The 60948-nt window shown below is 40.8% G+C and overlaps 1 protein-coding gene across 6 annotated transcripts; it reads left to right on the top strand.

Annotated features, from left to right (window-relative positions):
* The first annotated feature begins 13145 nt into the window (after positions 1 to 13145).
* On the top strand, positions 13146 to 33314 carry LCA5 (lebercilin LCA5). 6 transcript variants are annotated; one of them, XM_042823041.1, is made up of 8 exons: positions 13146 to 13224; positions 18517 to 18898; positions 21503 to 22032; positions 23510 to 23647; positions 24846 to 24942; positions 26018 to 26163; positions 27679 to 27817; positions 29648 to 33314. In XM_042823041.1, exons 2-8 carry the CDS (start codon positions 18700 to 18702, stop codon positions 30448 to 30450), a joined length of 2052 nt encoding a protein of 683 aa, XP_042678975.1. In that variant the 5' UTR covers positions 13146 to 13224; positions 18517 to 18699; the 3' UTR covers positions 30451 to 33314. The 6 variants fall into 6 exon arrangements, with proteins under 6 accessions (XP_042678975.1, XP_042678955.1, XP_042678992.1 ...); XM_042823021.1 differs by lacking the exon at positions 13146 to 13224 and adding an exon at positions 13333 to 13508; XM_042823058.1 differs by lacking the exon at positions 13146 to 13224 and adding an exon at positions 13369 to 13390.
* Positions 33315 to 60948: the final 27634 nt, after the last annotated feature.

The raw sequence follows: 60948 nt of genomic DNA, 5'->3' as shown, positions 1-60948 counted from the left end.
GAGGTCATATGAACTTCAGCTCCAATGGCAAATGTAATTTGCCATCAGACAGTGCACAAGAAATCCCTTCAGATAGACTTCTGTAACATTTTAGAACTGCTAAGGAGAAGCCTGAGCAGACTGTTTTGAAACTGATGAGCTGAAGACTGTGATTAAAAATGTGAAAAAATAAGAATAGAACAGAAAGTCAAGCCAAAAACGTCGAGCATTTTGCTTGTTCTTCTTTTCTTACCACAAGCAGCATACACCAATTCTTATTTCAGAATCACCCACCAATACTGGTAGACCTGCACTTTAACCAATGCTGTATTTGTTGCATTTAGCAGATGGTGATATTGATGCTGATATATAAAACTACATTTGAGTTATGTTTGCCTTAGTTGTTCCTTTCCAACTCAGTTTGTCCACACTTCACAATAAAAAAAAAAGAAAAAAAAAAGAAAAAAGGAAAAAGAAAAAGCCAAATATTTTGGATTTTTTAAAATAACTTTTCTGTTTTCTTGAATGTGACTGCCAAGGGATGACAACCACATTTACTATCCACATAAAGTCTATTTATATCTATTGATTGAAATTCAGCTTGTGGTTTCTGAGCTGCAGATGGAGCTCCCTGTACAGCAAAAGGAGTTGACACATTCATGCCAGTAACAGTTGGAGCCACAGTGAAGAGATGACTTAGAAGATCTGTCCTTATGGAGTCTTGATCTCTTTGACCTCAGAGGCAGTGACTGCTTCCTCACCTGTGTATTAGTGTCAAGGCTTTCAGCAGACTGAAGTGAAATCTGATTATTCAAGTTGCTGTTAATTTTACCAGTCATTAAAGAGAGATTACAGGGAGTAAATGTGGTTGTCAAATTCCAATGAACTATTAACAAAATACTAAGATGTTGTTTTAACATATGGAAAATTACAGGGTGGGAATTCTTTCTAAAATGTGTTTTTCCAGCAGATCTCATTAGACAAGACATTTCAAGGCATTTCCATTATAACCTACAAACTTCTGGATGATTTGCTACAGGGATATTTTTATTTTCTAGGGCATGGGCTCAATCAAATGTTGCATTTCTTAAGTGCGTGAACAGGAGCTGAAGAAAGGGTTTTAAACAAAGAAGAAACTGGAAAATATACTCTCCACCAAAGCCATGAGGCTCATGGTGGTGTGTCCACCTCTGTACAGAGCTGCACTGATTTCAAAAGGGTTCCAGATGGACATCAGGGTGTCTCCTCACAGTGCTGAATTAGGCTAAACTGAGCATATTTAATATGATAGTGGACAGCTAAGCTGATTATCACTGTGTGTCAGATAATACATTATACAGCTGAGTGGCTAATAGATTAAACAGAGAAAGCCTGATCTCAGGGCATTTTCGGTTGCTTTGGATTATACTCCCCCTCTAGGAATGTCACTCTGAACCTGGAAGGCACAAAAAATACTCTTTTTTCCAGGGTTTGCAATAAACCTGCTTCAAAGTATGTATGAAGTAAATACTTTCTTCTGTATGCAGAAAATTGGGTAATCTTTATTGTCATTTTGTTCCATAAATCTTAATACCAAGGAATATGAACACAGCTAGGGAATAGATAATTAGGTATAAGTATTATTATAGAAAATCAGTCAAATATTAAAAGAACTCTTTAGTTTGGCTCCAGTATTTAAGTTTTCACTTTCAAAAGGGTTTTCAATCACAAAAGTGTAAATGAAATGTCACTACTAATAAAAATATATTTGCTTAAAGTCGTAACGGTGTATACAGCAGGCAGCCTGAGAGGGATCAGGATTTCACATTTGGTACTACTGCCACAAATCAAATGAATGGAGTTAACAAGGTAACATAATTTAAATGAGACTTTTTTTTTCCATATTTACATTCTATGTTTCTATTTTTGGAAGCTGTGTTTATTCACTTAAACTATTCAAGAGTCCAGCATCTCTGACTTCTTCACTGTGAAAATGTGGCCATGGCTAGTGGCATAGCTTTCTCCTTAGTCATCTAGCACTCTGCTGAATAACCTCCACGCATGAGATGGGAGATGGCACAAGTTAAGGAGTTCTGGCAGTTTGGAAACAGACGCACAATTTTACAATCACAGACTCACAGAGTAAAACAGTTTGGAAGGGACTTCTGAACACCAACAATCAGACTATGCTTAAAGTATGGCCAGCTGGATTGAGATGCCCAGCATTGCTTCTAAGAAAGACTGGAATATCTCCAAGGACAAAGATCCTACAGCCTCTCTGGGCAGTTTGCTCCTTGGTTTGATCACAGTCACGGTGAACCATTTTTACCCAACATCTGGTCAGAATCTTCCATGCTGTAATGTGTGTCTGTCTGCCTCACATCCTTGCACAGGGCACCTCGGGAATCTTATCCACATTCTCCAAATAGGTAACAGCAAACATCAACACATTCTCTCCTGAGCAAAGTCTGCTGTCTCAGTTTTTCATTCTGTGTCATGTGTTCCTGTTTCGTGCTTATCCTCTGAAGAACTCCCTGCATGTTCTCATTTTCCTTTTACTGGGGATCTCCAACGAAGCATGCTACTTCAGGTGCAGTCTCAAAACTGTGCAGATTGAGAAGAATTACTTTCTTGGACTTACTGGCTAATATCTTGTTAATGCTATCCAGCATGTGAAGGACCTTTATTGCAGACTGGGCCCATCACTGATACCTATTCAAGCTGTTCTCCACCTGTTCTCAACCTGTTCTCTCTGGCCCCCTGGCTTGCATTTGTTCTGCATGCATTGCCAATGTGATTACTGTGTTCCTGAGGGTGACAGCGGGGCCAGCAGGGCTTTGATGGCTGAATTCAGCCCCACAGCCCCTAAAAGGATAGCAGAACGGGGCTGGTCATGGGACCAGCACAGACCCTGCAGCTGTCAGTCTGGTCTACAGCCACAGGGCCATCCACGGCTGGGACAAGAAGTAAAATCTAGGGGCCTAAGTTCACTGTAAAAGCAGATCCTGTGGGCATCCAAAAGGGACTTGGGAACATCATCAGGGGTACTGAGGAAGTTCACAGTCATGGAGCTGGCCACCAGAACCACTGAGAGGCTCCCAGAGCGATTTGGTTCAGGGCTGCAGGTGCAGAGCCCAGGTCCCAAATGTCATGCTGGGCCAGCTCTCCTGCTGCCTGCTGAGACCTCTGTGTTGTGCCAAGATGAAGTTCCCTGCTAGAGCAGGTCAGGGCATACTTGTGAGATGGATGGTTGAGGTATTCAGAATAATTTAGAGGGCTTTTATACCTATCTGCCTACCTATAGATGTCCCTGCTCATTGCATTTGGACAAGATGACCTTTAAAGGTCCCTTCCAACTCGAATGATTCTATGATCTTTCTCTGAAAAGTACTGCTGTGGAAACCTCTTCCATGCCTGCTGGCTGGCTGCCATTACATAAGCACATGAATTTTAAAGGAAGATAAATGATACCAGAAACAAGGTTTTCCTCATTAAGCAAAACAAAAAGGAAACAGCCCAGCAATAAAGCCAGCTTTAAAGGGAATTAGACGAAAGCTACAAGAACGTGAGGAGGAGGAGAAAAAAGAGGAGGAGGAGGAAGGCTTCTGCCAGTGCTGAAGCTCCACCTAGAGCATCTATGCGCTACTGCTGCTCGCTGTGCCTGCATCCTCTCCCCGTCTCCCGGTCTCCATAGGAGGAACAGCGAGGTGGAGAGGCCTGAGAGACACCTGAGATGCTGGGCAGAGGCCCACGCTGCACGAGTGGGGATGTGAAGCTTTAGCTTCCTCTGCTATGACTTGTGCTGGCATTTCGGTTGGAGGAACTGCGGCGTCTCGGGGCAGGAAGCACCTCTATCAACAATGTTTTCAGCAGAAATGTATCCTTTGCTCTTAAGGAAATGGAACACTGGTCGGGAAACTGCAAACAAGGCATTCTGGGTGGGAATTCTGCACTTCTGTTGCCAGGCCACTCAGCAAATTTAACGTGGAATCAGATCTTAATACAGAAAATATAATTGCTTGGGCAGCTACAGGCAGCTTTACAAACAGCTTTAGCTAGCAAACAGTATCAAGCAAGCTAATAGAAGTGGGATGCTAATGAAAGAATTAACAGATTATGGATTTATAAGCATCAGTTGACATAGTTTCCCAGGAACTCAGATTGTCAAACAAATTTGGTATCATTTTAATGAGACTAAGTATTAGGCTGCTCATGATAATAGTGGTTGAAACAGGGATTTTACCAAACTCAGGACAAAATCTTGCATTTAAAAAAAAAATAGCTGTAAACAAAATAAATGTAATATATACAGTTATTTTAATTTTTTAAAGTGATTAACTACTCTGTCACAAAAATATGCTCTAAGTGAAGTGCTTTCATTTCTGGGGGCTGCATATTTTATTAGTTCCTAGAGGGAACTGTGTTAGCATGAATCTTTTCAATACATTTATCAGTGACCTTGACGAAAACATTGCATTACTGCACATAAAATTTGCATTACGACACACATTTCCATGATAATGTGGAAAAAACAAAGGCAACCATTTCATTATCCAAACTGATCATTCATTTGTTGAGATAAAAAAAAAAGTCCATTTTTTTTAATGCACATTTTAACATGAAATGCACCTAAGAGAAAGCATAATCAAATTTCTAGTTACAGGACTGAGTGCTGAAATGCAGTAAGGAATGGAACCCCATCAGAAGAAGGGCCAGCAAGCTAATCGACAGCATTCAGGTAAAAGGTTCTAATCCGAACACTCCATACACGAGAATTCCAGCTATAATGAACCTTCCTAGGAGCACTCTTTTCAAAGCTTGCTTCTCTCCTGTACAAGAACCTCATCTTGCCCCCTACAAAAAAGATCAACAACATCCCACAGATCTCTTTTATCACACAGAATGGCAAGGAGTAAAATACTGTTAATTGCCAGCCAACCCATATCACCAGAAGGCAATTGACAGCCCCGGCACTCCTCATACATCACATGCATTCTGATTCCTTGGAGTCAACAGCATGGCTGTGGTAAGAATACATCTCAGAAGATCATAGATCATCTTCTCCAACCCCTCTGCTCAAGCAGGCTCAGGCAGAGTAGACTGTGTGGTACCAGAACCAATTAGGTTTCAAGTGTCTCAAGGATGGAGCCTCCACAGCCTTCCTGGGCAAATGGAAGGGATGCCATTCAGAGGGACCTCTACAGGCTAGGGCCCAGGTGAACATGATGAGATTCAACACAGCAAAGTGCAGAGTTTTGCACTTGGGCTGGAGGAATGCCAGGTATCCATACAGACTGGAAGGAGCGGTCCTTGAGAGCAGCCCTGTGGAGAAGGACCTGGGAGTCTTGATAGATGAAAAACTTAACATGAGCCAGCAGTGTGCCCTTGTGGCTCAGAAGGCACATGGTATCCTGGGCTCCATCAAAAGAGGGGTGGCCAGAAGGGACAGGAAGGTGATTGTCCCCCTCTACTCTGCTCTTGTGAGGCCCCATTTGGAGTACTGCGTCCAAGTCTGGAGCCCCCAGTATAAAAAAGACAGGGAGCTGTTGGAGAGGGTCCAGAGGAGAGCCACGAAGATGATCAGGGGACTGGAGCACCTCCCCTATGAAGACAGGCTGAGGGAGCTGGGCTTGTTCAGCCTGGAGAAAAGAAGGCTGCGGGGTGACCTTATTGCAGCCTTTCAGCACCTAAAGGGAGCCTACAAACAAGAGGGGAGTCAACTCTTTGAAAGGGTAGATAACTGCAGGACAAGAGGAAGTGGTTTTAAGTTGAGGGAGGGGAGATTTAGGTTGAATGTCAGGGGGAAGTTCTTTACAGAGAGAGTGGTGAGGTGCTGGAACAGGCTGCCCAGAGAGGTTGTGGATGCCCCATCCCTGGAAGTGTTCAAGGCCAGATTGGATGGGGCCCTGGGCAACCTGGTCTAGTATTAAATGTGGAGGTTGGTGGCCTTGCATGTGGCAGGGGGGTTGGAGATTCATGATCCTTGACGTCCCTTCCAACCCTGGCCACTCTGTGATTCTGTAAATTTCCTGTGCTAGACCACATGCACAGTAGAATGCATTTTCTTAGTTTAAATGGAATTTCCTTTTTTCCAAAGTACATCCACTGTCACTGGGCACTGCTGAGCTCCTGGCTCCATTTCCTTTACTCCCTTCATCAGTTCTTTACAGATTGATAGGATCCCTTATTAGTCCAAGCTCCCTCAGCTTCTACTGAGCTCCATTCCCTTCATCATGTCTGTGGCCCTTGCTGGACTCTCTTCAACATTTACTGGGGAACTGAGGCTGACACCACATTACAGATACATCCCACCAGTGCTAAGTACAGGGGAAGGATCCCCTCCCTTTCCACAACCCCAGATGCCATGGCTGCCTTCTCCATAGTGGTGTGTTGCTGGTTCATATTAAAGCTTATATATCACACAAGATGTATCCTAATGTGCATTTTGTTACACATTGTGTTTAATCATCAGTACCTAATAATCATCCTGGCACAGGTATGCAGCTGCGCTTGTCAGAGACTGGAAATGACCTTTGAACTACTATTCAGTTAAATCCCTGCGGTTAGCTACTTTCAGCATCCTGTTTTTTGAGAACTACTCCAGTTTGTTGCATCAGCATTCTCTCACCAAGTGACATTTAGTCTTGGGGAACCAGGACTTAGAGGTTGCTCTTACAGTGTACTGAGGCAAGCACTGCTGTTTGGTGATTTGGCGTGATACAATTCCCATATCCCTGGACCAGCAGCTTCAACCACCCATTGTGGGTGAGTGTGACTGATTCTGAACACACAGTGACTGACTGCATAATTTACTAGTTCTTAGAAGAGGATTAACAGTCTCGGTTACAAAATAAAAAGGGAAAATACATCCACAAAGCAGTTTTAAACAAAGAAATCATCCTTGAAGAACACTATGGAGGCACAGTATGAATAGCAGAATACTTTAGGTCTTATTATCACAGAATCGTAGGGGTTGGAAGGAACCTCCAGAGATCATCGAGTCCAACCCCCCTGCCAAAGCAGGTTCCCTAAACCAGGTCACACAAGTAGGTGTCCAGGCGGGTCTTGAGTATCTCCAGAGAAGGAGACTCCACCTCCCTGGGCAGCCTGTTCCAGTGCTCCGTCACCTCACTGTAAAGAAGTTCTTGCGCACGTTTGTGCAGAACTTCCTATGCTGCAGTTTCTGGCCGTTTCCCCTTGTCCTGTCTCCATTCACCACTGAAAAGAGTCTGGCCTCGCCATTCTGCCCCCCACACCTCAGATATTTATAGACCTGGATCAGGTCCCCTCTCAGTCTTCTTTTCTCAAGGCTCAACAGACCCAGTTCACTCAGCCTTTCTTCATAGGAGAGATGCTCCAGGCCCTTCACCATCTTTGCGCCCTCCGCTGGACTCTTTCCAAGAGATCCCTGTCTTTTTTGTACTGGGGAGCCCAGAACTGGATGCAGTACTCCAGATGAGGCCTTAGCAGGTCAGAGTAGAGGGGGAGGATCACCTCCCTCGATCTGCTGGACACGCTCTTTTTAATGCACCCCAGGATGCCATTGGTCCTCTTGGCCACAAGGGCACACTGCTGGCTCATGGCCAACCTGTCATCCACCAGGACAGCCAGGTCCCTCTCTGCAGAGCTCCCCTCCAGCAGCTCATCCCCCATCCTGTACCGGTGCATGCAATTATTCCCCCCTAGATACAAGACTCTACACTTGCTTTTTTTAAACCTCATCTGGTTTCCAACCCCTGTCTTCCCCCACCAAAGTTACTACAAATTCTGAAAATGTGAAAAGGATGTTGGCTTAGTGGTATTTAATCCCACTAAAGAGAATTCCACTAAGCTGATGCAAACATTGCAATATTTGATTTGTTTCTAGCTGTAAAAGCTCAGATTTGCCCTAAATAGGATTTTAACAAATTCAGGTAATTAAGTTAAGAATGATGCTTCCAAATTGCTGTCCTAATCCAGTGATGCCCAAAGTTTCAAGGCATGTGTTCACTAACACACTAACTCAAACTTACAGCAGTGAGCAGCTTGGGAAATATCTTTGAGGATATCTCACTCATCTATTCACACCCTGTAACAAACCAGATTTCGGAGGTACGCCCAAGTTTCCTAAATTTCAGCTTTCTCCTCTAACTGAAAGAGTGTACAGATCCCCACCTTCCACTCCCCCAAAGACTACGGAATATAATACTGTGAGCAGAGATGCTTGTACCTTCCCTCATTCATTGGACATGTTCATTTTGCATTAAAATTTAATGCAAGTTTGATGGTATGATCAGGTGGCTCAAAGCGGTGGTTGAGTTAATCCTTTGTGACTACCAGACACTCATAAAAAATCAAGATATCTTCACATCTTTAATTTTTTTTTCTTCTTAGTCCCAGTACTATGCTCGTGTAACTCTGACAATAAAAAAGTCTTCAAAGCAATCACATTCAACACTGAGGCCAAATTTATTTTGATAAAGCAGCCATTCTCTTTACTGGCTTGGAAGATACATTTGACCTCATTCTTCTACAAGATAATTTGTATCACTAAGCTCTACAGTGTCAGAACTAAATTCATTTGCTATCCTAGCAATAGAAATAAAACTTGAAGTCAAAAGAGACAAATGTTCAGGAGCAACATGCATTGCTTTTGATTAAAGAACTTGTCAGAATTATTTGCTCTCTGCATTTTTTTTTCTCAAAGGCTAATATGCATATAGTGAATATGAAATCATAGGTTGTACAAAGCAGCAGAAACACATTCACAAATACCATGTTTGTCCTTCAAAATGAGATTATCTAGAAAAACATTACTAGAGCCAACTAAAAATAAAAGCAGCATTTAATATAAAACTACCAAATTGTGAACAATCTGCATGAAATCCTCTTGGATGTCTCCTTCACATATTTTTTTTCCAGTCTAACAGTCAGTAATGCTTTTTTCAGCATCTATTCCACCTTCCCAGGATTTTTTTTTATTATTTAAATTGCTTATAAAATGTTTGCTGCAATCCCATAAGCAAAAATCTCTTTGCTTGGCTTCATTGGGACGAATACCCACAACATGAGCAGTGAAAGCTTCTTATGAAGAAATGGACTATCTTATTTCATTATATAGACGTGTTAGTTCCTCAAATTGTAAGTTATCTTCCCAAAATTTACAATCAACCAGTTTTGTCCTGCACCTCATATTTCTCAGCAAGGAAGTTGTGAACTGAAAATAAAAGAAAGTGTTCTAAAATAAAATGGTTGACAAATGAATGAAATCTCTAGCTAGTGCTGTGAAGTACACAGAAATGTCTATTTAATTGCACTATCTTTTTTCTTTAATATTTCAATATTTCACAGGCTTGGGAAATTGTATTGTTAAAAATAATTCACCATGAACATCGCCAAAAGTGCTTCTTTCATACATCTTCAAGTTCAGCTCAGTTCACAGAAGCCCATTCTCCGTTGGCTGTCAGGGACACAAAAGGGATGTCAGGAATGCTGCAGCAGCTCTAATGCCATTGCAGACTGAGAACGCTCAAGAAAACAGTGTTGAAGGGGGTTGCAACCAGTCATAGTACATGAACTGACACCAATAGAAATTCTTTAAAAGAATTACGAGAGTAAAGCATAGAAGGTAAGCAGTGACTTTTTAGCAGATGACTCAGGAGCACTTGAGAAAAGAAACAACGGAAAGATGTCATGTCACCTTAGAGTCCAGGGCATGGGAGACAAGTTCTGAAAGAGATCTCGGGCTTTGTGTTTCTCAGGATAGGTGAGCACACAGTAAGAAAGGCAGCCAGCCTCCAATGAAAACATAGCTTATTTTGACAAATGCATTTAGAAGTACAAGGAGACCATGAATATTTATAGCATCAAAAGAGACTGACAATTATTTGTGTTTGAGTTTGAAATATTTTGATGGTAGAATTGCAGATAATTAAGAGCAGAGGGAAGTACGTGCCAACATACAATGTATCATTAATGCAGGAAAATAATGCAACATACGGTAAAGAACCTCAGCTGGACCCTAACTATATCCACATACATGCTCTAACAAAAAGATTTCAGTCACATCACAGACCATCTTCACAGCAGCACAGACAGGGAGCAAAAATCTACTTTGCTACTAGCGCTCTTGGCTCACCCAAATCTGCAGAAGCGATCTGAGACAAATTCTCTTTGGTATATGCTCCTGGATTTTGAACACAGCTTTTCTATAACAGCGAAGACGCAAGTTCCTATGTCAGGTGCACATACACAAGAGAGGTGTGTGTTTATGCATCTGTTTTCAGTGTGCAAGGCAGTATTATCTTCTAGCCTGATCTGATTCCCTCAGAAAATCTGAAGGCTGCAGAAGCCAAAAGGGACGTTCTTTGGCATGTCATACTCAGTCTTGGACCTTTTATAGAATTTGAGTGTCTAAGTCTGAATCTCAGAGCAAATTTCAGCATCATGGTTTACTCCTGGTTAAGGCAGGAAGTATATCATAGAATCACAGAATCACAGAATACCAAAATGGAAGGGACTTTAAACTGACCCAGTTCCATCCCCCTGCCATGGACAGGGCTGCCACACATTAGATCAGGCTGCCCAGGGTCCCACCCAACCTGGCCTTGAGCACTTCCAGGTTTGGGGCATCCACAGCAATCTGGGCAACCCAGGCCAATGCCTCACAGCCCTGTTAGTAAAAAAATTCCTCCTGATACCTATACAATCTACACGTATCAATTTGGCTGCCTCATTTACATCATCATGCATGTCTTTAGGTCCCCAGTTCATCGCTTGTTATGACATTCAAAGGAATACCATGAAGATCTTCCCCTTCCAAATTCAAACACCATATTTGTTCTGGTAATTGAGGGAATCTGTTTTATCCGCCTCATTGGATACAGTCATTATAACAGTTCCCACCCAGTATGCCACAGCCATTCCACATGCAGTTGAAATCGATAGCATTTTTCTGTGCATCAGGGATTTCCCATCAATATTTACATGTAATGATTAAAAGAGCAAGGGCTCCAGTAATCACGCAGGCTTCACCACTGTTGATACCTCTGGGAATATCAAACATTGTGACACTGTGATCTGTTTCAGTTTTCAAAGGTTTCCATCCTCCTCTTTAAAGCAGCCTTCCTCTCCTGTAAGCTGTGAGGCAGTGGCATTTTTGCTTTCAAGCATATGAAAACATGTGCTTCTGCTTCCCTCTCTAACTCTGGAATGAAACACTCTGTTCCAACAACATCTCCATCCAAGCAGGCAGTTATGGCATCATTCTGGCTTTGCAAAGACAGAAGAAAACTGCAAAACATTACTTTCTGCTCAGGTGATTCACATGCTTGTCTCATCCAAGGGAATCCAAAATGTCATACTATTTATCTTTACCGTACCGTGCAGTGTAGAGAACGCAGTATTTGTAGGTTTTAGATTAATGGATTCAAAACATCCCTTGATTAATCCCTATGCCACTAGTGCACAATATCTGGGTTCACTTCAGTTCAGCAGCTGATTTAGGAATGTTAACATTATTTTGGCTGGAGCAGCTGATGGAGAAGCCTGATTAGATTGTTCTGAACAAAAATCCTGTGTTCAGTACAGGTACTGAAGATATATAATGCCTAAATTCAATTCCTTTATTATTTACATTCAATAACTAATGATTACTTAGTTATTAACCAAGCCCAAAGGGTTAGTCATGATAATTAGACTATGAATTATTAACACACAAAAAAAATCTTCAATATTTCTTTGGAGGTTTTTTTTTTTCTTTTCTTGTTCTTCTTTTTTTTTTTTTTTAATTGCTTTCTCTGCTTATAATTTTCTTAGCTAGAGTAGGCATGGAGATGGATTATGAATCTCTTTCATCCCATTTAGAGCAGTAACAGCATTTCAGACTCTGGCCTGGCCTGCTGCCAGATACAGGCAATACATTTCCTCCAGTTGCAAGCAATAAAATTATTCTGTCTTTGTTATTCTGCGTTTCCCTGGATCCTTTTGAAGGACAGGAATGAATCTCTGCCAGCGTTGCTGTGATGAATTATATGCTTTAGCTGTTTAGCACAAGGGTGAGCTATACAAAGCCACGGGAGGCTGAATTTAAAAAATGATCCACAGTAGTTTTTATTGTTTTCCCAATCGACTTCATAATAGCTGTGCAAATATAGCAAAAATAGTAAGTGCAATGAGGAAGATAATCAAAATTAGGAAATTAAGACCGTTTGTTGCTTTCTGGCTTGCCCGCTATCTGTGATTCCGGTGTCAAAAAACCAAAAGCTCTACTGAGCTTGGGAGACTCTGTGCCAGGTCTGCGCCTCCCGAGTGCTTTGGTGCTTTTGCAAACATGTCTCCATCTCTTTTACTGGACTTTCTCCCAATATGTTACCAGCTGCATCCCTGCCCGTTCATTAAGCTGCATTTTCAAGAAATGCAGTAGTGCATATTAAGAGTTCTTGTGTACAATCAACATGAGTAAGTCAGTTTTGAGAATCTTTTTCATTCATCCACAATCTTTTTTTTTTTTTTTTTCCTACAACCTTCATACAAAATGTTCTATTTTATTCTATCTGGATTCTTACGCCATTTTCATCGCTGGGTTACCGTAACAGATACCATCATTAAGTTAAATGAGGTAAGGTCTGCTATTTGTTTCTCTTTCCCCAGTAAGGAGACTGATTGCGTACATTGACTGTTAAAGGTCATCTCAAAGCAGCTCAGAATAACACCAGCAAGCCGCAGGCGGCACAGCGGACAGCGACGAGACCCGGCAGGGCGCCCCTCTCCTCAGGAACCCCCAGCACCACCTCCTGACCCTGCACTCCACGCCTCCCTCCATAACAGGACCTCCCCCCACCAAACAAGATGGCGGCGCAGGGGCAGGGTCTCGGGCCCGACGCGGGGCCCGCGGGGCTCCCGCCGCCTTCAGGCGCCGCTATGGCACCGCAGGACGGAATCGACGCATACGGCGCTACCCACGACGCCCATCCCTCGTCCCGCCCCCCCTTGCAGTGGCTAAGCCACTCAAGCAGCCGAAATTTAGCTTCAATCCAATAGGAGCAGCAGTCGATTTCCACTAACACCAACTAGGGGCCAGAGCCGTTAAACTGACAGCACGGACAGCCAATAGCTGACAAGGAGAGGCCGCCTCCCTTCGCGCCCCGTTGCTGGGGCAGCCGCTGTCAATAGCCCCCAAGAGCCGCCGCGGCTCCTTTAAGAGTAGCGTGGCAACGGCGCCGCGTCCACTGCACAGGCCGGGCCCTGCGGGGGAGCGGGGCCCAGGGCGGCGGGCCCGGCCTGCAGGTGAGGGAGAGCAGGGCCGGGTTGAGAGGAGGGCCGAGCCCTCGAGGCCGCGGGCCCGAGCTGGATAAGCGGGGGCGGCCGAGCAGTAGCAGCAGCCGAGGAGGGCGGGAGATGGCAGCGCTCCCCCGCGGCGTGAGGAGCTGCCACTGGAAAGCGTTGGCCTGAGGTAACGCTCGGTGCGTTCCTTAACGGGCTCTGGCAGAGCTGCGGCGTTGGGGGAGGAGCAGGGAGGCCGCCTTATTTGGCGGCGATTCGCTCGGACGTTCGGCATTCCGATCACTCAGGTGGGCGTTTCTGTGCGGACGCTGCTTTCTTGCTTTCTTCCGTGCCGCCACGGGTCAACGCCTGCGCCGTGTGCCGTCAGGACGGCGCTGAGGCCGGGGGCCGTTGCGCTGCGGAGCCGAGCCCCGCGTGTGCGGTAAAGGCAGGAAGAGCTTCCGAGTCGTTCTCTCTCTCTTTCTCTCTTCTATTTATTTTTCCCCGTAACCTGCTTTCTGCGTGCTTATGAGCGATGGCAGGCAGCCCCGTGCCATCCCTGGAGTTGTGCTGTGCCTTGTGCAGTGCTTCCCTGTCCATTGCTCCGCAGTGACCCGCAGCCCGACAGCGTGCCGAGGCGTTTGGGTTGGGCTCTCTCTTTTTCTTTCCACTATGTGTTTCAAGGCAAAATATGTAATCAGTAGCAACAGATCGTTGCTGAAACAAACAAGCGTGAAATTCTGGGAACAGAGCTTTCTGAAGTTGTACAAGTCCTAGACTTACCTCATGGATTCTATGTTGGTCGGATCCCGATGCGTTCAGCTTCTAAAAGTGTTTGTGGGGTTTCTGCTCTCTTTGACAGGGTGTTCTGCTTTGATTTGTTGCTGTGTTCCTTTTATTGTTTAAGGCTTTTTTTTTCCCCAGTAACTCACAACATTTCCCTCCTTGCATCATTAGATGTACTGGGACAAAACCAATGTCTTCATGGATTTAACTCAAGCAAGTTTTGGTTATTTTTATGATAACTCAACCTAGCTGGTAGCAGTTGAAAAGTCAATGAACCAAATAATTTCTTAATTGAGTAATCGTTAAACCAACTGAATTAAAATCCAAATGCCTATTCTAGTGATTCATTTGCTCTGAAGATAAAATCTGCGTTTTTTTTTTTAATGTTAATCAAATTGCATTGTAAATTTAGTGGCAAATGGCATCTGGCAAAGCTTGACAGATTGAGGTTTCCTGTTTTGTATGGAAAATGTGATGATATTATCAATTTATAAAAGTGAAAATGAATTGAAGCTTTGAAAGTATTTTTGGGGATTCCTCAAGGGAGTTTCCATTGGTTACACTGTTCCAATTTATTTTCAGTCTGATGATTATTTTTTTTTCCTCATTTTCCAGAGAAAATCCAGAGAGCACCAGAAATTAGTGTTCTTCGCTATATATCAAAGTAATGCCTGACACAGGTTGCTAGGAGAGGTGGATGCCCCATCCTTGAAGACACTCAGGGCCAGGCTTGATGAGGCTCTGAGCAACCTGATGTAGCTGTAGGTGTCTGTTCATTGCAGGGCAGTTGGACCACGTAGTCTTTAAGGGTCCCTTCCAACTAAAACAATTCTATGATTTTGTATTCTGTGAAAATATTCTTCAGAGGGAGCATCCAGTACAGAAGTGGATAAATTTTTACATGTTATTTCACAATACTATTTTTCTGTTTTAAATACCGCTGTGAAAGGCATTCTTCCAAAAGGTTATTGCCTACTCAGTGAGTACTTGTGGGGCTATAAAATTACTGACTGATCATCTTTAAGTTAGTAAGTGAAAGTGAATGTTCTTGTTTTATATATATAATTAGACATCTAGATAATTGAATCGCAGACACTTACATTTTTCCCAAAATGCAGTACCACTTGTTTTGGTTTATATATGCTTTCTTCTCAAGAAAAAAATAATCGTGCACAGAGATTCCTTTCTATCCTCCAGTGTCCTAATGGCAGACAAAAGTAAGGCGTACCTTGGCTAGGCACACACCATTGAAGATAGATGCCCAACAGAGAAGTTACTACTGCTACAGAGGTTAGGTGTGCTGATGTTAACAGCTGTGGATGTGGTGCCTTTGGCACCAGGGTGCCCAGCTCAGCACTCCAGGGCAGACTGTGCTGCTTGACTTCCTACCAGATTGTTTCGTTCAGCCTATTGCTGTGAGCAAAAAAGGGAACATGTGTTAGACCTAGAGCTGAGAACTGGTTGTTAATCTAATTAAAATCTTAATGGCCCTATCAAAGGCTTAGTACTAGTCCAGATATTAACACAGTTCAGGTTGTGCACAGTTACAGTGATAGAGGTACAACCTCTGACACCAGACTTTCTTCACCGACTGACTCTTCCTCTGGGACCTGAAGGGCTTTGTCTGGGCTGGGGGGGGGGAGGGGAGGTCAGCATCCCACATCCTCTCTTGGAAGGAGGGAGAGTGTGCTGATGGTTTTTCTTCCTTGTCATGTGTCCACCTGGGATTGCTTTTATGCTTGTTAACACACTGCTCACCTTATTCTTTCCCCAGCACTTGATGGCTCTGTCATCACTGAATTTATACATACGGTGCATTTTACACATGTTGAGAACTTGTCCTTTGTTCTATGTGTCATTACTTATAGAACTGATTTTACCCATCTCCCGTGGCTGTGTCACCTGGTGAGCAATAATTAATTGACCACTAGTTAGCTATTATAGTGCAGGGCCCCCCTGTTGCCCTGTGTACTTTAAGGCCCCTACAGTCATCCCATGCCTGTGACCCTCCATGCTCTATTTTTCCAAGGCTCACAGACTGTTTGCTCTGCACACAATAACTACTGCTTATTGCTATCTGTTGGTTATAAATCAAATTGTAGGTGTTAGAGTACACAGCTGTACAAAGCTAAGCAAAAACTAGTTAGATAAGTTCCGTGGTGGTTAGCTAATTTTCTTGCAGCTAAACAAATAAAGCTTCAGGCATCCAAGATGAGTCCAGACATTGTCTGACAAGTCCTGTGGCCCCATTCTGATAGCTGAAAATAAAGCCTGTGGCTTCTTGCAAACAGTGACAACGCCACGTTTGCTATAGGCTGCATACACAATTACAGTTTTTATGTCATTACAGTCAGGGTGACTGAAGTAGTTTGATGCCTGTTACAGCCCTGTAGAGCATTATCTTTAGATTTTATGTTATTTTACTATTCTAACATTGGCATATATCTTATTTTCTATTTTTATCACCCGGGATTCTATCTTGTGGAGGCAGACATAAAGCAGTCTTACCTGTGTATCCTGTAAAGAACAGGATGTTGCCAAAGCTGTGTCTGTGTTTCAGTTTGGAATCAAGAAGTGAGGTAACAAATTCTGTGAGACCAGGATTGAGGAGCAGAGCTGCTTGGGAGTATGGTTGTGTTCTCATAAGTTCAAACGTCTTACGTGATCTTAGTCTTACACTCATTAATACTTGTGAAATCTTTGTTATCTTCACAAAGGAGGAAATACAATTATAGTTAGGTGTACACTTCTGAAATACCTTTGATAGCTTCACAAATTCAAAGCAAAAGAAAATAGTCATTGCTGATCATTCATGTGTTCACTACAGCTGACTCCTTCCAGCACACATTAAGGAATCTCTAGGGCAAGTGATCTCAAGCATTGCTCATCTTCTTTCTGTTTTCATCAGAATACTCTCTGACATAAGTTTCAGGCATCTGATTTATTTCGACCTCTTTAAAAATACTTAGGTCTTCAAAAAGCATTATATTAGGAAGTTACTCCCCAAGTAAAGGAAAACAGTCTCTTCCAAATAATTCAGTAATAATTCAGTAATTATTTCCCAGCAGCTTCTCAGTTTAGAAATCTGTTAGAATATTTATTTCTCTTAATTCCTGCCATACAGATTATGAGGGCAAATCCATCTTTGTCACTGGAGGCAGAGTTGTGTGTGCTAACAATGTAGTGGGCTGGAAAGCTTGAATTTGTGATGAAAACTGTCTTGGCAGCTGATGTTTCTGTTCTGCTTGGCTATGCAGTTCTTCACATATAGAGGGGAACAGAAGGGATAGTAAAGTGATATAATATGGTGAAAATTTTGCAGCTCATTTACAGGTATGTCATATCTCTTCTACACTGCAGGGCATCTGATTGAGAGCAGCTCAATTTTTTTGTGTGTAGTTTACTTGAGCTCCTATCTTGTTTCTAAATGGTTATGTCATTCTACAGGCAGGAGTGCTGGGCTCTGGTGTGAGTACTGTTTATTCACCCATTAGAGGCTTGATATCTTGAGTTTGGAAAGATGGGAAATAGGTGGAGAAATAAACTTGAGAACTGTGGGAAGAGAGGTGGAAGGTACAGGAGGCTGAGTTTAGTCAGTCCAATACGTCATGCACAGGTGAGAAGATTCAGTTTTGAGTGAGAAAGGCAAGGAAAGCTTTCAATGTATTTGCTTCGATGTTCTCAGTGTCTGAAAAATGCAAAAGGTGATTTTTACATAGAGATTAGACTTTTCAGTTTACATCAAAAGGCAATCTGCAGAAGCAGTCATTCCCTTTTTACACCTGGTAATGTTTACCATATGCTAGGTGTAAAACAAGTAATGCTTACCGTATACCAGCAGGGTGGTCTCTCTATCAGTTACTTTAAAAATAAACGTTTAAAAGACTGTACATGCATTAACATGTAAAGCATGTGACACAAATTTATGTGCTTTTACCAGTTCTGGAAGCATACAAGAGTACTTCCCAAGGCAAGGAGCACACTAACACAGGTAGGATCTCAGTGGTCATTAAGGATAGAACAAGCTTTGGATCCATTTTTTTTTTTTATTTTTTATTTTTAAATCAACCATTTCATTTAATATCATCAGAGTGTGAGAAGTTGAGATATGGAATGCTTAGTCTAAATCTGCAAATACCATTTCAGTTCTAGTCATAGGAATAAGTTGTCAATTTCTTGGGCTAGAAAGTTTTTCAGCATGTTTATGTTAGCTTCCTGAATAGCTTCAGGCTTTCACTTGCTTTATTTTCCAGAGGCTTATCTGCTCTCTGGTCTGGAAATAATTTCTTATTCTAGATTCAGCTATAGTAATTTTCTGATAATCTTTAGGCAATGAATTGCCTCAAACTGTTGAGTGTGGTACTAGCTCCATTCCTAGAGTGACATCTGTCCCATTTAATATAAATAATAAGGCTAATGTAGCTATTCATCATAAGGTTATAGGAATTCTGAGTAATTTTGCAGTTCTTTTACCTTTCTTAACAGCAAAACCATTCTCGCTTTTTTTTTTCTCTCTCTCTGTTGTTACAGAAAAATGCATTTGGAATGATAACTTCTCTTTGCTGAGCTGAACTACAAAGATCTCATGCTTTGGAGATGAAGATGATAAACACAAAGAATAAATCCAGCTTCTGCTGCTGTGAATATTAAAAGGTCCTTTGTGTCAAAATGAACAGTCTTTGAGAAGAATCTGGAAGCTGCTAAATCTAAAAGATGGGAGAAAGGGTAAGGAGCCCAGATTCTGAGCAAGACAGAAGATCGGATGAGGACAGAAATAGTGACTCTTATTATTCAGATGAAGATAATGCATCCCATTCATCTGACCGGTCGCCTACTCTAAGCTATCCATCGACAAGCCATGAAAAGCGAGATCACAAAACAAGAGCTTCAGACAGTCTTGTGCACTACCAAGGTAGGTACACATAGAAACTGTTCTTTGTAACTGCTCCAAAGAGTCTTTGAAAGTTGGAATAAAAGTGGTGAATGTACTGTTCTAAGAATCTACTAATAACATTTGTGTGAATTATACTGCAGGTGGCAGGTAGGCTGTTAACTGTTCAGTTGAAAAATGAAATTAACCAGCTGCTGTAAAAGGGAGATATTTTGGGGGGGCTTTCAGAATTATTCATGCTTCTTTTGACAGGAAAGTGCACCTCTTGAACCTGCCTTTGGTTGCATCTTGCTGTTGTTCTATTTGAATCTTTGACAGGAATCTCAGAATGGCCAGGGTTGGAAGGGACCTCAAGGATCATGAATCTCCAACCCCCCTGCCACATGCAGGGCCACCAACCTCCACATTTAATACCAGACCAGGCTGCCCAGGGCCCATCCAATCTGGCCTTGAACACCTCCAGAGACAGAGCATCCACAACCTCTCTGGGCAGCCTGTTCCAGCACCTCACCACTCTCTCTGTAAAGAACTTCCCCCTGACATCCAACCTAAATCTCCCCTCCCTCAACTTAAAACCATTTCCCCTTGTCCTGCAGTTATCTACCCTTTCAAAGAGTTGGCTCCCCTCCTCTTTGTAGGCTCCCTTTAGGTATTGAAAGGCAGCAGTCAGGTCATCCTGCAGCCTTCTTTTCTCCAGGCTGAACAAGCCCAAGAAGACCCAAGACAAGGCAATACTACACAGTGTATAAAAAAAGAAGATCCTTCTGCTGTGTACTTGTCTGAGCTTTCCTGTATGATATGGTGTCATTACAAAACAAACCAAAAAAACAATCAGCAATGTTTCAAGACAGAAAAAAATGTTTGGTGGAAGTTTAGGTGCCTGTGGAGTGGAAATTCAGGAGTGTTTTTATAGACCCTTTTTGAGGGGTAAAATACAGCTGCACTCTGAGTTCCCTCACACACACCTCATGAGCTGCTGTACATGAGCTGATTTGTTGATTGAGACTGTGGGGAAAGCAAACATCCCTGCAAAAAACAGGAGAATGATTTGTCCAGCTTCAGGCTGAAGTAGGGTTATGAAGCTTCTCTGCCACATTTTGACAGGTTGTTCTAAATAGTTGCATGCGTCTTCTGGTGAAGTGAAAGCGTATCTTGCCTTTCTTTAGCAGTCTGTTTCATTGGCAAATCCTTGATGGCAAAGTTTTCCAGGGAGAGTCTCTTCAGATCCTGGCATTTTGTTGAACTTCTCTATGTTCGGAAGTGGCATTGCATTTGTAGGTTGGGTGCCTGAGAAACAAAAACTGCAGTTCCACAGTTGTTTGGTTTGGAGTGGGCAAAGAAATGAGTTGGTCTTCGGTGCAGCTAAAATTGAATACAATTATTACATGAAGGCATGGTGAATGTAGTGTTGTTCTTCAAATGCACTCTTCCCCAGCTTAATTTTGTGGTTGAAAGTGCAGACTTGGTATTGGAATTTTCTGTTCTGCTCTTAATCTGGAGAAATTCATGTAGGGGTTTAAAGGCTAGACTGTGAGGTTCATGGGAGTGTGCTTCCTTCTCAGAAGGAAAGATGTGATTCCTGCAGTACCTGTATTAGTTAATCTTATCATATCTGAATGCTACATAAGTATTAGTCATGTAGGGGGGGGAAAGAAAACTTTTTCTTTCCTGTTTTCTTTAAAGTTGTTATTTTTGCTGAAAAACGTTGTCTGTAGAATAGAAGCATGGTGAGCATTAAAGGGAAGGAAAGGCTTGCTGTCATACCCACCGTGTGTGTGCATAACTGCATTATCTCTATATACCGGTTTTCAAGTCTCTAAATTGCATAAACTGGTGCTCAGAATATTTCTCCCACTAAGCTGTCTGTCTGTCCAGTTGTTTTAAGATGTATTTTTGGTGTGTAATGTGCTTTATTCTTCTCAGCGTTGCCTGACAAATAAGATAGAAACACCGATGCTTAGTTTTTATCTGCAGTGATGGTAATAAAATAACAGCAAATAAAAATGTAAGTGATGGATACTAGTAATCAAATAAGGGTACTCTGTGGAAAATAACTTGTGATACAGGAATAAGTTATTCAAGGGATAACTGAATTTTTGTAGGATTTATGATTTTGCTTTGTAGGCTTTTTTGACCCTTTAAAATTACAGTTTTATCTGTCAGCGTGGATTTGAAAACACTGTTGGATTTGTCTGAGAAAATTACATCTTGCATAATACATAACTAGCTGGCTCTCAGCTAATTGTTGCAATTTTAAAAGCCCTTGATAGTACTGCATGCATAAGAGTACAGTATTTCTATCTTAAGCAAGCTAATAAACGTAATCAAATATTAATAAAATGTCTGTTATTTCTGATACAGTTTATAGATGATTACTTTGCAATACTTCCATGTTGATGTCTGCAGCTATTGCCTCTTTCAGTAAGTCACAGACATCCTTTTTCTATGTCTACGGAAAGAAGCATAATGCTGTTACGTGTATGCTTTTTATTTTCTGATTTGAAGGCTGCAGTCTCTGCTAAATATTGTAGAATTGTTTCAGGCAGAACTTCATTCTAAGAAGGATGTCTGAATCCACAAACTGCATTGTCTTGTAACAAACGTGCTTTTTATTGCTCCTCTTAGCCACAAAGAAGTTGGGTTCCAAATATGCACCAAGCAAAAGAGGGACACGGTGGGGTTTCCGTTCTCAAAGCCTCACTAGGGATTCTCCTGCAAAAGAGATAGATCTTGTTACAAAGAGAGTCCTTTCTGCTAGGCTGCTGAAAATCAATGAGCTCCGAAATGAACTGACTGAACTCCATATCAAACTAGATGAGCTGCAGAAGGAAAACAGAGCCCTGAAGAGGCTTCAGCACAGGCAGGAGAAAGCCTTGAATAAGTTTGAAGATACAGAGAATGAAATTTCTCAGCTCATTGCTCAACACAACAATGAGATTAGAATATTAAGGGAGCGCCTACGAAAATCTCAAGAGAGGGAACGTGCCACTGAGAGAAGGCTAAAAGATTCAGAAGATGAACTGTACCGAACAAAAACTGTCTTGCAGAAACTGAAAAAGCTGTCTGCAGATAAGCACCTTGCTGAAAGAGATGACCTGGCTAAGAAACTAGCCTATGCAGAGAGCAGACTAGAGGAGAGTGAAAAAAGAATTAAGGTGAGATGAGCTTTTGAAATATTTGCTCAGATATTTCTTAAGTGACTTTCATGTATTAGTTTGGCTTCTGGTTTTCTTGGGTTTTGTTTTTGTTTTTTCCATTGTGGTGGAGCAAGTAGAAAAGTCTTTCTCTTACTTGATGCTATTTATGAGCAAAAATTATTCCTGAAGGGATTATGTAGTTGTATACTCAGAAGTCATGCTTTCAAATTGCTGTTTACAAATTAAATGTTACGTGTGGGTGTCAATGCAGTGGAGTTGTGCTTTTCAATGTTTCTAGAAGTAGGAATGATGTTTCAAAAATGCAAGCAACCATAATGTAACTTTATGCAGTCTAATTCCTTCTGAAGAGGAAGCATTTCTTAAACATTTACAGGATATTCAGAGAACCAAGTACTCCAATTCTTTTTTTTGAAAAAGTGTATACATATAATAAAAAATATAAATAAGATACATGTATATATTTTTAAAGAATATGTATATGTATTCTTGAATCTTATGAATTTCATTCATGTAGTGGGTTTGTTTTTGGTTCCCAATTCTGTACATCTGAGAGCTGAGCTGAAGAAAGCTTTTTTAGATAGCAAAATAAGCTCCAATATGTTTTAGTTTTATTTGCAAAAATATTTAAAGGTATGTTTTAAAAACTCATTTAAAAAAAATATTGTATTAGCAATGTTTGGTAGTTATATGCAGTACCATGTTTAGCTGAAATTACACTCATCATAATTGTAAGTGTCAGTACTTAATTGTAAGTTATATTATGGTGATAACAGATATCAAAAATCTGAAGGGTTAAACTGGAAAGTAAGCTTTCATGAAATAAGCTCCAAAATAATAGGAATATCCCTCCAATAGAAATGGCTACACCTCTCAAATCACCCTGTAGTGTCACCATCTGGCACCTGGAGTTTCATGATTGGGTATCTCAGTATTTGTAGTAGTAATAGAATATATGAAAATAAGTTGTGTCCTTCAAGGGAGAATCTTTTTGTCTGCTTTTTTCTTTCTCATCATCACAGGTTCACTTAAAACAGCTGTTGAGAGGTGAGGGTATGCAAACAAAACAACAATCACAAATTTCTCTCGAGTAGATTTTAATTATTTCCTGTCTTCTTCCTCTTCAGGAGGTGTCTCATTTCTAAACCATCAGGTCAAGATTTTACTAGAGGTATATAGGTGTGTTCTCTGCCTGTTTCAAGAACCTTGGCTAGTGGGTACTGTTATGTCCCCAGATTGCCTCTCACTGCTCCAGAAAGATGAGCAGCAGCACCTGCAAGTGCAGACACAGCACTTGTGTCTGCCCCCATAAGCATTAGGATTAGGGTTTGAATGTATTTGGTGTTATAGTAGTGGCAGAGTTGAGCTTTGAATCCAAGATGTTTGTTTATTGTTATTTTTTTAACCACATTGACTGTTAAAAAAAAAAAGGTATTCTTGGTTACTAAAAAGTATTATTTTGTTGTTTTAATTGAAGGATCTGGAGAAAAATCTGGAACTAAGTGGTAGCAGTTTTCAGCGAGAATTACAATTGAAGAAGAAAAAGGTGCTTGAAGCTCAAGACAAAAATAGAGCTCTCCAAGAAGAGCTTCTTCAACTGAATCAGAAGCTGAAGGTAAGTTGTGAAGCAGTGCAAGCTGGTACCTATGTTCTGGTGTTTTATCTTTGGAAGAACCTGTCATCAAGTTTACATATTTTAGCAGTGGATGCACTTTCTGATAATGTACTTGATTATATCAGGGGAGTTCTTTTCCTGTTTCAAATTGAAAAATTCTGTGCTCTGACCCTTCAGCCAATTTTGAGCTGCAGTGTTTCCATGTTACTATTACTGTTAGCACTAGTTAAGAAAAGCAAGATCAAGTACATGGCCAAGAATGGTTATTAAACTCCAAGATTTACTGAAAGTTAGACTTGTTTTAAACCAGATCTGCAGCTGTGTACAGCCATTTGTGTTACCATGCACCATGTTGTGTTCTTGGATTTCAGTAGGCTTGTGTAAAGATTAGCTGTGAGATCTCCATACATTACTAAATTTGTGCAGTTTTATTTCGCTTTCAGTTGGGTTGCGAAAATTCTGAATTTTGCTGTAAAATTGTGACTCAGAAAGCACTGCGTTCTACTCAAATATCAATTTGCCTTTACAAAGAAAATGCCTTTGTAAGGAAACACCATGTTTGAAACTTTCTTATATAATGAGGATGCAGCAGTTTGTTGCCTTACCAGTTGTTGAGCACGCAGCGCTAGTGATCCAAAAATCTGCTTGTTAACAGTGAATGTTTTAAACACGATTTGTTAGTGGAGAGTTTGATGTTCTGAAAATATTTTCATTGTCAGATGGCTTCTGGTAATTTGCTGGTAATTCATTTCTGTATTTTAGCTAATAAATATAACAAGGAGAATATGCTTTTTACTGTATGATACCGTGAAACACTGCTCCATGGTATTAACGCAGCCTGTGACAAGTAACCTTGAAATGTTTAACTCTACAATACAGAAATTTTTCTTGTGCAATCTATATGTACATCACAACCCCTTTTCAAGTTTATGGAAGCACTGGCATTTACTTTAATTTTTGCTGCAGAGCTCTAACATTTGTTTTTTTCCAGAGCATTTTGCTAATGAGATTTAGGAGTAGAGTTCTGTTTGAATTTTTGAGCATAAGAGAAGTTAGTAACGTGATTGTTCTCCTTGAAAGTTGGACAGAACTGTTGATGCCCTTACTTAAATTCCATTTGCAATGTGTATTTTTTATTTTAATTTACTGCCAGTGCTTGAAACATTACTAACTCCTGCTACATCTCTTTCCTTAACAGGAAAAAGAAAGAGAACTTGATGCCAAAAATATATATGCTAATCGTATGCTGAAGGTATCACCGAGGAAAGGGATGGATGTTATTCAAAGAAAGAAAGGTAACAAATAGAGTAGAAAAGGCAAAAATGTAGTACCACTGCTTTGACGTTCAACTTTACCGGGTGTGTGTATCGTGCTGACCCTAGCACTGCTCATCTGAGAAGTCTTAATTTTTGTGCACTGCTTTCTACACAGCAGTCATTACAAAAGAAGGGCACAGGATGACTTTCCTGTAACTGTAGCAGAACCAGAACCTCAAATTTCCTCCGTGGCGTTAATGTTTTGTATTGCATATATGAAGGAGGACCAGAAGATTGTTCAGTAAAATTTCTAGTAGATCGTAGGTGTCTGCATGACAGTGAACTGCAGACTGAAAATACAAAATGTCACTGCTGTATTTTGGGAACACTTTTTATTTATAATTTCCCCACTTCAAATTAATGTTGTCAGATTGGCTGCGGTACATTTTGCATCAGAATACATATGTCCCACAGCATCATCTTCCAAAAGCATCACTGTGGTGATTTTCTTCTGGAGCGACAAGGAAGCCATGAGCCTTATGCTACAAGCATCAGTATACATTTGTGTGTGTGTGTGTGTGTGTGTGTGTGTGTATCAGACAGTCTTTGGTAGATCAGTGGAATCTGTCAGAAGAAGGAATTTCTGGCACTGTTTTAAATAGCTAATGCCAACATTTCGAGCACTTTAGTATTTATCTATCTATCTAGTTTCAGTGTAGGTATTCTACTATTAATCCATTTTTGAGTTCAGGTATTAAAATATGTTATTTAATAGAAATAAGTTTATGTGCTTTTAAGATACGAACAGGTATATTTTAACTTAATGAGTTTACTTCTCTGAGTATGAATTCATTGAATTCAGTGACAAGCAAGAAGATGAAAATAGATATTTTGTGGCTAGTTTTTTTAATTCAGTATGCTGTGATTTTATAAGTAGCTTTTTTTTTTTTTTTTTATTATTATTATTTTATTTAGCATGTAACAGAGGCTGGAAACAGTTATATGAAATTTGTCAAAACTTTCCACTTCCATACTTGCAAATACTTCAAAATCAGGGTAGTTACACAGTGGGATATTTTAAAGTGCAGATATGTTTTGTTTTTATTTTCTACAGCCAGCAACCAAAATATCAAAAAAGGAGCACAGCTCACGAAAGGAGTGCAGACCAATGGATGCTTCTCATCTGTAGAACTTCCTCCAGAATCAGAATTTGTCTGTGATGATGCAGTAGATAAGAAAGAGAGGATTCTTTCCAGAATAGTGAGTTCCATTTAAAAGAAAATATTTGAGGCTTGCTCCCCATAATTCACCTGTCAGATTGATTATTGAATGCACAGCTTGCTTTTTAGGAAAAATATATAAGTATACAGAAAATGCAATTTAGACAACATTCTGGTCTTTAAGAGAAGCTCTGCCCTTCCAGAAATATTGTGCGCCATTTTTTTGTGACAGTTCACCCTATTCTGTATCTTACTGATAGCCACTATTTCTACCTGCTTCTTTTTCTGCCACTGCCATTTCTTTGAAGCTTTCAAGCCTTCATTTTGTTTTTCTTTATTTCTAAAGCTTACTTGAGCAGTCTGTATTAACAGTGCTGGCTGCTTTGTCTTTCTTTTTGTTTTGATCTTAATTATGGCTTCTTGTAGTTTGCAAATTTATTTCACAACCCATAAATCTAATGCTTCCTCTTATTGTCAGATACTGGTATTTCTTTTGTCATTTATCCAGCTTTGTGAATGTGGTTGGATTTTTTGTTGCTGTTTTTTTTTTTTCCTGTTTCCTGTAATCATGGTACAATTAGAAGTATTCCTAACGCTTTTATTTCAGGCTAGAATTAGAGATTTGCAAGGTAAAATTAGACAGGTTCTGGTACGAATCTGATGCACTGAAGTATTTTCATGGTTGGCTCCTTCCTTCATGTGTTCTATCCCAGAATCTTTTCTGTGATTATGGATGTAGTTTAATGCATGTGTTTTCCAGCACTTCAGTGTGTGAGTTCCATAACCACACAGGAGGTACAAGCAGAGCTTGTGGAATCCAGTTGTTGCTTTAAGTAAAGTTGGGTCTGTTTCACTTATTTTAGAGTAAAATAAACTCCTATATAAAGTAAAATACACTTTCTTAGAGAAATAAGCACAAGGCTCAAGATTAGCATCCACTTGTTGGATTAGGCTGCCTTTCTCTTCCTTGCTTTTATGTTAGTGATTTTTTACTGCTGACTTAATATCAGTTCAGGTGTATTTCCCTTTAAATGTGAGCATATCTACTTATTAGCTGATTTTTAACCCAGGAACAAACCTTTCTCTTTCACTGTTGGTTACTTGATACTCCATAACTTCAAGTACCATTGTGAAACTGTCTGAATCGACAACCTAGTCACTTCAGTAAGAAGTCAGGCTGTGGTAACTAGCTTATTTGCTAAAACAAAAATGCAGTGGGGTCTGGCTTCTATTAAGGTCAATTACTGAATTTTCAAGAAAACTATTCTAACAGAATGACAATTTTATTTTATGACAGACATTGAAGCAGCAGTGTTCCTGAAATGAGTAATACTGAAAAGAATCGGTTGTTAGTTTTGCTTCAGACGAATGTTGAAGGTGCTAAGATAATAAGGTCAAATCCTTGAGTTGTCAGAGTTGGTTTGGCTTTGATGTCTTGCTCATTTTTATGATTAGCAGTACAGAACATAATTTCAGAATGAAATAGAAGATCGTATGATATTATTTGTTTGATTATTTTTCTGCATCAGTTGGTTATTGTATCAATTTGTTTCAGGAAAAAGAGCCTCAAAACAAGGAATGGAAAGAGCAAGCAGACCTGCTAAAACAAGAGCAAGACAGAGAAAAGGAAGAGAAACTGAAATGTGTTCAGGAACTGCAGACTTCAGAGGAGAGGTTTCAAAAGCTACGTGATGGTAAGAAAAATAGGCAGCTGAAAGCTGGAAAATGCAACATAGAATACTAAGCAAGTGAGACTGCTAGGTTGTTTTTTGTTGTTGTTGTTTTTTGGGTTGTTTTTTTTGTGTGAGAAGAGCAAAATGATTTTGCAGAGATCACTACAGTGGAAAATTATTTTCAGTTATGTTATGCAAAGAGATCAGAAAGAAAAATGGAAAAATAGAGTAATCTGAATCCTGTACTCAGACGTGATTAAGTATAGAGCAGCAAAAAACACTGAAGTCTGAGAGATTTTGCTTTACAAAACAAGGATGACATAGCAAATAAATGCTGAATTATCTCTGATTTGCTAGATGTTATGAAGGTAACAGTAGCAAACTACTGTCTATAGCACAAATCTGCTGTCCTTAATAAGGCCTCTTTTTTTAATACTTACTTCACTTATATCACAGAATCACAGAAACAGCAAGGTTGGAAAAGACCTACAAGATCATCCAGTCCAACCATATCATTGAAGATAGTAATTTATCTTCTTACTTGTGTGAATCATTTAGTGTGGCTATTTAAGAAATATCAGTTTTCATCCTTACATCTTAATGTTGCTTTTTCTTTATCCATTTGGCTTTCAAAACATAGTTATGGCTTACATTTATAAGATTTTTATAGACAAACCACATGCTGTTGTTTAAAATGCTCTTTCAATGATTATAGTTAACAGAAGCAGTTAATGTAGGTGACAAGGAAGAAATCTAAAAAACTGCAGCTGCTTTTAACTAAATCCTACATAAATTCCCCTATTTCCACTCACATTGTTGCACAACTTAAGCAGGCCAAGGATTTGCTCTGTTACCTGCCTAAGATGATTCTGGCCATGTTTTGCTATTGTATAAGCTGATATTTTCCCCACCTTGCATATGGGAAGGTAGCTACTTTACTTGTTGTGATATTTTCAAATGCAGTGTGATTGAAAATACATATAAACTGAACTGTTGGAGTTATTTCTGTAAGCTTGATCAGAAGTACTGTAGATAGCATGGAACTTTGTGAAAACATCAATCAGCAGTTTGAATTAAGAGTTCAAAAGGAAATGCCAATGTGCTGAATAGGCCAAGTAGTTGTATTCAGCCTTTGACCTAACATGTCTATTGTGTCTTGTTAGAAAAATATTTTCAAAACATATTTTGAGAAGATAAATTCTTAGAAGCTTTCTTTTTCTTGTACATGTAACATTTGCACATGTTAGTAGTCTAATTACTGTTGCACCTCCCATGCCCCTTTTATTTGTGCAGATTGCCATTTGGTATTAGCACAGATGCTCTCGTTGTATTCGTATAATGGCACATGAGACCCTTGTGTGAAAGTGCCTTATGCAGCAGGTACAGAATGTTTAAAATCATGCACAACTGGAAGACACTAATGACTATCTGTGACTTTGTTACCTGAGAGCTCTACAGGATTGGTTCCCTTTACAGTAAAATATGTATATCCCAGTGTCTGTGGTGCTGACAAACAAAACCAAAGTGCGAGTTGGAACTATTAAAATCAGTGGTGTTATATTAATTTTTCTTCAAAGCCAAGAAATAAGAAGGCAATTAGCAGAAATGAATTTCCCTGATGTTCTAAAATGTGGAAAATGGCCTAATAGCATACCTTTGTATCTCAGCAGAGAATGTAGTGGATTTAGTTGTAAGTTTTTGAATAATTTTTTTTTTACAATGGAAATACCACACTATGCATGAAAGAACATATTGCATACTCAATGGCTTTTGCTTGCACTGTCTTCAAAGTATTCTTCTAAAGGCAGCTTAAGACTAAGACATTGTAACTAATGTTTAAACTTTCTACAGAATGGGAAAAAGAAGAATGTGACAAAATGAAAAAACAAAGCAGCTTTTTATTGGATAAAGAAGATAAAGCAAAGATGGAAACAGAAACACACAAGCCTGAAATAGAGACAGAAAGTACTGAAATGCTGGAAGAGCGGCGAAAAAGTGAATTTCTGCTTGCCAAAATGAATGAAATTGATAGAGAAACTCAAAATGTAATGAACGTGAAACTTGCTTCCCAAACAGTGTTCATAAACACATTGAGAAAATCTGATTCTCCGGAGAAGAAAGAAAAAAATGGTCAATTCTTTGAAATTCCAGGAAAGGTTACAAATGGATTTCCCCAAGAGGAGAGCCAGGAGGATGCCATAAGAGCACAAGGGCAGAAGCAGCGGAATTTAAGGACTGTAGATTTAAGTAATGAGTTAACATTTGGTAGTTACGTACCTTCCTTTGGAAAAGTATCAGGGAGACCAAGTTGGCTTAATCAGAAAGTTGACTCTTTAGAAGAAAACATGAAGGAAAATGCAGATTTCCATAGTAAGAAAGAAAAGAAGTCCAATTTAATGGAACAGCTCTTTGGAAGTAGTGCCAGTACCATCCTCCTCCCTAAAAGTAAAGATATGACACCTTTTGACATAGATTGGGAATCAAGCAATACTCTTCTTGATAAAAACAGTAAAATCAAAGTAAAAGAAGACAACGATCTTTTCAGTGAAGGAAGAAACCTAAACAGACACCGTCTGCAACACGCTGGAAGCAAGCCAGCTTTTAAAACCCTGGGTTCTTTAGAAGATGAAATTGAAGAAGTAGTCTTACAATGATCATATTTTATATTTTTCATATGTAAACACTGAATAAATATTTTCACATAATATTTATTAGATACAGATTTGAGATATTTCAGATGTAAAGCCTTATGAAGGAGTAATTTACTTACATGGATATATTTGTATAGAGGAAAGATGTGCTCTGATAGAACAGCCTAACATACACACAGGAAATTTGTTTTAAAAAGTAACATCTAAATACAGGCCTTGGAGATCTGACAGTCACTATTTTGGCAGTAAGACAGTGAAGTTGTCCTGAGGGACTTGCTGATAGGTGAGATAGCTACTAGCTTGCCACTTAAGTCAGAGAAGATGCTCTTGGCCCTACCTGTGCTCCAGATTAATGGTCCCTGTTGCCACATGGCACCATCTGACTTGTGCAGCTGTGGCTCGGGTGCCAGAGGCTTGTCAGTGCAGTGCTTGTAGGGATGCTGTAGGAAGGAAAGGTGTTACAAAGGCTTACACTCATGCACACCCTTCACCTGCATGCACTCATAGACACTTAGTGCTCTCTTGCTGGCTTTTGCACACAGTCTTTCTCTTGCTATCACTCTCTTGATTATTGAGACTTATGTGTCATCTGTAATAGATCAGTAAAACCATACTTCTCACAAAAGAGAATTATTTATGACAGAGTTAGCTGGCTGGGAAAGCAACAGGCTTTTAAGTGGGAGTGCTGGCATTCAGGGCAGCTAGGAGATGTGCATCTCTGGCTAGCCAGTGTAGGAAGTGTTTTGTTACCTGTAGGCTGTTCGCCATACACTGCTTTTAGTTTGGTTGATTTCTTTTGAGCTTCAATTTGCTTCCCCAGGCATTCATAGAGCCTGTAAGCTGTATCAGGAAAAGGTGTATGTAACGTCAGCGTCATGAAATTGATAGAAGAGTCTTAACTTGCACAAAGCCTCAGGTAGAAAGACAATACTCTGCACTGTAATTGTGTTATCTCAGAAGAACCTCAGCAGAAATACAACGAACTCAGGAGCAGCTGATCTCTTTTCTGCATAGCTTTTCTGGAGATTTTAATAACAAACTTGTCCAGGTTGTCCAATATTTTCAGGTTATATTTATTATGTAATGCCGTTTTTTGTAACTTCTGAATTTTCTACATAAAATTCCAATCATTACTAAGTTGTTTTTTAACAAAATGCTTTTATTAAAACAGTTGAGTAAAATTTGTACATGGAGATCATCTTTAACAAAAAGTTTTGACTTTTTATATTGCGTTACTGATGCAGGGAAGGGGGATGAAAGTGGGTTTGGTAGTGACATTGCTAGTCATGTCATTCACTGCATGGTGCATGTATATAAATTGGAATTGTAAGCAGTGAAGTATATCAGAGGCATTCCAGATAATTACATGAAGGTCATCATTCTTTACTAGAGTGGCAGATTTTTAAATGCTTCTCTGATATGCTCCCTATGAGCCTGATTTAAAACATACTAAAAATACAGAGGGGGATTATTATGATTTCAAGATGCTTTGAATCAAGATTTCTGTGGAAACAATGGCTTTTCTGAAAAGAAAAAAAAAAAAAAAAAAGGCTGGTGTCTGCATCATGCAATAACTTTCTTTGCTCTTCCATTCAGAAAGAAAATTAGTCACAGATTCAGACTGGGTGTGTGTGGGACCATTCTCTTTAATCAGGCTGAAGTGAAAAGCAACCCGTGTTCACCTGTGTGCTTACACTGTGAACCTGATTATGTTGATTATGAAATTGTAGAGTTCAGCTCATTTGTTTTACTTACTGTGAGTTAGAATATAAGTTTATCACTCTGACCAGGAGTGAGTTTAATTGTCTGTTATTCTTCCTCAGTTACTTGTTTGGGGATATACAACATTCATTCTGAGAGGCAGAAGTCAGCTTGTAAGTGTGTTAAGTGTATGCAAGCGAGTGGTTATTTATCTTGAAACTTTCTTGTCTTAAGTGTGGATGAATACTGCCCTTCAAGACTACGGGGCTGTGTTCATGAACATATTACTGTGGCTGTTTGCTTTTGTTCCCCGTGGCTGAGGATTACAGCACACAAAACAATGATGTAGCTGCTGTGGTTATTAAGAGTCACATAGTGTATGGAGGGTTGTTTGGTTTGTTTGCACAGTGACCCATTAACGTCTGGCAAATTCTAATTATCATGCTGAGCTGTTGTGCTCTGCTATTTCAATTGTAAATGTATATTTTCTAAGTTGCTTTGTACTATCAGCCTCCTCTTAAGTTTACACATTCTGTTAGCAGACCTTTCCTGAAGCAAACATTGTGCTGGCTTGCACAAAAAGGTATGTCCTCTAGGAAGGTGAAAATAAATTAATCTGCTGGGTATGGTGCCACAGGTATATCTTTTGTTTTCCCCCATTGCTTTCTGTCTCTGCAGCTTATTGTCTGTTCTTGCTATGTTTACAGTTTTAGTGTTACTTGTGCGTAAATGCCATTACAGTTAAGAAGTATAAATCAAGCGCTTGGGACTTGGAGGGAGCAGGAGGGTGGAATTTTTGGATCCTTCTCAACATGTACAAGCAAGATTTCTGATGTTGAGAAGTAACAGTTTTCCACTGTCTGGAAGCAACTTCTGCAAGGTAAAGGGTCTATAGACATTGTGATTGGGTTCATCAGTATACATTAGTTCTCTTTACCTCTGATCTTGACTTCCATATCCATGTAGTGTGCCTGTTGCTTTAGCAGTGGTTAAGTGTTTGCAGAACACTCCATTTTGGAGGATAAAATAGATCACAAATGTAGGCTGTTCTAACAATGATCTGTGATGATAACTTGATGTTTATACTGTTATAGATTGTTTGTTAGACTTTCAGATCATAAGGCTGTCAAACCTGTTGCACTGGAAAAAAAAATCCTCTGTTCTAATATGAGATGATCATTAAAATTTGTTAAATTGTTTTATTGGAATACATAGGAGATGGTTGCTGCCCTGGGCAAAATGATCTCCCACTGAGGAGCACATGATGAACTTGATCAGGTAATAGAACACACCTGACAGACAAAAAAGAAAATTTTATGCGAGAAGACTTTTTGAATAGGGAAAGGCACAATAATCTTGCATCTGTAATGCAGAAGAGATGCGAAGGGCATCCCAAGTCCTCCTACAATCTACAACCCTGAAGTGAAGCCTGAAGAATGCTACAGTGGTAAGGATAGTGAGCTGGGAAAAGCTTGAAAGCAGTGTCTTTATGCTAAGTAAGGAATCAAAGAAAGTGATTATTTTAGAACTCTGATAAATTCTATTTTTCTAATTTTGCTTTTCCTATTGCATACATGCCTAGAGAGGTTAATTGCAAATCTATAAAGCTTCTAAATGAGGAGAGGATGTGCTTTAGGCTACCTGGTAGCCTCAGGTTCATTGCTGGTGCTAAGACAGAAGCTCTAATTCTGCTAGCCCAGAGTCTGTTAGGTCTGTTGGGGGTTATGGAAGAATATCTCATCTGGTGTGTTAGGAGTAGAAATCTGATTAGGAAAATGCCTTGAGGCAAATGGCTAGAAGAGCATCAGTGGGACTTTTGTGGATATTTACAGACTGAGAGTCCTCAGGGTGAGCCTTTAGTATTCCAGAAAATAATAAATTCTACATAGAGCTCTAAAGCCAAGACTTACTAAGGATCTACAGTGCAGAAATTCACAGCTTCAGGAGAGTCACTGCAGGAGGGGAAGTTTTGTTCCCTGAGCTACATGACTTCATGAAGTCCGATCTTCTCTTGTCCTGCTACAACTTTTAAGTGTAAGAGATGTTCTGAGTGACTTTGCTCATTTGTAAGATTTTCTTTTGCTGGATCATGTTTAACATGATCTCCTGTTTTGAATTCTGTCTTTGATTAACTGCAAAACTTTGATGTCAGCAGCAGAACAATTGCATCAGTGTGCACTGTCAGCCAGGACCTCTGGCTGCTGGGAGTTGCTAGGATACCTCTCACAGGTATTGCTCACTTGGCTCAGCACCAGCCAGTTTATTTGAAATGTAGGTTCATGTCTTTGCTGTGTGTGTGTGTTGAGTGAGCCACAGACTGACTGTTGTGTGTATTTGCTTTGATAGTCAAAAACTGTGCTCTGCAGCAAAGAATGCAGAGAATAGAGAAGCCATTCCACCAACATATGACCATTGCCTTCAGAGGGGAACATCAGCCATAGAAAACCAAGGATAGGTTTGCCTTGGCTTGTAGGTGTGGTTTAACCTTGTATCTGTGAAGACACAAGGGAATTTTTCACCTCTCATATATTATTTCTCGACTCTGAGCAGCAGGTTGGACCAGATGGCCTGTAGAGGTCCCAGCCTATGTCCTTCTGTGATTCTGCCATCCTTCCCATGTCTCACTGGTATTAATGCTCCCTCAATAAGTCCTTTGCACAAAGCAGTTCCATGCTACTTAGACAAAGTTGCCTCAGATACCTCCTGCGTGGCCATCTGTTCCTGAATATGAGAGTGTTGTATTTAGGGCACAAATGCTAACTCAACTCTTTCTTGCCACTGTAAGGCAATATCCCTCCTGTAGCCTATAAGACTTTTCTCCAGGTTCCTGTTTTCTGAAACATCTTGCTCTAACCTTGTCTTAAGGACCTTTTCCTGCCACTTCTGTGAATCTTCCCACTGCCCCAGAACCCTCATTCTTCTTTCACTCTCATAAACTCATGCTCCTATGGCTGTGACTTTCCTCCCTATTGACCATCATTCGCTCACTCTGGTTTTGGCTGTTACTTCACCTAAGCACAACAGTTATCTTCTCCCTCAACTCCCTTCACTCCCTCTGTTCTCTGGGTTTCCTTCCTTGCCCTGTGGCTTCCTACCAGCTGTGTGTCTCTTCTCACCTGTGGGATGAAGTAGTTTTGCAAGGCCTCATGAGAAGGGGTTGTGATGGTTCAAAACTGGTTTCGTCTGTACTACTACATACAAACACTGACAGGGATATGTTGAAGTAGCCTTGTCCACTGGCTGGGCACCAGGACTCATACCCAGCTGGCCCTTCACGGATCCTTGCAGCAGCAGAGCATGAGGTTTGCCTGCTAGGACGGCCTTGCAGTGACCTTCCCTTGTCGCTGCTTGGGCTGCTGAAGGTTTGGAAATGCCCCTTGGTGCTCTTCCAGTTCTCACTCTGAGAGTTGTTAGGATCTTCTGGTCCTTTGTCATTTTCTTTGAGCTGCCAAGATCTCCAACCTGGTCTTCATCTGCCCACCATCACCCCTTAATGGCTCAAGTCTTTGTTTTAGCCTGGGTTTAGGCTGCCCTCATGTTCCCAGTAACCTGAAAAGCTGCACATTGCTATGACAGGGTCTCTATCAGCTATTGATGCAGGAGCTGCTCTTACAGCCTTTCTTCTGAACCATCTGCTGCTCCCACGTCCCAGACCTTTACCTTCTTTTTCCACTTACGCCAGTTTTAAATGTTTCCTTTACTGTTCACTGTGGTATCGTGAGAGTTTGTAGGACTCAAGCTACATGCTGCTGTTTTTTGCAAAGCTTCTAAAAAGTTTCTGGCTTTGCTTAGTAATTCCCATGGCAAGGATGGATAACCCACCTTCTGTAATTCACTGAAGATCAGTCAATTACTAGCAGTCGACATGAAGAAATGATGTTTGGATTGTCAAAGGGCACTAACTGAACTCCTGTACCTGACCTTCCTGTAGCTATAAAGCTAAATGTGGGTTTGAGTTCTCAAACTAAACCTTAAACTGCCTGTGTGAACCAAGCATCTGGGTCCTGGGGCACGATTCTTATCTAACCAGCAGTCATTTGTTTGTTTGCTTGGTACATAGCTTTCTTTGTCTCATAACCCCTTTTACAGAATAACAACACCCAGTGCCTGGGTTTCACTGGAAGTTTGTCTCTGTGTGCTCTCTGATCCTATTGGCCTCATGGCACCCATGTGGAAACCTTGAGAAAATGAGAGGCGCAGAGCCTTTCTCTGTAAGAAAGGCTCTGGCAGAAGTTAGCTGGCAGAAGTTGGACTAAAAATGTCTGAGTTCTCACTCATTAGATGGCACTGCTCCATTTTCAAGTGTCTATAGGCATCCCCTGACTGAATCTCAAATACTGAAATGCGAAAGACATTCACCAGTTTTCTCTCCTAGAATGAGTTGCAATGTGCAATTTCTTCTATCAAAGAAATACACAAATATAGGATTAAATGTTTTCTTAAGAGTACTCTCATGCCTTTTGATCTTTTTTCTTATGTATTTTATTTTCACTGAATCCACCACGTATGATGGCACAGGATGCAGTTTTGCTCAAGCTGATAAATCGCAGCATCTTGCAATCCAGGAAAAATATCCACCATTTATGTAGCAACATTTACAGCATTCACTAGAAATATTTGATTCAATGCAATATTAATATTTCCATATTCTTCTCAATTATAAATTGCACTCTGAGGTCTAGAGTTCATCCAAAAAATCCTCATTTTAATGAGTGGCAATCAACAAATGGTCCTGATTTTCTGAGGAGCGGAGTGTTGCAGTGCCTTTTGAATTCAAAGTAGGATGAATCTTTCTTGGCAGCAGATTGTTGTTATCCTGAAATTCTCTTAAACCCCTGGTCTAGTGGATGGTGACTCTGCACGTAGCAAGGGGTTGAAACTAGATGATCATTGTGGTCCTTTTCAACCCAGGCCATTCTATGATTCTATGATATAAGATCTGCAGATTTCTACATCAGAGTTCAGGAGCTCTTCCTCTGTGTGGTCCCATGGCAGCCCTTGGCTGTGGCACTCAGTCGGAGCTCATGGCTTGGGACTTGAGTGTTGCCTCAGTAGTTCCTTACAGCAAAGCTTGTCATCTTTAAATTTGCTGTTTCTGAGAGTTCTGTTTAAATACAGTTCTAACTTGTAAATAGTGGAAGTTTGAAACGTATTGTCTGTGGTACTTCATATTTCTAGAAAGAGAATATGTTGAATTTTGTAAGCGCTTCATGAGCTGCAAACTCATGATGGGTAAAGCTGATACAAAGCACTGCTTACAGAGCTCTGGTTCCTCCCTGGTGCTCGTTTATTTACACCTCTGATTCCCAGGCATGTACCTGCTGCTGTTATGTGTTATTTAGGTCTGGATAATGCTTTATGAAATACATTCTGTCACACTCTTGCTTTTGTGAGCCTGTTTGACGCAGCTTTCTTTCCTGAGCTGTGATCTGGGGTCATGCTCCCAATAACACTTATGTGCGTTTTGGGATGAGAACACTTTCTTAACCTGGACAGGAAATGTTTGAGGATTAAAAAAAAAAAGAACCCAAACCAGTGAACCTTACACAGGCTGCCTTTCTCAGATTCAGAAGTTATGGACTCTTTATTTTTGTCAGCTTATTGATTAAATTGCAACTCCAAAATAGTCTATGGATCATACAGTGACCATACGGGCAGTGCGTTCGACTGTCAAGAACTCTTGTATGGCACATGAGTTTCCTTTAGAGGGCACCATTGACTTCCCTAAAGTCTGCTTAGATGTCTGCACACTGCTAATGAGGCTTGTCCACACCTGGGCATTTTAGATCCATTTGTTTGTTCTAAATATTTGGGATGCTGTGTGCTACCACACATCATCTGCCATATACAAATATCTGACATAAAAGATGCCTCCTTATAGACTTCTAGGCCTTGGCTGTGATGGCCTTAATCACCAAGGGAAACGTTGGAAGATGAGTATGCTCTGCAATGCTGAGCAGTGCCTTACTCATAAAGGTTTTAGAAGAACTGGAACGCTCAGCTTTGAGCCAAAGGCCATGATACATAAGCCATTATTTTCACAGTGTGGTCTTAGAGGTGCAGGTTTTCTCATACAGTATGAGTGGTCACTGGGCTCCTAGAGAGATATTGGATACTCCTCTCCTACAGCTTTCTGCTTTACAGCAGAAGTGATGTTTTTGGAGCCACGTCTGTCATCCTTTTTTCACACACAGGTTTTTTTACTATTTTTTTTTTCTTCATTTTCATAAGCTGTATCTGAGAGGATGTGGCTGTGTGGATTTTGCTTGATAAAGTGATGCTAAAAGCATTCAGCACTGAGAGGTGGAGAGGTGATGTGAGTTATTTTCTAGAATGAAGAAAGTTGCTGTTAGATTTCTTAATGGTTTTTTTCTGCTTCTGACTTCTCCTATCCCAGCTTGAGGCAATGTATGGTCCATGGTGATGTAAGCAGAATAATTGTGTAAATAAATGTCTTCCCTGTAGAGGAAAAAAAGGGAAAGAGAAAAAGAGTGATTAATTTTAGAATTGGATGCATCTCATTTGTCCAGATAACTGTTGTAATTTCATGGAGATGAAGGGACATCCAACAAAATGGTCATTTGGATGCTTACCTTCTCTCTTGCTCCTTATTTATGATTGTTTATATGTTGCTCTGTGCAATTGCATCAGTATGATCCTGATAATGTGGGTTCATATTTCATACTTATGAGGTTAATTAACTGTGGAGCTCCAGGGAGCCTGTCCTCTGCCATTGCAGATGACAAGGGACTGTTCAGTGAGTTTGCAGATCATGACCCAGATCTTTAACCACACTCCTCACATCTTTTGCTGCCTCGAAATGTACCTGTACCCTACAGTGAGAGCAGGCAGACTGACTGGCACAGGCAGAGAGAGAGGGCTGGAAAAGGAAAAGCTCCTATGAGGAAAATAAACCCATCCTTTGATGGCTTGCAAAGGCTTTTGTAGGCACCGTGAAGCACTCAAGGGTGGCAGTGATAGCTGGAATCGAATGGAGCCTAGCAGAAGTGTGCAAGTATGGAATCCTGTGAATTTCACCAACCCATCACTTCTCTCTTCTTCCATCCCTGCACAGGAGATTTTTATAACACCCAGCAGGTTAAACCTCTAGGTTGGCTCTGATACTCAGTAGACTCAACATAACCTTACGTTGGAGGGGTTCTGTGTTATGCCTCTACCTACAGAAGTGTGCAACTTCATTGCAACACACTGAAAACATGAAATCTCCTCTAGAATGTTATAAAATGTCTTTTTTTTTTTTCCTAGTTACATAATTAAAACCCAGTCAGAAGAAAATGTAGTTCTCACAGACTTCATGTTTATTTAGATATACTTCTATGGCAGGCATGTTTACATCTGTGATACTGAACCTCAGGGAGTTCATTTCATTTCAGGGCCACCGAGTCTCACAATTCCCATGAGATTTTTTAGCTATAATTTTAAAAGCTGTTGTTATGGAGAAAAGCTTGAAAATTCGAAGAAGGAGGTGTCTAAGAAATGGAAAGTAGATTTAAGAAACAAAAATACATGATAAAACAATGAAGGTTCAAAATACGTATTCCATCTTGTAATCATTTTGTTCAGTAATATCTTTGTTTTCCTGACGGGAGATGACAGTTTGTGGTTTGGATTGCTCAGGAAACTATTTCAAGTCTCCACCGCTAGGACTCTGTGTTTGGAGCTAGTTCATGCTGTACACTGAGTGCTGCATGAGATAGGCTAAGTACAAGTAGTCAGTGAAATAAATCTGTGTTATCAGCATCTCTGTCTTGCAGAATGGAAACAAGCACACAGAATCTGATCTTAGGGCTGCTTGGAAGTTCTGGCTCCAGTTACCTTCAAGGAAGCTCAGCTACTCTGTAGGTAGACACATCTGGTCCCGTTTCAAACGTGGGGTGCTGTGTTTTGATCTATCTTCACATGGAAGCCAGCATGGCAAGTGGCAGCCTCTCTAACCATAAGTTCTTGTACATGTGTTTCTTCTCCTGCATGACAAGAACAGTGATGTGCCCAGGGAAGTACAAGCTAACAGGAATGTTTGTAACCCTTTCTCAGAGTTTCTTCCTCTCAAAGCTCAAGGGACTAAGACACCTCAGAATTAAGATCATTCTAGTGAAGGACAACTTAAATGTGAAGGAAATTAGTTACCTACTGATCTCAGATGTTTTCATCTGCTTTGTTTCAAAACCATTTATTAAGCACTTTGCTTTAAAGGTGGTCTAAGAGCACTCAGGCAGGTTATCTGTGGGTCGAGCAGTCCCACAGTACTCCCAAGCAAGCCAAGCCACGTGGCTGGTGCAGCGTGTGAGGGGCCTGTATGTGTTGTACATAATATGGGGTTTATCTCACATAGTGACTCTTCAAGAGCTGAGCAAACTCCTGGTCATCAAAAATTGAAAGCAGTGAGAGTGGCAGTCACAGACACTGACCCAGTGAAGCAAAAGGTGGCTGCAAACCAAACCTTAGCTTGAGGTCAGCTCCTGTGCTGACTCACTGCTTATGGAATGGGGCATCTTCTTTTTCTCATGAAGCTCCCTACTGTGGGCATTGAGCCTTTTCAAGGGGCCCAGCTACAGCACTGGGGACCCTGGACATCTCATAGGCTTCAAGCCCCTGTAAGACAAAGCAGCATAGAAAATTCTGGTACTTAAGAAAGGTTGAGGCTGGGGCTGCACCCTCAAGGCAGCCTCAACAGCAGATGAGGTTACTTTCCTTCCTCCCAGCACACTCTTTGCACATCTCTTGCTGGAGGTTTGTCCCACGTACGACAGCTCTTCACCTGCTAAAGGCATGTGCCTTCCATCACTTATAAGCTACCTGCAGTTTGTGCTTTCTGTGCAGAAAAGAAAACAGCAGTGGGAATCAGTGCATGCGTGTGAGAAGCCTCAAAGCAGCACCAGTGCTGTACATCTTCTCAAGCCTTCTGCTTTTTTGAGATTCTCCATTCCACTTCATTCTGACACTGTGCCCGACTGCAGTCATGCAAAACCCAGTAGCTCTGGTCTCCTAAGCCTCTTTCATTTATTTTTTACCAGAAATTTTCCCTTCTATTCCATGTTATGACCTTTCAATACCTCCCATATAACCTCCAGGTGCACTTGCTCTCAACATCCTTTTTTCAGCATAACAGCAGAGGACCAGTCTTCCTCCTCAGACAAGAAACTGTGTCATATAATCTTTGACTTAATCTGAGTTAGCTCAGTCTTAACATATGTTGGCTTTTGTGCTCTGTGCTTCTTTCTACCCACCTGTTTTTGCTGCTTCAGTGATGAAAAAGCCTCCGACTTCCAAAATTACCCTGATAGTTCTTATTTGGCTCTCCGCTAGCTCCAAGGTATTTCTGCAATGGACAATTACTGCTTTGCTTCAGGAAGCTAAACTAGGCAAGCTGCCTTTATCTCTCTGGAATTGCAGGCTACCCAGTCCCTTACTGTCCTTTCACCCCCACGTTTGTATGGCTCTCTCCTTAGGAGCTTGTCAGGCAGAGGTGGGTTGGTGCAGGTGTCTGCTAGAGTCATTATTAGAGGTGATTCTAAGATATGATAGAACGTGGATGAGAGTATCTTCAAAACTAAGGGAGCTAGGACCCAGGCATGTGTTCTGTGCTTTACTTCTTAATTATTAATAATTATTATTTATTATTGATTATAGTGGTTTGCCCAAAACACTAATGAAAATGTAGCTGCAGTTCCAAAGACATGGTAATTAGATTAGGAGCTTTATTAAAATTTTATGACAATTACACAAATATATCATAATTAAGTGTATAATTAAATAATTAAATGTACTCAAATATATCATAATCCCATGTATGGCTGATATTTAATGGGACCTATAGATCCAACATATTGCTATTAGCCCTGCTGTTTTTCACATGGACAGGCCTAATGCCTTTTGCACCCAGCTAACATGAGGACACAGGACTGATGTGATGAGCAACAATTTCCCACTGCTTCTGCTGAAGCCAGTAATGTTATCTTTCTAGTAAACAGTGTCAAATGCAGAGCTCATAGAAGCCCCCTGCTCCTACTCAGCATGCGCTCCCCTATGTGTTCAAAGATCACGTGAGCCCTTTAAGCCATCACCATATGCTGAAGCTTCATGATTGGTTCACCATTGACTGTGACTCCTCAACTTCTTTTCTGTTCCCCAGGATGTAATCTCTGCTCCCACAAGCACAAATGATGTTCTTTTCCCAACTACGTAGCTATTTGGCTTCACTGTAAATGAATTCTCTTCGCTTTCTTGTGCTCACATCTGCTGGAGGAAAGAGTGGTCCTCTTTGTTATTTAGCAATTCCCCAGTTTTTGCTTTATTGGCAAACTTTGTCAGCATTATTGTATTTCCTTCCAGCTCACTGATAAAAGTTGAATAACATGAAGAGATGTGGCAACACACTGCAAATGCACTTCCTTGGCAATGATTCCCTCTGCACACTGATGCCTGAGATCCATCAGTTAACTGGTTCTATCATCTACGATTTTAGTTGCAGTTGTGCAGAAGGATAATTGGTAATTATTGAAATTCCTTGTATATACATGTATTTTGTAACCTAAATTGGCAATTTTGCATAGATCAACCAAGTCTGTGGCATGACATGACTGAAGGCGTATTGAACTATTTGAGAAAAAATTCTGATTGTTTCTTATTTTCTTATTGCTATTGACTGTATGTCTCTTCTTTCATTTGCTTAATAATGAAATTTCATATCTGCAATTTTGTTGTATTTATTTAGAACCAATCATAGGCTGTCAGAGGCATGGTAAATTTTGTAATTCTCTGAATGCCTTTTATGTTCTTGTACATAACTACATATTTTGTCTGCCTGCTCTTCTCATTGAATGGCCTTTTAAATTCACAGTATATATTTTATATTTTATATATAATATATATATATTTATATATTATATGTATTTTATATATATAATAATATTATATATATATTATATTCACAGTATATGTCAAAAGAGAGTCTCCATTGCTATAAACCACTGTATTGCCTTCTTTCTGTCTGTGAGAAGATGAGACTTCCAAAGTGTTTTTGTATAATCAGACACCACAACATGAGAGAAGCCTCTGGGCCAGATAGAGATGGTTTGAATAAATCCACTGTCCTCCCATGTCCATATCCCAGCAAATCTGGAGTCTACGCTTTCAGAAATACTTTTGTAAGGTCTTAACTCATTAAATTGCTGAATTTCCAGTTTTACTAGCAGGGAATGTTCGGAGAATTCCCCCATCTTTTCATAGATCCTTCATTCAAGCTCCCCTCCAGTGTCAGGACTCAAAAGGTGCCAAGTGCTCCGAGTCAGCCAGTGGTCAGATTAACTGACAGCCCTTAGAAATCAGGCATTTAGGAGCTCATGGTGTTTCTGACAGAGGAATGAGCAGTTTTTAGTGTACATACAGTACATGTTAGAATGACTCCAGTGAAGCATTCTCTTTTGGGATGTGGGTGGCTGACAGCAAAGTGCTAAGGTTTTGGCAACTGTTTTCTGCACAACTTTTTTCCCCCTGCATTTAAAAGGTACATTTAGGCTGTCTACAGATTCTGCATTATTCTTGCTGCCTCTCCTGAATCCTTTGCGTCAGCTATGGACCATGGAGAGCCAGTAGCATTGGTTTGCCTTGGGAAAGCCATCTGATATGACTGGAAGGACTTTTAGAACGTCTACAGCAAAGCCAGGTACCAAACATTACTGCCTTTTCTTCCAGAGGCCATTCCATGCAACACTGATAAAATAATTCAGTGCTTGCTCTGCAAAGGAGAGCTTCTGCTTCTCAAGCTGCGTTGCTGTGGTGTGGACAGGGCTGGGAGGTGCTTCCGTGAGAGGCCATCACTCCTGAACCCCAAGGAGGCTCCAAGAGGTGGGCCAAGGTCCTCTGGGGCTGCTGTGAGTTAGGGTTAGGCCTCAGGCCAAGGGCTTCCTCGGGGGTTGGCTGGGTGAGGAAGGGCGCGCTGGTGGCACTGTGTGGTAGCCTGAGCAGCTGATGAGTAATCTGAATGGGTCATCAGAGGGCACTGCTGCGTTTTTGGAAAGGAGAAAGTCCAAACACAGGCTCCCAGGCTGGGCTATGCCATGAAGGACCTTAGATCTGTAACAATTAAGGAAGTAATGGCCTTTTAGTTCTGGCTTGGTGCATCATGCAATGAGGTCTTGATCCATCGCTACAACTCCTAAGCAGTAAAGTAATACAAATAATTAATAATAATGATGAGCTGGGTTTCATTACGTGTCTTGCCCTGAGTAAAATCCCCTGTGAACAGTTACCGCCTGTGAGAATATTTAATGTCTTACTGCAATCTGAAAATGTAGCGCAAATGACAGTGTAATAAACCAAAGAACTTCATCAACTTCTAATTGAAATTAATGAGAACTGAACTATTGCCTTGTACATAAAAGAAGAGACTCCTTCCCCATCCTTAACAGCAGCTGGCTCTAGGGGTGGAGTGGTTCAGCTTGGGTTATCCTCTCTTCCCACCTCAAGCAATGCTCTTATTGCAGAAAACTAGTCTTTCTGCTGCCAGCCAGCAATTACCAGATGGAGGAGCTGTATTTTTCTCATGGTCCTCACAGAGTTAATCCACAATCCAGAACCCATGGACATATGAAGTCCATGAGAAACAACAGACGTCTCTGTTGTGGGAGATGAGCTGAAAAGAGATTCCTCACCTATGAGACCATTTTGTACAGCACTCATTCAGAGATTTAGGCACAGAACAAATCTTAACCAAAACAGGCCATTAATTCAAGGGCATTTTATACTCTGTGGTAAAGGTAGAGAGGTTAGAGATGGCATCATGCAAAAGCATTGTGTACTGAGGCGTGCTAGTGTGCTTCCCTAGATGGCCATGGATGCCCTTCCCCATCCCCTGGCAGCAGACATGAATAACAGGGCACTTGGTATTGGTCATTGAATTTTATTAGCATGCCATAGCTCAGGCAAGTATGATTCTCCATCCCAATATTTTGCACGAGTATTATGGGTATGTGAACACCTAATGGTTGCAGTGGGGCACATTTCAAGCCACTCAGTTCCAGGTTACTGACATATTCTGTCTTCAAATGTCCATGAAGTATTTATTTTTTCAGTAACTTTTTGCAGTAAAAATGGATAAAAATAGAAATCTTCACTAGATTGCACAACTTTGCAAAGCTTTAAGAGCATTTAACTTGCTGGAAGCTTCAGCTTGGTCATTTTGGTCACTCCACCTCACTTCATTGCAGCTGTTTCATTAGATCTTGTGGGTCACCTGTGAAGAGTTATGGTGACGTATTGTAGTTTTCTACAGCAGACACAAATCAGGAGGATTGCATTTGGAGGCATATCATTAAATTTCAACAAGCAGGTTTAGAGAAGTCATCCTTCCTATGAGGTTACTAAAGCTGCCATTGCCCATAAAAGATTTAAAAGACCCAAACAAAGGGCTACTTAAGGTCCTCAGTTGATAATGCTTAATGCTGCATTTTGTTGTTCCTTTGTTGGTTTTTTTTTTCCTCCTACTTAATAGTTGCTATGTTGTGTTCTTTTTTCTCAGTGCCAGAAAAACATCTATTTGAAGACTGCTGGAGAAATGATTCTATGATTCTGTAATTCAGTGACTTTGTGAAATGGGGTATTTAAATGCTACTTCTGTCTAAAACCTAGAGAGAGCTAAACATCTGCAAGGTTTTGGGTAGCTGCAGCATACGTGGATGGTTGGCTCATTACTTTCTTATATACCATCATTCTGCTCTGTGGGTCCGGTTCAAAGACCTCAAAACCAATGGAGAGCATTCTAAGCAAGGATTAAAAGGGGTTCTCTAGAAAAGCGAAAGAGATTGTGATACTGTATTACGTTTTCTTTTACCTGAATTTGAAGGCTTAGCAGCTACAACTTCTGTTTTCTGAAAACAATTAGTCTTCACCTTCCAGATACTTGGAAAGTGGTGCTCAGAGTCTCTATGCTTCTCTCCAAAATATTTACTCACTTGGAACCAGAAATGCCTCGTCAAGGTTTCAGAACGGAATTTACAACTGCTTGCTGGGGAAGGATGGTTTCTACGGTGATGTTATGTGCTCAGCAGGAACGAAGGGATTTACATATTAATCACAGGACAGCCAACACCATTCCCTGGTGAGTGCTTTTACTTTACCTGAGCTCACAGTTATTGGACTGATCCCAGCAGATTTGCCTTTATGGCAACATTTGCTTTTACCATGATGTCTCTTGAGTGCTCAGCCTCCATAAAAATAAATAAATTCTCGTTAAACTGTGCTAAGTTCATTACCAATTAATTTTATTTCACTATATGAAACTCTAAATAAAAAAGACAGGTTTATTTTAAGCTTTTAGTAGACTGTTGTAGTTAATCATGTGTATCAGGCAAGAGGCTTGGTTGCTAAGAAAATCTTTGGCAGGCTTCCAGAGGATTTGTATATTATAGACAGAAAAAATACCAAATTATTGTAAGCGCATCTGTTAATTTGAATAATGAAACAAACAAACAAAGACAATAGAATGATTTCCTGCTCAAGTTTTGAATTAATGCCAGCCTAGACCAGAAGTAACACACTTCTTATCAATTTATAGGGCAGGTATTTGACTTTGGATTCCTGATAAAGATTTTTAACAAATTTAAATCCCCTTTTCTAAGTGGACAAAACTTAAGAACCTCTGTTTGCCTCTTGGAACTGTTGCACAGACGTTCTAAGCATGAGCTCAGGACTAAAGTAGGTGTTCAAACCACTAGTTGTTTGCAGAAACTGCCAGTGTGCCCATTAATTCCAGGAGAAATCTCAGCTGCACTTGCATTTAATGCTCTCCTATTTGCAGTCCTCTGCCGTAGGATCAGGCATAGCTTTCTCTGTAATTTTCCCAATAGCCGTGGTGCAGAAGGGAAAGAGAAAACATGGCCTGAGGTGCAGGAAGAAGACAGAGTGGGACCTTCCTTAGAAAGCAGTGATGTTCCTTGCCTCAATAAATGCCAGAGCAGTGGGCATCTAGGGCTTTAGCAAAATTAAGCCTTCCTGCAGCAAAAGACACCGGGTGCTGGGGCTGAGCTTTGAGCTCAGGATGCTGCCAGGTACAAGGTGGATATGGCCAGGACACCAGCACAGACATACAGCCCTGTGCAGGCCAAGGCTTAAAGACTGGTTAACTGTGAAGAGAACAATGAGTCCATTTTTTGGTACTAAAATATGAGCTGCAGTCACCTGGTGTTCATGAACCAAGCAATGGGATAAGATGCTATTAAAATTTCCTTAGAGATGGTAATTTCAGTTGTTCTGTAGTAAGACCTTGGGCTATGCTCCATAGTCAGTACATTAATGTAGAGATTTGGAAGGAAATTAGTGTTTATTTTTCTGGAGAAAAAAGATCTCAATTTTTGTTTCTCCTTCATTTAAGTGTTTCTTCATTATGTTGACATAAGCACAGGGCAGTTTTTAGACTGAGGAGTATGTTTGGGTTTCCAGTTACCACTGAGCTGTTTAGTCGGCAAAACGTTAGTGGACAATGAGGGAGGGAAGAGAGCAGAGAGTGTAAGATTTTCTGTTGTGATTTAATAATAGTACTGGAGAGAATTCTTCTTTTGCTACAGGAGATGGGTAGGCTTTTTTTTTTTTTTTTTTTTCCTGTTCTCCTTTTGCTTCTATTACTTTATCCACCATATGACTTTGGGCAGTCCTCCAGTTCCGTGGTCCCTCAGTCTTCCCTTTCTGCAAAACAACAAATCACACTGCCTTTCTGGAAGGCTGGGGGGTGGATGGAGTGCTCTATAAATATGTAACAAGCTTCATTATTTTACTAGGAGGCAGAATGAACTAATCCATATATTTAATTCTTGCCAGTGTTCCTGATTTTTTTTTTTTAATTTTGTTTTTATTTTTATTTTTTTTTTAGGACACAGTAATAGAAGAATAAACTTAAAAGCCTCTATGGCATATATCGTGAAATGTCAGAGGATTGTTTCAAATATTTGATTCAAAGTTCTCTGCCAGTCTGCTTTTAAAACAATGCTGAGACAAGGCAAACCTGCTCAGCCTGGTATCCCCAGAAAGAAATCAGATCTACATTTTTTAAGAACACCTTCATTTACTTATGAGAAGAATATCTAGCTGCAATACTTCATGCATAAAGTGCTTCATGCCTGCATAACATATGCACAGAGCATATGTTTTAATTTTATTTCAGTTCAATATTTCAAATTCAAACAAATTAACCCAGAGTACTAGCAGCCTTCTTTTTTTAAAAAGAAATATATATGCCAGATCCCATAAAAGCGTTACATGGAAAAAACAATCATATACCTGTGTATATTTTATTAATTCCTCGTTAAGAAAAGAATATACTTGTCTTTTTGTTTAGAAGTTCGTACAATAGAAGGAAGCAAATTGGAAATGAACTTCTCTTGTTATTTCTTCAAGGATTTTTTTTACAGTCTTTGTTTTTAGGGTTTCTTGAACTGAAGATGACATTTGAGTTTTGTTATTTAGGCCTATTCTTCTTAAAAGTCGTCCAGTTTGCACGCTCTCTGTCTAAGGGATTCATGTTCTTTAAACTACTCCCGCTGTAACCAGGAAAAGCAATCAGAAGGCTTACATTTACTGGTCTGGCATCCACAGTTTGAATCCTGTTAAATGGCACCTAGTTTGCACACTGAATGTGTACTCCAATAAACCTTATTTATTCAATGGAAGCCTTACCTTAGCACAGGATGCTGTTCCTCTGGTATCATGATAAATAACCTGTGGTAATGCAACCAGCAAAGATGATTGCTTTTTAGGTATGTAAAATTGTGTGATGAAGCCTTTTTAACTTAATTCAGAAGTCCTCTCCTGAAAATCCTCTCACTGGAGAAAATTCAGTAGTCAATATTAATGCCTGTTATCGAATCCTCAGGTAATGCAAACAATTATATAAGTCATTTGAATAGAAATGAGGAAGAGACTCCTTTTTTTCCTGCACAGCAAAATGATCGTTGTCAGAAGAATGTTATAGGTGAGCTCAGTGTTTAATGCCCGTGTAAAACAATATCTTTAAGTCTCCTACCAAAATTTATCCAACTGACAAGGAATGCTAACTAGGCCAGAAGCACAAATCCTACTTCATCTCCGTCAGAATTGCCTACAGGGCGTCCTGCCTGCATCAAGCCTTGAATCTTCTGTCCTCTGATTAGCTCTTATGAACTCTCCTCTTCTTGCCCCGGGTGCCATTACCTCAGAAGTTTGGATCAGAATTAGTTGGAGGGGAGCATCTCCAGTTGGCTCTGCTGAACTGGGGGCAGGTGGGCCGATGGCAAGGTAGCTTAGAAAAGAATACGAGGTATGACTTGTTTGAACCTGCTTTCAGGAACTTACCTAATGTCATCAGGTAGCACTGATCATAGAATCGCAGAATGACTTGGGTTGGAAGGGACCTCAAAACTCACCCAGTTCCAACCAGTGCCATGGGCAGAGGTGCTTCCACCAGCTCAGGGATGCCCAGGGCCCCATCCAACTTGATCTTGAATGCCTACAGGCTGGCTACTGCTCTCTTGGGCAGCTTGGGCCAAAGCTTTACTGCTCTTGGAGTGTAGAACTTCGTGCTAAAATCTACTCTAAATCTCCCCTCTTTTGCTTTAAAACCATTTTGCCTTGTCTTGTCGCTATCTGCCTGTGCAAAAAGTCAGTCTCTGATTTATAGGAAACATGTGGCTACAATCCCAGCCTCCTCTGGTTCCTGTGTATCACACAGAGATGCAGGTACCCCCAGCTCACTTCCTGCAGTTGGATTCTACACTCCTTTAACCCGAAGAGCATATCTCTGGCTATTTCTCACCCCAGAGAAGAAGGTCACTGGACACCTTTTACAATAGTCTAGCAGTGAAAAGCCTAAACCAAGGTCTTGTGCCAGGTGTATCGCCAGTTTAAGAGAATTTAAACTCCAGTCACTCCTCTCAAGGAGATCCCAAATGCTGGAAGGAAGACGTGCCCTCTATCCCTTACCTTGGAGCTAGAACAGAAGACCATTGGAGACAAGAAGAAATAGAGAGAAGTGAGCCATGAACTTGTGGCATACAGGTGAGAACACCAAAAGGCAGGAGACAAGGCTGTGTTGTGTTCCTGCCTCCTCTGCCTGTTTTCTGATTCTGAATTTAGTCCAGAGCGAGGCACAGGAACATCCAGGGCTGAGGGCCAGAACGTGTGACTGGCTCTCCACAACCCTCCTGCCCCTCTGCTGGCTCCTGATTTTCATTCTGCCTTCTGGTACAAAAAAACTCTTGCCTGTTATTACATAAAATGCTACAGTGAAGCAAAGAACTGAAATTTTGTCTCTGACTCACAGACAACTGCTGTGTAGCAAACCCAATTTTCATGTTTCAGAGCAACATTCTTACATTGAGAGATGGATCAATACAGCAAAATACACTTTTCACAGGGGCACCCACAAAGCTATTCTGATTTTATGCTGTTAGACTGGAAGCTGAGCCAGGTTAATAATGTTTATCAGATATTATGGGAACAGATTTTAAGTATTCTGTTGAAGCGCTTTTCTATTTTGAATTTTATATGAGAACCAACAGTGTCTTTTTATCCCAGTGCAGAGCAGAAAATAGACTACTGCAAGAACGTTAAACCAAAAGCAGACTGTGTTTTATATAGTCATTTCTTACCATGATAGTCATTTTCCCATTTCTTTACTTCTGCGTTATAATTAATCTTAAAAAGAAGGTTGGTTTAAAATTTAAATGAACCATAAAATCAGTAAAAGTTGAAATCCAAAAGCAGGCGCTTGGGAATGGCATTTATTATTGCACACTGACAGAGGTACAGCATCAGATACAGAAGGACAACTGACATCTAACAGGCACTCCACATAAAGTGCAACAAAATGTGTTAGGGAGGAAAGGCATTCGGGGGCATTTGATTAATGTACATTTAATTGGACTTTCCTGCCTCATTGGTTTTATTCTCTCAATTTAGCTCAAGCTGCTCAACTACATAAATAGGCAATACACCTACTATAATTAACAAAACACACTGTTTGTGAATTACTGGATTTGTCAGATTGAACGTAAACAAATAGTATATTATGCAGATCTTGAAGAATACAGGAATGTAAGCAGGCAAAGAAAGTCCACCATTCACTAAGAAAAGCCCACACCCTCCTCTTTGGAAGCTCTTTAGGGCACTTCATTTTTGTGGGTTGTTTTCAGCTGCAATTGGCACTTCAGTTGTATATTTCACTAAGAGTTTGTATGATGCTCTGCCAGGGTCATTTTGGATGGAATCTGAGCACACTCCGTTATGTCCCTCAGGTGATGCTCTCTGGTCATATAAAGAATGTGTGAGACCATATTTGTAGCATAAAAATCAAGAAACAAAACAGAAAAGTGAGCATATATTGTATGAAGAATGCTTACAGCAATAAAACCCAATAGAAAATGTCAGCTTATAGTGCTATTTATAGCTTTGAAAGGATCCTATGACTTTTAAGAATCCCATACCATGTGCTATAAATCTGGGATATGATTTGAAAAGAATACTTAAAGCGAGTGTTTTCTAATAAAAGAGATTAAACCTGTTTAAGAACTGAAAAACCTTGTAGGGAATTTGGACTTGCTACTTACATTCTCAGAAAATACGAGGGAAATCTGGGCAATGAAGCACACACGCAGTAATTCCACAATCAGGATGTGATTTGAATGAATGATTTGTTGCATGAATATTTGAAAGGAAAACAAAACAGGGAAAGAATGTACATTTTCCCTGTTTCCGAGTGGTTGTACAGGATTTAAAAATTAGTGAAGCAGTCATTGTCATCGTAGAGACTTTCCTCTTTAAATACTCTGTTTCCATCTCAAAAACCCCACAGATCTCTCCTCCTCAGAAAACCCTCTTTAATTTACATATTAAACTACATTTACTTCCACCCTGGGAACACCACCTACTGCTGGATGTGTCCGTGTACAATATGGTACGGGAGGACACATACCAAGTTTGCAGCTCTGTTAAAATTAGGTTTGAAAAACACGGTTTTGCATTTATGCAATAAAAACAGAACATTGGAGACGTATTCCACAACCCACCTGTACATTTAATGAGCCGGGGGGGAAAGATGTGATTATTTTCCTCCTACAAATAAGCAAAACGTTATTTAGAAAGAAACAGATACTGGACTTTCTACATATTTACTAACTTGCAGTCCTCCTTCAGTCTCCCTTGCTCTTCACTGTAGAAAAGTACAAAACAACAATTTGCTTTTTCTTCGCAGTGTTTTTCCATTTCACTTCACAATTTCAGTTGCATGTGCTCTTTAATGCCTTTAATGGCCCTTAACGGGAGTGTGGTTGCCCTCGTTAATCACTCACAGAATCGCAGAAGGGCAGAGGCTCCACCCGGCCCAACCTCATTCCCGCAGGGGTTGGGAGGCTCAGGCCCACATCCAGGAGGGTTCTGCACATCTCCAAGGAGGAGACCCCACAGCCTCTCTGGGTAACCTGTGTTCAGAGGGAACCATTTGTGCTCCAGCTTGTGCCCGCTGCCTCTGGTCCTGGCACTGGGCACCACTGAAAAGAGCCTGGCTCTGTCCTCTTTGCTCCTCGCTTCAGGTATTTATGGACCTACATCAGTCTCCCCTTGAGCCTAAGCTCTAAGATGCTACATTTTTTCTCACTGAGGAGGATTTTTTTGAATGGTTGTGCAGTTTGTGATGTGGATATTTCTGAGGAATCCCTGGGTGGGCAGCCTGACCAGGCGCTGCCCCAGAGCAGGAGGTTCTGCAGCATACATGTTTAGCTCAAGAATTAATTTTACAGGGGAAGGAATTTAAATTGAATCTCCCCAGCTATCTTGCTGCGGAACACAGTAGGAGACCAAAATAAATGTCCATTAGGAGGTAATAGCTGGAGTGTGCTCCACCACCGCTGTGTCTGCACTGATTATGTAAAACAGCTGTCAGTCAGGAAATTCCTTTGGGAAAACGGTTCTTCCTTCTTTCCAAATTAATTACATTAAATGTGGTGAATTACATTAAGGAATGGGAGCATGGAGGAATGGTTGTGGGAAGTTAACTTCTGTGCTGCAACCAAGTTTTTACCAATTAGCTCTCTTTGTGGAAGTGCACAGCAAAACTGAACTTCCCCCCTCATTTCCTCTCCAGCAGGGCTAAATATGGAAAATGCTCATACATTTCATTTTGTATGTATGCTTTTTTCCTTTATTTTCAAGAAAATATCTCAGCCTTTCATGGGCTATTCTATAACTTTGAATGATTGCCTACAATACGCTTTTAATACACATAAGCAGCGGTGACATTCCTGATATTTGCTTTAACATCCCCTTTGGATTCATTTACAATTTTTAGTGCCATTGCCTCCATACCTTTAAAATGGCTCCACACAGGTGAACAAACTGATGTAATTATTTATGGAATACTTAAAACTCAATGCTGCATGGCCTGTTATCTCCACTATCCCAATTAGAAAGCAAAAGCTCGTCTTTGCCATTCTCTGGCCCCCTCAGTTCTGTGTAGTGTATCTGAGGAAGATGACAGGATCATTTTACTTGTGCCTACAACATTTTCTAAAGGTCTGACAAACATCATTCTGCTGGCTGAAATTTGGGGGCTTTCAACTGTTTACATCTGATTTGAGATTGCCATAGCTACTTTATATTGAAATTTATGTCACTGTACTTGCTTACCATTTATTTACCAAGATAATTAGCAGTTTAGTGTCAGTCATGCTAGAGGCCACAATGAGTGGAACTGCACCATATTTATCACTGCATGTAAGTTATGGCTTACCATTCTATCGGTCATACTGTTGTATGGATATCATAACATTCTGGCAATAATCTCAAGTTATGAACTTTTCTTCTGAAGGAAATGAATTGTCAGCAGAAAAAAAAAAATGGAATTAAATGTCCTCTCAGTGCATTGGAAGCTGTTGTTTTTTTTTTAAACCAGGCTACTCCTGCTGAAATGTGTTTAAGTGTTCCTACACGGATTGTGTTTTAACAACCCGAGCAAACTGTGCAAATATCCACTTGCAGGAGATCTTCTGTTTCTCTAAGCATAGGTCCCACCCTGCAAGCATGGGCGAATATTACTGCTGAGTTTGGTGTAATGATTCATTGTTCATAAAAATACTGGAGAGAGGATGAAAATCCACCTCCATTGAAAGACAATGTATTCAGGGAGGCAAGATTTCACCCAAAGTGCAAGAAAGATGGTTTTTACCGTAGAGTCTCAGCATCTGCAGTATACCTGAGGAAAAGCAGTGCTGAAACCATAGAGCTAATTTATGTCATCAGAAATACCTGATGTTTAAGGTGGTGAATTATAATAGCTATACCCTGCTGTAAGATTGCTCACGGTGCAGTAAAGTGAAGCTGACAGTGTATCTGTGATGAAAGATCAATCATTTCCAGACATTTGGCTGGGATTTAGCCAATTAGGACAACAAACTCAATGAGACAGGTTTTGTGTTGTATCAGTAATTTATCTTTTACAGTGTACAGCTTGGATGATAACCAGCATTTGTTGCACCAAATACTGTCCAAACATTCTGCTTCTCAGTGTAGAATGGCTTCACTGCATTTCTAAAAATATTCTAATTTCTGCTGCTGAACTCCCTTAAGTCCTCAGAAATAACATGCAGCATCTTAGCTTCTGTAACACACTATACTGCCCTTCAAGCTACGTGACAGATTCTTGTGGCACAATGTAGTACCTTAGTTCTGGTGTCCTTTTGGTCTGAAGGATCATAGACAGCTCCAGGGAACAGACAACCGCTTTAAACCTTTTAGCAAGTGTTGTCATTTTATCTTTTTTTTTCTCATCACCTACAGTGGTTGCTGGTCTGGTTGCTGTAGTCTCTCTGTAATGCTGGTAAATGCTGTAAAACTGATCTTACTCTCCTTTGGCTCTCTGAAAGAGGCTGAGTCTAAGCAGTTTCTGGATTTCATAGGCTCCCCATGGAAAGAGACAGCCTCCTTCAGCAGATGTTTCATCCTGCCTCTCCTGGCAACTTGTGCCATGTTCCTCCAGAAAGACCCATTGCCAGAGGGACTGCAGAGGGTGGAAAAGAGCAGCAAGAGAGCAGGGAAATCACATTACAGAGCAGCTATGTCTCAGTAATAAGGAGAGACTGAGCCAATATATATTGCAGTTGCCATCACACCAGGGTCTGGTGCTACCACCAGCTCTGCATCCACCTTACACCGAATACCACTGCCTCGCCTGGTCAGATTTCATCGCCAGGCCTTTGCTCTTTCCCATCTTCCAATCCTTGTCACAGACACTAAGAGGAGAGATTGTCCCATTCTCTTGCCTGGCCCACTTGTTTTGTCCCGCAGGCCTACAGTTGCCCTCAGGCCATCCCCGAGGGCATGCTCAACACAGGTGAAGAACAAGTTGCCTCTGTCTGAGTCTGTGTTACGCACTGCTCTCACACCTTTTGGTGTGATCTTCAAGCATCATTAACATCAGGATATGGCTGCAAGCCAGCCCCAGCTGAATCCTATGGCACCCATTTAGAGCATCAGGTGCCAGATTCTGGACTACATTCAGACACTGTCCTTCAAACAGTGTCTCCTTCATCTGTTACATATCATATGGGCTGTCAGGAAAAATGTTGTGATGTAGTTTTTATTTGTTCTATTAGCTTTACAGGTTAAGCATGCAATCTCATTAAAAAAAAAAAAAAAAAATCGAGATAATAGAATTCAATCTATTCTCAGTAAACCTCTCTTAACTGGTACTAATTATATTCCTCTCTTTTAATTCCTGATGAATCAAATCCTGCATCAGTCATCTCATCATTTTGCCCAAGACTGATACCAGGCTGTCAGAACCATAATTACAGGGTCATCTTCTTTGGCTTTAGTGTAAAAACTGATCATATTCTCCTAAAGTTGTTATAACTAGATTATGCTCATTCTCATCAATTAAAAAATATAAATTAGTTAGATGATTACTTGCTGTAAATCAGAACTGCTTCAAAGCAACCTTCCAAGCAAGCTGGATAACATTAACGTGGCACATTAACTCATGTTTTTCTTGCAGCCAAAGGAAGCATTCAGCAAAGACATTCTCCAAGTTGGGTCTGAGCAGGACTTGGCTCTAGCTCCCCTTCATAGGCCTTGTAAACGAAATAATTTGTGGCTGACTGTGTGGCTGCTAAGGCAACCTCATCTCCTCATCTTGACAAGGGTTGGGCCAATCCCTGTGAGCACATTTCCAGACTGCATTCCAGTTGCAGCTGCAGCTGTGCTTGGTGGGCACCAGCAGTTATCCCACGCTCCTGGTCCGCAGTGGGCCATGCTTACAATGTGGCATGAGGCACGTTTGGGAAATTGCTTCCAACTTTCTCTCTCATACGGTGCTTTGCAAGATTGGAGCGTGACTTTCAAGTTCCTCTGTTGCCATTGGCTGCCAGATAGCAACACAATAACTGGGTGATGCCAGCAGTCCATCCAGCCCTTGTCTTGCCCATGGACAAAGTAGCAGAAGAGACCGTTCAAGAGGTGTGTAGGAGCCTTTCCCCTTTCTGAACTCACACTCCTCCATCACCCGTCCTCTCTGGGTCACAGGGTACATTCCTGCTCATTTTCTTTAGTAGCTGTCTATATACCCATAAGCCAATGGATTTCCCTAGTTCCAGCATTGCAGGCTTCACTGCATAGCCACTTCAATTTACCTACCACCTACCCCAGAGGTATACAGGAGGCACGGGCTGAGTTTTGCCTGTGGTGGCAGCTGTTGTTGCTGCCAAGGCTCTTGTATCTAGGCTTCACAAGCAATCCCTGCAGACAGCTGTCACCGCAGGACTGCTCTTCTCTATTTGGGATGAGGCTGTGCACTTAACCCACTGTGTAGTCGTTCACATAAGTGAGGGGCCATAAGCACTTCCCCACCTAAACACTGCCTTCCTGGGCATGATGGTGCAAAGCTGTTTCATTAAGGGGAACGAGCACCAGTCAGACAACTCAGCAGTAGATAATCTTTCAGAAGTCCATTGTCTGAAGGTGGATGTGCCACTTCATCTTTACAATCTTTTAATCTACCAGTGCTTAACACTGTCTAATACGTGCTTAGTAATATGTATTTGGCCAATTTTCTGCTTGTCAGTCTGGAAAATCAACATACAGTCATCTTCAGCACTGAGCTTTGTACACAGCTGATGATAAGGGAAAACATGGGATTGTTAACAAAGACAAAGCGCGCAAGCTGACGTTATTTACTTCAAGCTTCATTCAGGAGGAAAGCCCTGTCAAGTGAGGCACATTATTCCCCAAAGCATACTGGAAACAAGTGGCAGAACTGTCCTTTGAAGACAGGCTGAGAAAGCTGGGGCTGTTCAGCCTGGAAAAGAGCGGAGAGTAGCCTTTCAGTATCTAAAGGGAGGCTGTAATAAAGAAGGGGACAGACTCTTTAGCTGTGACAGAACAAGAGGAAGTGGTTTCAAACTAAAAGAGGGGAGATTTAGATTGGACATAAGGAAGTTTTTTGCAATTAAGGTGGTGAGGCATTGGAATAGATTATCCAATGAGGTGGTGGAAGCCCCATCCCTGGAGACATTCAATGTCAGGCTGAACAGGGATCTGAGCAACCTGATGTAGCTGTAGGTGTCCCTGTTCACTGCAGGGAAGTTGGACTAGGTGACCTTTAAAGGTCCTTTCCACCTCAACGATTCTGTGATTCCCCAGTACTTGCCCAACACCAGCAGTGCTGCAGGGAGAGACATGCAGCAGCTGGGCAGGCCTCGTGGGTGGCTCTCCTTAGCAAACAGCAGTACAGCTCCTGTGTTATTAGTTAGTTATTTGTAAAACAAATAATGAACAGTTGAAGTGGGTGAAAAGCTGGACAGAGTCTGGCCCAAGTTTGCAGCTGAGACGTAGGCATGTGAAGAGGAGAGGACAGAGGCCTCTCCAACAGTCTCCCTGTATTTGCCAGTCAATCTGTAGTACACCATTTACAAAGACAAGAGTCTTTCAAGTGTTTCCTTAATCGTTCCCTTAATTATTATAATTAATGAGTGTCTAGTAGCTTGCTTCTGTCATCGGCGAATTCAAATGCTGTGTTTCTATTTCCTGCCTCATCTTCAGGAATTCACTAAGACAAGAAGTCAAGAGTACAAAACAGTGATGAACAAGCAGCTTGTAACTGGAACTTGAAAGGAAACAGTGATAAAAGAATAACTGTGATTTGAAGTGTAGGTATGGTGCCAGAAAGCTCTCAAAAGCAAAGGAAGGGGCCACAAAACACATTTTTGGGCCACTAAGATGGTGAAAGGTCTAGAGCACCTCTCCAAATGAAAGTGGCTGAGAGAGCTGGGCTTGTTCAGCTTGGAAAAGAGAAGCCTTCAGGGAGACCTCATTGTGTCCTTTCAATACTTGAAGGGGGCCCACGAGAAAGATGGAAAGGTACTTTTTATATGTAGTGTTAGGTTAAAGGGGAACAGTTTTAAACTAAATGAGGGGAGATTTAGAGCAGGTGTTAGGAAGAAATGTTGTACTCAGAGGGCAGTGAGTTCCTGGCACAGCTGCTCAGAGAGCTGTGGGTGCCCCATTCCTGAAGGCGCTCAGGGTCAGGTCAGATGGGGCTCTGGGCAGCTGAGCTGGTGGGGGGCAGCCCTGCCCACATTATGGGTTGGAAGTAGATCATCTTTAGGGTCCCTTCCAACACAAGCCATTCTATGATTCCATGAAGACAATGTGCTCTTTCTGCCTGGCATGATTAGCTGTGTTGTGGTGTTCTCCATTTTTTTTTTTTTTTGCTGATAGTAATGACAAGAGAACGTACTCCAAAAAGAGCCCTTTCATTCAGTACACACTGAACTGTGACTTTCTATTTTGAAAACAGCAGACAGCTGTGTATTACTAGGCAACTTAATATCAAATAATGAACAAACAATTCAAGAATAAATTTAGGTCTCAATGAACCCAAATTACTCTTCAAGCTGAACAAGCTATAAAAATATAATTGTGTTCTGGGAGTTCATTTTGTCTTTCCAAATAACTATAAATACATATTTCACAACAGCTCTGTTCATAGGTTGCCTCTATTCGTTTTTGTTTTTGTTTTTTTTTTCTTTTTTAATTTTCCCAAATTAGATAATGCAGTACAACATGAGAGAACACACAAGATTACAGGGCTGTAACAGTAGAGATGCTTCTTTTGCTTACATGGCTCTGCAAAGAATAGCATTATAGACTGCTTGAGCATCACTGTTGCACACCTGCTTTGCAGTTAAATGCTGATTGTCTGAGTCAGCTCTGTGACAGCAAGGATTTGCAGATAATTGAAAATCAATACAGAAGTAGAAGATAGTGGTAGTTCATTAGAGGGAGAAGTTTGGATATCAAATGTTCAAACAATGTGTTTCTCCTGTGATTAATGCTGCTCTTCCCACTGAAAAGCAAGTATCCATAGGAAAATAATATTATCATTTTCTTTTAGGAAGAAAATACACAGTAGGAGTCAAAGTAAGAGGAAAGGTGGGCCCTGTTCTGAACATGCCAGAAGGATTCTTTTTGTTTGAAAAGAGAAATGCTTTTACTTGACCAGGAAAAAAAGCCCAATTGCACAATCTAATCCATATGAGCAGAGTGCTGCATGCATGAAAAATACTCCCAAAACACGTGCTGCAGACTTCAGACATGGGGCTCCATCACACGGATCTTAGCTAACTTGTCCACCAAGATTCATTTCTAGTTGATTAACTTAGGCATGGAAGGGAGACATGATTATATCCACAACCAACTTGAAAACATTATCGATAGTCTAAAAAGAAATTATATATAAACAGAAGCAGATGGAATTATATATAAGGAAGCAGAAGAAGTATGTATGTCACTGTATGACCTGGCCACTAAAGTAAGGAGAATACAGTTAGCAGTGCTGCAATTTCAGAGCAGGCACTAGTGCTATACAGTCCACTAGCTGAATCAGTCTCCTTTCAATTTCGAAGTGAACATGCTACTAGAGGACAGTCAACACAGTGACAGAGTACTGCATTAACTCTTTGGTTGGCAAGAGTTTAGCTTTCTCAGAAAGGAGGATAGAGAGAATCAAGAGCTAGGAATTCATCCCAGTGAACTGCTTCTGTCTCTCTCCACATCAGCGAGAGTTTTTGAATTTCAATCTCTTAGTCTGCATTTCACACACTTTTTTTTCAGAATGTGAATTAATTAATGAAATATAGGGTTTTTTTTCCTTTTAGACTGCCTTGTGATGGCTGCATGTGGCTCCTTCCAGATCACAAGTATAATAGATGGCCTTAGAGACTTGTGTCAGTATTCATTTCTCTTCTCTCCCTGTGTAATTATCAGTGAAAGCATAAAGTGATCCTGGAAGTGAGCAGAATAAATCACTTTATTTCTGCAACAAGCAGAAGGAAGCACTCAGCAATATCTACTTTCCTCCTTTCAAGTTTATTCATACAGCACTGAAAAAGTTGGAACTTAGCATTTGTTCTTCCCCTTCCCTTCCCTTCCCTTCCCTTCCCTTCCCTTCCCTTCCCTTCCCTTCCCTTCCCTTCCCTTCCCTTCCCTTCCCTTCCTTTCTGCTTCTCCTTCCCCTCCTCCTTCAGTTTCTTTTCCCATTTCTGTTTTCCTTTTTCCCTTTTTCTTCTCCCTTCTCTTTTTTCCCTCTTCCCTCTGTCCTCTTTCCTTTCCTTTCCTTTTTCCTTTCCTTTCTGCACGAATGACCTTAGGTCCCAACTGCTTAGAGCTTTAGAAGTGAACCATGGCCACACTGAAGAGTACTTGGCACTGAGTCTCTTCTGAATCCTACGTATTTCCCCCAAGATCCTAAGATACTGTTATCTT

Source organism: Centrocercus urophasianus, unplaced genomic scaffold (assembly GCF_019232065.1).
Source record: "Centrocercus urophasianus isolate 14NV4802_14NV808 unplaced genomic scaffold, USGS_Curo_1.0 seq_10, whole genome shotgun sequence".
Lineage (NCBI taxonomy): Eukaryota > Metazoa > Chordata > Aves > Galliformes > Phasianidae > Centrocercus > Centrocercus urophasianus.
Note: the sequence above shows the minus strand (reverse complement) of the source record. Positions and strands in the feature narration are given on the sequence as shown.

Bases quoted from the DNA above. Each gene is read 5' to 3' on its own strand.
- LCA5 (XM_042823041.1), top strand. From the start codon at position 18,700: ATGGGAGAAAGGGTAAGGAGCCCAGATTCTGAGCAAGACAGAAGATCG. The intron at 18,899-21,502 runs GTAGGTACACAT...TGCTCCTCTTAG, and splicing joins CAGTCTTGTGCACTACCAAG to CCACAAAGAAGTTGGGTTCC. The intron at 23,648-24,845 runs GTAAGTTGTGAA...TTTCCTTAACAG, and splicing joins AACTGAATCAGAAGCTGAAG to GAAAAAGAAAGAGAACTTGA.